Consider the following 72,089-nt stretch of genomic DNA (forward strand, 5'->3'; position numbering starts at 1 on the left):
CTAACAACAGGGTCACGGGGGTCTGCTGGAGCCAATCCCAGCCAACACTGGGCACAAGACAGGAAACAAATCCCGGGCAGGGCGCACACACACACACACACACCCCAAGCACACACTAGGGACAATTTAGAATCGCCAATCCACCTAACCTGCATGTCTTTGGACTGTGGCAGGAACCCGGAGTACCTGGAGGAAACCCACATAGACACAGGGAGAACATGAAAACTCCACGCAGGGAGGAGCGGGAAGTGAACCCGGGTCTCCTAACTGCGAGGCCGCAGCGCTACCCTACTGAACTAATTACTAATGGTAAATGAAATGTCTTACCGAAAGGAGATCTTGCATTTTGTGTGCTTCCAATAACCTGGTGCTGAATACAATCAAGAGAGTGGAAATGGTCATTGACTTTCCCTAAGAGCAGCTACAACCGCCCCCACTAGAAATGAATGATTCTGTAGTCAATATGGTGAAATCCTTCAAATTTTTGGACACAACAACCATAAACACTCCTCAGCTGGGACATTAACATCACTTCCATCATTAAGAAGGTTCAGCAGCTGTTATACTTTTTAAGCCAACTAAAGAAAGTAAATATTTCCAAGCCAATCCTAGTACAATTTTACAAAGCCATAACTGAAAGTGTGATTACATTCTCTATTATTGACTCGGTTGGTTCAGCAATGGCATACTCCAAAAATAAACTGCAGAGTGTTGCGAGGTCTGCTGGGAAAATACTTGCCTGTGCTCTTCCACCTGCTGCAGACCTGTATACATCTCGTGTCACTAACCAAGGATCACCATGGACTCGTTTCACCCAGCTCATCACTTGCTCCAAAAACTCTGCTCTGGTAGATGCTTCAGGTCAATTAAAACTAAAAGTAACATACACCTGAACAGTTTCTTTCCCAGAGCCATAGCCCTCTCAAACCAGTAAATCAGCCTGTCTTCTTTGCAGTCCATGTGTTCTGTCATACACTGCATGAAGGTGTTTGTTTACAGCGTATGTACATACACAGTATACACTCACACTTTCACTTGCACATCTTCTTTATAACTGCACTCTTCTGCAATCTTGTATAATGTTTTTTCTTTTTTTTTTAATTATGCTATTTATGTTATTCATATATTGACATTGTGTTATGTTATAAGCAGCTCCAAATCCAACAAATCAAATTCCTGTACATTACGTACTGGTGAATAAAAGTGATTCTGATATTTTAATTCTTAGTTAAAAATATAGTATTTCTCGACAGGGGTTAAACGGCTCTCTACCAAATTATACACTTGCATTTACTTATTTGGCTGACGCCTTCCCCTCCTTGAACCGTCACCTTATCGTGGTGGAGGGGTTTGCATGTCCCAATGATCCTAGGAGCTATGTTGTCCGGGGCTTTATGCCCTGGTAGAACCACCAAGGCAAACTGGTCCTAGGTGAGGGATGAGACAAAGAGTGGTTCAACAAACCTCCGATGAAGAACAAAAACCTTGGACGACGTTTTCCCTTGCCCCGCCCTCTGGAGCCAGGCCTGGAGGTGAGGCTCGATGGCGAGCGCCTGGTGGCCGGGCCTGCACCCATGGGGCTCGGCCAAGCACAGCCTGAAGAGGTAACGTGGGTCCTCCTTCCCATGGGCTCACCACCTATGGGAGGGGCCAAGGAGGTTGGGTACAGTGTGAGTTGGGTGGTGGCCGAAGGCAGGGACCTTGGCGGTCTGATCCTCGGCTACAGAAACTGGCTCTTGGGACGTGGAATGTCACCTCTCTGAAGGGGAAGGAGCCTGAGTTAGTGCACGAGGTCGAGAGGTTCCAGCTAGATATAGTCGGACTCACCTCGACGCACAGCTTGGACTCTGGAACCAATCTCCTTGAGAGGGGCTGGACTCTCTACCACTCTGGAGTTGCCCCCGGTGAGAGGCGCCCCCCAACTTGCCCCCCAACTTGGAGCCTGTGCATTGGGGTTTACCCCGGTGGACGAGAGGGTGGCCTCCCTCCGCCTTAGGGTGGGGGGAAGGGTCCTGACTGTTGTTTGTGCGTATGCTCTGAACAGCAGTTTGGAGTATCCACCCTTTTTGGAGTCTCTGGAGGGGGTGCTAGAGGGCATATCTTTTGGGGATTCCCTCATTTTGCTGGGAGACTTCAATGCTCACGTGGGCAATGACAGTGAGACCTGGAAGGGCGTGATTGGGAGCAATGGCCCCCCTGATCTGAACCCGAGCGGTGTTTTGTTATTGGACTTCTGTGCTCGTCACGGATTGTCCATAACGAACACCATGTTCAAGCATAAGGGTGTTCATATGTGCACTTGGCACCAGGACACCCTAGGCCTCAGTTCGATGATCAACTTTGTGGTCGTGTCGTCGGACTTGCGGCCATATGTCTTGGACACTCGGGTGAAGAGAGGGCGGAGCTGTCAACTGATCACCACCTGGTGATGAGTTGGCTTCGATGGTGGGGGAAGATGCCGGTCAGACTTGGTAGGCCCAAACATGTTGTGAGGGTCTGCTGGGAACGGCTGGCAGAGTCCCCTGTCAGAAGTAGCTTCAACTCCCACCTCCGGCAGAACTTCAACCATGTCCCGAGGGAGGTGGGGGACATTGAGTTCGAATGGGCCATGTTCCGTGCCTCTATTGTTGATGGACACCGGCGGTGAGGGATGCCGTCAAGCTGAAGAAGGAGTCCTATAGGACCTTTTTGTCCTGTGGGTCTCTGGAGGCAGCTGATAGGTACCGGCAGGCCAAGCGGAATGCGGCTTCGGTTGTTGCTGAGGCAAAACTCGGGCATGGGAGGAGTTTGGAAAGGCCATGGAGAGCGACTTTGGACGGCTTCGAGGAGATTCTGGTCCACCGTTCGACATCTTAGGAGGGGGAACCAGTGCAGTGTCAACACCGTATATGGTGGGGATGGTGCGCTGCTGACCTCGACTTCGGGGCGTTGTGGTCGGTGGGGGAGTACTTGAAGACCTCCTCAATCCCACTAACATGCCTTCCAATGAGGAAGCAGAGCCTGGGGACTCTGAGGTGGGCTCTCCCATCTCTGGGACTGAAGTCACCGATGTGGTCAAAAAACTCCTTGGTGGCAGGGCCCCGGGGGTGGATGAGATACACCGGAGTTCCTTAAGGCTCTGGATGTTGTAGGACTGTCTTGGTTGACACGTCTCTGCAACATCGCATGGACATCAGGGACAGTGCCTCTGGATTGGCAGACCGGGGTGGTGGTCCCCCTCTTTAAAAGGGGACGGAGGGTGTGTTCCAACTATAGAGGGATCACACTCCTCAGCCTCCCTGGAAAAGTCTATTCGGGGTTCTGGAGAGGAGGGTCCGTCGGATAGTCGAACCTCGGATTCAGGAGGAACAGTGTGGTTTTCGTCCTGGTCGCGGAACAGTGGACCAGCTCTACACCCTTAGCAGAATCCTGGAGGGTGCATGGGAGTTTGCCCAACCGGTCTACATGTGTTTTGTGGACTTGGAAAAGGCATTCGACCGTGTCCCTCGGGAATCCTGTGGGGGTGCTCGGGAGTATGGGGTACGGACCCCTGATAAGAGCTGTTCGGTCCTGTACAACCGGTGTCAGAGCTTGGTCCGCATTGCCGACAGTAAGTCAAGTCCGTTTCCAGTGAGAGTTGGACTCCGCCAGGGCTGCCCTTTGTCACTAATTCTGTTCATAACTTTTATGTACAGAATTTCTAGGCGCAGCCAGGGTGTTGAAGGGGTCGGTTTGGTGGACTCAGGATTGGGTCACTGCTTTTTGCAGATGATGTTGTCCTGTTTGCTTCATCAGGCCGTGATCTTCAGCTCTCTCTGGATCGGTTCGCAGCTGAGTGTGAAGCGGCTGGGATGAGAATCAGCACCTCCAAATCTGAGACCATGGTCCTCAGCCGGAAAAGGGTGGAGTGCCCTCTCAGGGTTGGGGAGAGATCCTGCCCCAAGTGGAGGAGTTCAAGTATCTCAGGGTCTTGTTCACAAGTGAGGGAAGAATGGGCCGTGAGATCGACAGGCGGATCGGTGCGCCATCTGCAGTGATGCGGGCTCTGCATCGGTCTGTCGTGGTGAAAAAGGAGCTGAGCTGTAAGGCAAAGCTCTCAATTTACCAGTCGATCTATGTTCCTACCCTCACCTATGGTCATGAGCTATGGGTAGTGACCGAAAGAACGAGATCGCGAATACAAGCGGCTGAAATGAGTTTCCTCCGCAGGGTGTCTGGGCTTTCCCTTAAAGATAGGGTGAGAAGCTCAGTCATCCGGGAGGGGCTCAGAGTAGAGCCGCTGCTCCTCCGCATTGAGAGGAGTCAGATGAGGTGGCTCGGGCATCAGATCAGGATGCATCCTGGACGCCTCCCAGGTGAGGTGTTCCAGGTACGTGCAACCGGGAGGAGGCCCCGGGGAAGACCCAGGACACGCTGGAGGGACTATGTCTCCCGGCTGGCCTGGGAGCATTGGGATTCTCCGGAAGAGCTGGAAGAAGTGGCAGGGGAGAGGGATGTCTGGGCCTCTCTGCTTAAGCTGCTACCCCCGCGACCCGACCCCGGATAAGCGGAAGAGGATGGATGGATGGCCGACGCCTTTATTCAAGAGAACTTACATTTGAAATACAATCCATTGCATTTTATTCCAATTAGAACACAAGCAGGTAAACAATGTTGCTCATCATCACAACGAGTCAGCTGTGGGATTTGAACCCACAGATTCATGGTTTCCAGTGCAAATCATTAATCACTATGCCACACAAGCAAATCAAGCCCTGTCACATCCATATTGTCGGCTGAAGACATTTCCAAAGTCATGAGCATGCACTTGACCGGAAACACACAATTTCAGAACTGGCTTAACAACTGACTTTAGAGTAATGGCTGATTAAGTATTTTTACTTCTAATTTAATGCAGCATACAGCACTTTCTCTTATTATTATTTATTGTGCCATTCCTGTCTAGTTTTTAGTTGTGTGCAATACTGGGACTTTGGTGTGTAGTGTTGTGTAAATATATTATAGAAAGGGTCATAACTTGCAAGTATCTATCAACAATAGGATGGGATTTCTTCCAAGATATTAGAAAAACAAGGATGCATTTCTATATTTTAGTATTTTTTCTGCCAACAAATCCCCTCAAACTAAGCCAGGTCTGCAGTGTTAAGCACACCTGGGAAAATTCACCAAAGATCTTGCTAGGCCACTCCTAAGGGCATGGCTCCAGTGTCTGTGCCTAGGGGAAACTGTAAGCTATAAGAAAACTAGTTATTTGTCTCCAAAGTAAATACGAAAAAAAACAAAAATGGTTTGGTATATGCGAACAAACCCACTAAATGAAACTTAAAGCTTCTGAGCATGTCCATAATTTATAAAAAAAAACAAACCTAAATACAGTTATGTGACAACACCTGTATTTTCTATGCTAAAAATGCATTGTCTTCAGGCTAGTTTAACTGAACTGAGCTCAAATATAGTGAAAGTGAGACATTATGATAAGCCCAGTAATACTGTGTAAGCACTGTGAATATTAATCGCGAGACAAAAAACAAGCCTGTAAAGACGACAGAATTTTTGGTACCTTTTTCCAGTTAGTGGTCTTCCATGACATAATCTCTAAATTGCTCCAAATTCACTACCAGGTGGTAATACAAATAGCCCTTCTTTTTCATTACATCATAAAATCTGCAGGTTTGTGCACCTGAAGAAGGTTTATTAAACATGTAACATGAATAGTTAACTTTTTATATTTTCATATTACAAATTAATTATATAATTTGTAATATTAATTATATAATTAATACTATTAATGTATAATATTAATTATAAACATGACAAGAAAATATTGTACAAATTCTTAGTACATTTGTTCTAGCGATTTAAGGAATGACTTCACATCCTTTCAAACATAAGTAACATATTTATTTCTAACACAAGTTGCAGTGGTTGCACAGGGTTAGACTTTTGACACTAAAGCATAAACCATTCTGTTAACCTCACGTGTCATTTTCTTTCATTTTCAAAATAATAATATCACTCTAATGACAAATGAGCACCTCATAAAATACAGAAAGAAAGGAAATACAAGCTTTAGGTAATTCTTTATTCATAGTAAACAAATGAGAAATCATAAAAATCTCTCACATTTTCCGTTGTTTTCTGATGATCTACACTGTGATTATTGATGTGTTTAACAAACTTCAGCGTCTCCTTATCTCTGTAGATTAATGCAAGTGAATTGCTTTCCGGGTAGACAGTAAGGAGCTGCAAAAGAAGAATAAGACAACATGACAGAATTTGAGCAATCAGAAGAGTAATCCTGAGCTACACTGGAAAGTCAGTGGGTTACAAGGAAATTCTCCACCATTCTCCACTACAGAACTACAAATGTGCACAGGCAGGTACCTCAAGGCAAATATTGTCATGTTTAAGTATTCTAGAAAAAGAAGAAGCCTAGCTCTGTTTTCATTTAAACCGATGAAACCACACTTGGCACTAACTTTCACTTACTTCTTCTGGTTCACTTAAGATATACTGTATACTGGGAAGTCATGGCTGCTTGGTCCCTAGAAACTTTGTACAACTACCATGAAGAACTTCCATGTTGGATGCAGCATACCATGGGTATTCTCCTTTCAGCATACCTCTCATTACAAGTATCCGTCCTCGGAATTTACCCAGACCATCTAAATTGGCTTCTTTGATTTGGAGGAGGAGCAGCTGTGCTCTACATTCCTTCCAAACTTGTGCAGGGACTTCATTTTAGCTGCTAATTCTTGCAGTCATTCAAGAAGCTTTAGATCATAAGTCATATGTGTTGAAGACTGATGGGCGAGTTGAGAGCTTTATTTACAGAACTATTGCTCATCCCTCTATTGTTGCTTGGAAATTAAATACTGAAGAAGCCGAACTCCTAAAACTCGGGCAGGTAAACTGACACCACTAACATCAGGGCTAATGCCACATGCTCTGGTAGGTTACAAGATAAAATTAAGAGTAAATAGCACTTACTTCCTCATCCTCATCACGTGCAATGTAAGATGTAAATCCTCCAAATGTTGTCTTCCATTCTAAAATTCAATAAAACAATTACCGTATGAAAACCAGAATTGAGCCGGGCTTCTTGTTCACGCCTTGCCGTTATAGACTCAAAAACTGTCTTTTATTTTAAATATTGATAACTTTATTGCCAGATTCCATTGATTTGTGGTATTATACACATTAAACTCAATTGAGGACGGCAGGGGCCAGAGACACTTCTGTTAATGCCGGGTACAAGACAAGAATCAATCCATGATGCCAGACTAGCACACAAACACACACTCCACTCTAATGGAGTCGGTTTAGAATTGCCACTTACCCTAATGATCGAGACCCTACACAGACACCTAGCTGAGGCTCGGATTCAAACCCAGGACTCTTGAGCAGTGAGACTGCAGTGCTAAGTATTACATCACTGCATCTCCCATACTGTTATTCCTTAAAGACTACTTAATGCCATGTTGAGATGCACCTGTGCCTCCAAATTTAGACTTAAGTATAAAGTCCAGTCCCCTTTCAGAAGTAAGATCAGTAATGTATGAATGGATGATTTTTTTTGCAAACAATCAGCAGGACACTCGCTCACTGAAGGCCTATACAGTACTTGAGACATGTACATTCCATTAGGACACTAGGTGGCAGTACACACCTTCTGAAACAAGTAGGAGTTTGAATTCTAACAGAATCATGAAGCACAAAGACTTCACATACTACTTTAAATCACCATATACAGTAATACATTTCTATAGGTGGTGGTGTTAAGCACAAAAGAATAAAATGTAAATGGTATCATCTAATGTGTGTAAGAATCTTAATCCAGTTGGGGTCACTACAGTTATCCATCCATTTCTTACACAGATTTCTTTATTCACAATATCATGGGTAGAGCAGACTACATGAGACAAAAGCCGGAAACCAGTCCGAGACAAGACACCACTATATTGCAGAACACACTGATACATATGGCCAAACACATTTCATTACTAATAAGTTAACCATAACAAACTGGAATAAACCAGAATATCCAAAAAAATCCACACCGTAAACTAGGTGCCAGCGCAGTGAGGAAATGGCAGTTATGCGCTTTACAACGTGGTTATCTGTATTATTTCAGATAAAGCTGAAGAAGAGTAATGTGTAACCTTGACTGGTACAAATTAGTGGTCTCAAACTCAGAGTTTGGAAGGCTGCAGTGGCTCGAGGTTTATATTCCAACCACTATCTTAATTTGTATCCAATTATTGCTGTTAAAAGGATCATATGTATGCAGTAAAAATAACAAACTAGACAGTTCTACATGTGAAATAACATGGATACACATTTAAAAATAGGAAAAAAAACAGCCTGGTGGGAGTCACAATAGGATCACATTTTAGAACCACAGATGTATGAATATTAGGTCTAATTTGTGACTTAAATTTTGGCCTTAAGTACTAAGTGCAAACTCTAATGGAGTTTTTCCTTAGTGTTTTTCCACAAGATATCAGGTAATGTGAGCATAGAAACCAAAGAAAGTAGTACATCAGGTAAGCCAATTTTTGTGTCTATTAAATAATATTAAAATTATGTATTTTAATGCACTCTTGTTTACTGCAATGCTGGATAGTGAAGATGTGTTTTATGTTGCTTTAATGCTACTTACAAATATGAATTTCACTGTATTCTGTACACACATGGTTATCCTGCTACTTTGGACTTCCAAGCCATACATTAAACAAAGTAAAATACTGTATATCATTAACAGCAAGAACTGGCTTCGGATCATTAAAATGGCTTGAGAGAAAATCTTAAGTCATTACAGCACTCTGAAAATTGTGTTTGAGGCCCCTAAATTAGTGCTCAGTCTCACACATCAGGTTATTTCTAACATTTTTTATTTAATCAATTGCTTATTGACCTTGAATAACTCAAGTATTTATTGTTAACAGGTATCTGGCAAAATGAAAAATTACCCAATTAGGTTTTGGAATATTACAAAATGACTTAATAAAAATTAATCCAACAAATCGTGTTCAATGAGCAGCAGCAACTAACTACTGATTAAGGAAACAGATGGAATGAAAACCTGAAAACACTGCAGCTTTCCAGAAAACAAGTTGGAGACCTTGGTATAACTAATTTTCAAAAGAACACATGTTATATTCAGAAAAAATTACCAAATATATTTTTGCTAATTATCTTACTATTATGGGACATATGTTTATTAATAACTGTTCAATTAATTTAAGTTCAAGATTAAATTGATGAAAACAACCTGATGTCATTTATATTATAGACAAAATTAGTTTAAGCTTAGAGCTTGTTATTCTGAAAAGGATTAAGAAGATAATTGTTAAAAGTATAGAATAGGAATTGTCACTGAACCATTACTACGAAAACAGGGATACAAAATATTTTTTCTATTAAATAAGTCAAGTATTGTATTTTAATACATTCTTGTTTGTCATGTCTCTGGAAAAGCAGTGATGTGCTTCAAATTGGTCAGATATACAAGTAAGATATTAATTTTATTCAATAATTTGTTTGAAAAGGGTACAATATTCATAATATGAAACATGCAATACTTCTCTAAATTTTGTAATATTAATGCATAAGCCAGCAAATCAATACACATCTGATACCTTCACAGTTGAAGTAAAGGAGCAAGTCCAAGGCAAACTCAGTATTTCCAGGGTCAGTGTCATGGATGAGTGTGTAGTTGCCGTGCTGCCAGCGTTGTAGCTCTCCCCTGCACCCAGGAGTGCTTGGTTCTAGAAGGGAAAATTGAAGTAGTGTTTATCACTACAAAGCCACAGCTCTGAAATCACCTGAAGCATTTAAGACTGTGAAATAAGGAGCTATATAGGCGCCCGACCCGGCACAGATTCACACTGAGGCACGTGTATACAGAACACAAAAGATTATTTTCTTCACCTGTGGGGCACGTCTACCCCGTGAACCCCACAGGCCTAACACAGTCCCAAGCACAGTAACACAAACCACAAATATACTCCCATTTGGCACCACCACTCCTCCTTGGATACCTCGTCCTCTTCTTCCCGATTCTGGCTACTGAGTGGTGGTGGCTGGCCCCTTTTATAGCCCACCTAGAAGTGTTCCAGGCGCTTGACCACCTGGTTCCAATTGCACTTCCGGGTGGAGCTAAAGAGTTGTCCAGCTGGGCTGTGGAATCCATGCAGCGGCCACCCCAACTCCCAAACGGTCTGTTGAGGACTCCATCTCCTATGGAGCCCTGTGGGAGGTTGAGGCATCACCGCTGGCCACGGAGGCTGCCACCAAGCGTCCCGGGGAAGATACTGAGTTGCCCATGGTTGCTCCCCCGGAACACAGACACGCCTGTCACAAAGACACATTTCCAAATTATGGTTCTAATTTCTAATACTGACTTAAATCATTTAGAACCTTATTATCTTAGACACACACACACACACATATATATATATATATATATACACACACTCACCTAAAGGATTATTAGGAACACCTGTTCAATTTCTCATTGATGCAATTATCTAATCAACCAATCACATGGCAGTTGCTTCAATGCATTTAGGGGTGTGGTCCTGGTCAAGACAATCTCCTGAACCCCAAACTGAATGTCAGAATAAGAAAGAAAGGTGATTTAAGCAATTTTGAGCGTGGCATGGTTGTTGGTGCCAGACGGGCCGGTCTGAGTATTTCACAATCTGCTCAGTTACTGGGATTTTCACGCACAACCATTTCTAGGGTTTACAAAGAATGGTGTGAAAAGGGAAAAACATCCAGTATGCGGCAGTCCTGTGGGCGAAAATGCCTTGTTGATGCTAGAGGTCAGAGGAGAATGGGCCGACTGATTCAAGCTGATAGAAGAGCAACTTTGACTGAAATAACCACTGCGTTACAACCGAGGTATGCAGCAAAGCATTTGTGAAGCCACAACACGCACAACCTTGAGGCGGATGGGCTACAACAGCAGAAGACCCCACCGGGTACCACTCATCTCCACTACAAATAGGAAAAAGAGGCTACAATTAGCACAGGCTCACCAAAATTGGACAGTTGAAGACTGGAAAAATGTTGCCTGGTCTGATGAGTCTCGATTTCTGTTGAGACATTCAAATGGTAGAGTCAGAATTTGGCGTAAACAGAATGAGAATATGGATCCATCATGCCTTGTTACCGCTGTGCAGGCTGGTGGTGGTGTAATGGTGTGGGGGATATTTTCTTGGCACACTTTAGGCCCCTTAGTGCCAATTGGGCATCGTTTAAATGCCACGGGCTACCTGAGCATTGTTTCTGACCATGTCCATCCCTTCATGACCACCATTAACCCATCCTCTGATGGCTACTTCCAGCAGGATAATGCACCATGTCACAAAGCTTGAATCATTTCAAATTGGTTTCTTGAACATGACAATGAGTTCACTGTACTAAAATGGCCCCCACAGTCACCAGATCTCAACGGAATAGAGCATCTTTGGGATGTGGTGGAACGGGAGCTTCGTGCCCTGGATGTGCATCCCACAAATCTCCATCAACTGCAAGATGCTATCCTATCAATATGGGCCAACATTTCTAAAGAATGCTTTCAGCACCTTGTTGAATCAATGCCATGTAGAATTAAGGCAGTTCTGAAGGCGAAAGGGGGTCAAACACCGTATTAGTATATATATATATATCTATACTAATAAAAGGCAAAGCCCTCACTCACTCACTCACTGACTCATCACTAATTCTCCAACTTCCCGTGTAGGTAGAAGGCTGAAATTTGGCAGGCTCATTCCTTACAGCTTACTTACAAAAGTTGGGCAGGTTTCATTTCGAAATTCTACGCCTAATGGTCATAACTGGAAGGTATTTTTCTCCATTAACAGTAATGGAGTTGAGCTGGAAAGACGTGGGGGCGGAGTTTCGTGTGACATCATCACGCCTCCCACGTAATCACGTGAACTGACTGTCAACGCAGTGCGTAGAAAACCAGGAAGACCTCCAAAAAGCACTTAAGAAAACATGCATTATATAATTGAGAAGGCAGCGAAACAATAAGAGGCGAGCGAGTGACATATACTACCATATTCATGAGTGCTGCTACCTCGGAAAGAAAGCAAGGTGTAAACCTAAACTTTAAATTAAGTTCATAGACAGGCTACCGTTGGCGTTTCACATGCCCACAGGTAATGCGGGATACAAGTATAATGAGAGGACGCAGGATATAAACGAGAGTTTTGATCACTTTGTAACTAAGTTAAAATTGTAGGTGAAGGGGTGTGCTTATGCAAATTCTGAGAAACTGTGTTTGTGGGGATTGACAATTAAAGGCGGGTGGGGGAGTCACGTCATCATCTCCCTCCCATTCATCTCATTTCGCTCTGAGCTGAGCTCCACGCTAACGCCGTCTTCGAAGCAACTTCGTCAGACTGCCACCAAATACTCACAGAAAAATCCACAAGTTAATACACACGCTGTCTCTAGAGATTCTCCACACTGAATCCTCCAGGCACTACTTACAAAAGGTCACATTGACAATCGTGTTACGTTATTTTTAAAATCTTTTCTTTTCTTAGCACAAGCACAGCTGAGAAGCTTCGATGCATTAGCTCCATAACGCGTTAAAAAATAATGCATTTAATCACACTTTGCATTACAAGCAAAGGGGAGCTTTTGTCAATGCATGATTTCCTGGTACACCGATTACATTGATCAAGCGCATCCCGATTCATTTTACCCTCGCACCACCTTAGTTTGAGAAGAAGTATGAAAAATATGAGGTTAACACAGAAAACAGATCACCAATTCAAGCTTTATGAATAATCGATTCGCCATCAATAATTGTTTTGGTAAAGCCATCCTCCTTCCATTTTATAATTTTTCCGCCACTAGCCATGATTAAATGAACGGTAAAAAGTAAGAGCAAAGCGAGGTGACTTATTTAGGCAGGCATATATATGACAGCAACACTCATGACAATGTCAATCATGTTACGTTATTATTAAAATGTTTCTTTTCTTTTCATTACTTCTTTAACACATTACTTCTCCGGCAGGCGGGTATTTTGCTATATATATATATGACAGCAACACTCATAACAGTGACAAAACAATTACAGTACATTGACAATCATGTTACGTTATTTTCAAAATGTTTCCTTTTCTTTCTCATTCCTTCTTTAACACACTACTCTCCTGCTTAGGTATATATATATATATATATATATATATATATATATATATATATATATATATATATATATATATATATATATATATATATATATATATAGATAGATAGATATATATATATATAGATGGATATGAGAACAACACTCATATCAATGACAAAACAATTACATTAACAACCATGTTACGTTTTTTTAAAATTTTTCCTTTTCTTTTTCACACTTTAACACACTACTTCTCCTGTAAGCCTGGTATTCTGCTAGTATATATATATATATATATATATGTATGCATAGTAAATATACATAGCATGATATTTTAAGCTTAGAATATTATTAATGGGAAACAGTGCAGTCACGCAACACCAGACAAGTGGGTGGGTCTGAATCCTAGTCTTGTGTTTGTAGAGCTTTCTCCAAATAAAATTCTCTTTGCACAGTCTAAGGATGTGTAGATTAGTTGAACGGGTGACTCTATTTTAGCTCAGCATACGTGATTCTGGTTAGGTGTGTGAGTATGCAAATCTCCGTTATGGGCTGACATTCCATCAAGGGTTTCCTCCTGTCTTGCACGTAATGCTCCCAAGCTACGCTCAGGAACAGTTTTTTTTTAAGCTAGTTCAATAAATGAATGCATATATGTTGAAAAATAAAGCTTTTGAGTCATACTAGTTGGTCCTAAGCAAAAGTGCAGCGAGCGTTTTTTTTTTTCTTTTCAGTGTAATGTTCTGTAGCCCGACTACTCTGGAATGCCCGTTTGGATTATGTGTTTTACCATGTACAATACAATCCATTCCCATAGATTTGGTAGTATTAGCTTTTGCAGAATTTTTCTTATCAGAAACCTGTGTTTTAGGACCAAGCTACCACAGTCACAATGACTTGGTATATTACAAGACAGTGAAAAGAGTCACCAACTGAAGAATGCCTTCACTTTCATGTGTCTGAGGAAATGTGAAATAGATGAAATGAAAATGTTTGATATTTATTCCAGTATTGCTGTATTTCAGTTTTCCTGCCTGGTGTCTTTACCAATGTAACAGAGTAACACAACCACAAAGGATAAAAAAAGTCATTGGAAGGGTTTTGACACTGCTAAAACAAATCATAACTTTGGACTACTAGCTGAGAAGAGCTATTCAAATCACTGCCATAATTAAGCCTCTGCCATATTACAGAATGCCCACCACTCTAGAAGAAAAAGGCCCTACAGTCTGGCAAACAGCATTGAACATTGAACCAGGGGGTTCAAAAACCTGAATGAGCTGAAGTCCTGAATGGAAGAAGCATCATGTTCATCTAACTGCTATCTCATAACATCAGGATTTGTCAATAACTCTCCATTCGTTGTAACTTTTAGCACACTTTTGTACAGTTCTTTTAAGTCCAGACGATGTTGGTTAATATGTTACTGTTATCATTTATCTATTTCACTTTATATTTGTCACTGAAACAAGGGTCAATAAGAATGCCACTGTTCTGGTTGTAATGGGAAAATAAACATTGAGCATAATGTTGTTGCAAATGCTGCACTTAATGACAATTTGCAAATGCAGACAGAAAGTATACTTAAGGAGACTAAGGTGTGAGAAATATGGTGTTCACATTTGCCATGATACATTATTCCATCACTTTTCCTACCTTTCAGGGAGGGGCCAGCATTTATGGTCTCACAAACGTCTACCTCTCCAGTTTTTTCACCTTTCCCTCCTTTTTCTTCTTCCTCTTCTTCATCATCATTATCATCATCATCATCACCACCACCAGAGGGAGCAAGAAAGTGCAGCTTGAGGCCAGTGAAGTTGGACAGCAGCAGGAAGAAGGCCTCTGAGGCAAGTAGCTCCCAACACTGTCTCACACATTCTGGCAGGGAGGCTTCATCAGCCTGAGAGTAGCACCTGAAAGAAAAAAAAAACACATCTAAACATTCTTATCATAAATAAAAGGGTTAAAATTCAAAATAAAACCACTAAATGAAACTCTTCTGGATTCTAGTCAAATTTGAGTTTAGTGTATGTACGATTTAGTATGAAACAAGTAAAACAGCAAAGTGTCAGACTACATGTCATGCTGAGAAACAAAAGGCTGTGCAACATACTTTGTTCTACATGAGAGGAAAACTTATGTGGTTCTCAGTAATTGTAGAAGTAAGTGTTAAATATCCTGTTTGGGAAATGAATAAACATTAAACTAAGGCTTTTGTTGGAAAGAAGAAACTAATTACCATGAGAAACAAAATGTGATACGGAATTTTACAGACAGGACAAAGCAATTCCAATTGTAATCAGAAGATGATAATAAAAGTTTTAAGTAAGATAAGTGACATTATGAAAAGCAAAGTAAAAATAGTGTAATTGTTAAATCCAAAAAGCTCAAGGGTAACAGAAGCTGAGCAAAATTTCAAACTTTCTTCAAAATGAATGTGCCAGGAAGTCAAACTAATGGATTTTTTTACATTTCTTCATCAGTAGTGTAATACTTCTGGTGGGACTCATATTTAAGCTTCTGGTTTAATGTAATACAGCTTAGTTGTTGGACATTTTTGCACTGTAGCAAACCCTCAAAAATGTTTATTTAGATCAAAAAACGAGGAGTGATTTGACTCCACTTTCCTATAAGGCGTTAAACTAATTGCTTATACTAAAGCAATTACCTTTTATTTGGAGGTCCTATCTGATTCCATCTGATTTTGGATTCCTTCAGAGCTTCTGACACCATCTTATACTGTTCTGGCTAAAAAACAAAAAACACAACTGCTCACCACTGTACTTTGAGTTATAAAATGAAAAATCACATGATATGGCACTAAAGAGACATATAACATTATAATAAAAGTTCAAAATCATTGGTCAGCTTTAAGCGTATTGAATTAAAATACTGAAGTGGCCCATCCAGCCCAACTCCATCTCCACTCTTAAATTTGATACACCTTTCCGTGATGGGAGTTTAAAATCATACCAACAAAATGACACATATTGTATTCCTTAAAGACAAATGTATGAAAAAGTTGCCAGAATTAGATTTAGTAATGATCCTTGAATGACTTCCACAGAATTTAATAAAACTGATCCATTAGGATATTTATTAAAAAAAAAAACCAAGAAAATAAACATCCCACAAAAACACGTGAAGAATGTGTGCTCTACACAGATGAGACAACAGTATTGCCATAGTGCCTTCAATGCTGCAGAATAAAAATACAATCTTTCAAATTGATTTTAAAACTTTCCTAGTTATCTTTCTGTGCTTGAAGGTAATAGTAAATTAGATAAACAGCTTTCATCATGTATACTAATGCTCAGTCTCTTGTGGATTTCCCTGGAGCACTTGCAAATATAAGCACATTATTTAGTAATATGGCACAAATGTGTTCATCATGTTACTTACTGTGAGTTCAGTTGTTTACTCTGAGGATTAAGGCTTAACATCAACAGCAAAGCTGACAGGATCATGAAGAATTTAATTACCTGGAGGAAGTCTTTTAGCAAGATTTCAGATGTTTCTTCAAACTCCTCCTGCACTTGTGCCTGGAAGGACATGTCCAGATACTGGGCATTTATCCATGTATTCAATAAGGATTCCTACAGAGAAAAATACAAGGTGACAAGTTAACACATAATGAAAGCAAAGTGATACGAACTAAAGAGGTGAAAGTTAAGTCAAAAAGTCAGCAGAATTAATTAATAAAATGGCAAGATGTTGGAAAACTAATGGCCATAGTGCTTTACCAAGCTTGCTAGATTTCACAAGTAGGTTTGTCAGACTAAATAATAACAACTGCCTTGCTGTGGCTTGAAGTCAACACCGAAACTCACATTTTGGTATATAACCACCAGCACTTCAGAAACGGTCATGTACCTATAGTTAAATCATCTAAGAACAGCTTTGGTTGCTGCTGGAAGAGGTGTTGGTGAGGCCAGGAGGGGACGTCTTAACCTGTGGTCTGTATGAGGATCCCAGTTCCTCAGTGCAGTCACTGGGGCACTGTGCTATGTGGTCATAAAAGTTCCATGGGCATCCTTCAAAAAGAGTGGAATGTCTCCTGAAGTACTGACTAAATTGCCCACCACAGCCTTGCCCATGCTAGCTCCTAATGCTCCCTGTCTCTAACTGGGTAACTATCTCTCTCACCACTTCACCAGCAATAGCTAATGTGTGATGAACATACTGGCACGGAATGGCTGCCGTCACATCATCCATGTAGATGCCATACATTTGTGTTGGTTTAAGTGGCTCCCCATGGTCCATGTAAAGTGCTGTGAGGTCACCTGCATGGTCCCCACAATTTAATGTATTCCTTATTTATATTTTTAAAGAAATGAATTGCTTCTTTAAAAAAAAGTTGATTCACACATTGTGATTTGTCCATGCTTAAGAACTAGAAAGAAACTTTAAAATTGGGTGTGGTAAGTGCAAAGTGTGTAAATGCACTAACAATTTCTTTAATATACATAGTAATACTTGCAGTCTACACTGAGGTCCCCCTTATTGGATTTAAGAGATAAGATACTGTACAAATATGATGTTATGTTAAAAATCATCTGTGACCAAGTCATGAGTTGTCTATTACATGGAAAGAAGGGACCCACTGAATTTGAATAGGGCAATGCTACTTATAATTCATCCACCCATCCATCCATTTTCTGAAAGTGCTTAATACAGAGCAGTACTGAACAGAAGGCATTAACCAAACCCAAGTAGTAGTTGTAATTAATACCTAGTTAATATCTAGTACAGGGGTGGCAAACTCCAGTTCTGGAGTGCCGCAGTGGCTGCAGATTTTCATTCTAGCCATTTCCTAATCAGGGATCAGTTTTCACTGCTAATTAACTTCTTTACCCTTCATTTTAATAGCCCTGTTTTAAAGGATTCAGTGCTCTGAATTAATTATTTTCTTCATTAAATGACAGCCAAACAGAAATCAAATGTGAAACAAGTCAACAGTTGACCAGCTAAATTGGGGCTTCAAACTCCAATTAATTTCACTCCAACCAGTATCTTAAATGAGAAGCCAATTCTTGCTGTTAATTAAATTCGTTATTTAATTCTATGGCTTGTTGCTGCTCTCATTCTGACACAACAGACATTTCCAACTCTTTCCAACTCTCCAACTTGATTTTCTGTTTTTCCTAAGAACATTGTCAAAATGTTTTGGGGACCTGAGAGATCAACCTCACTGCGACCTTTACCTTTCTTTATTTTCAGATATTGCGTGATGGGCACGGGTGACATGGTCATGTGGCACCTTGTTTTATGTCTCATTATTGTTTGGCAGTTAATTAAAGAAAAAGAAACAACTAAGGGGCTTGAATCAAGTTAATTAAAATTAAGACAAAAGAAGCTAATAAGTAGCAAAAACTAATAAAGAAGATGGTTAGAATGAAAACCTGCAGGCACTGTGGCACTCCAGGGCTGGAGTTTGCCACCCCTGATCTAGTAGTTGTTAATATCTTTTAGTCTGTAAAAATGTGTTACATTTATTTGTCCACTTGTTGAATATATACTGTATATATATTTTTACCACTGTATCACTAAGGGAGGGGTATCACCTTTTTATATTATATATACATGTATATAGTTTCGGGTTATGTAACATGCCACAATTACAAAAGAACTTATTCCAACAAGGGAGCTAGCACCCCCTGCTGGATACAACACCCCTCATACATTTTTCCTTTTCCGATTTACTTACATCTCGTTGAAGATGTGGATTCCGAGGCAGCACTGGTTCTATGTAGCGGGGAGGTCTTTCAACTGAGCTACCATGAAACCATCCCCCCACAGACAGACGGCATTTGCCTTCTGAGGTTACTTCAGACACCTAATGATATATAAAAAGAGAGAGATAGTTTACAAAATGGTAAAAGCAGCACTCTGTTATAACAGTGCCTGTGCAACTGTCGAACAAGGACACTTGTAGCTATCTACCTATATATATATATATATATATATATATATATAATATATATATATATATATATATATATATATATATACACACACTGCTCACAAAAATTAAAGGAACACTTTTTTTATTGGGCCTGGCATGAAATCAATTAAACCTGTCTGATAATTTTCTGGTTGGTTAAGCAGCTGAGGTCATTGTTAATCACTTTCAGCTGTATTGGTGTTCATGGACTTAACGACAGGTGCACTAAAGTGGCAACAATTAGAAAACCCTCAAAACAGGACTGGTTTTACATGTGGAGGTCATTTCAAGTTTCTCCCTCTTGATCTTTTTGGCTGGTTTTCCACTCGTGCTAGTTTTGGCTTGAGTAATCATCTCTACTGGCAGTATGAGGCGATTCCTTAACCCTACAGAAGTTGCACAGGTTGTCCAACTTCTCCAGGATGGCACATCCACATGTGCTGCAGCAAGAAGGTTTAATGTGTCTCCCAGCACAATCTCCAGAACATGGAGGAGATTTCAGGAGACTGGCTGTTATTCTCGGAGAGCTGGACAGGGCCGTAGAAGGTCCTCAACCCATCAGCAGGACCGATACCTGCTCCTTTGTGCAAGGCGGAACAGGCTGAGCACTGCTCGTGCCCTACAGAATGACCTCCAGAGGGCCACTGGTGTGAATGTCTCTACCCAAACAATCAGGAACAGACTTCATGAAGATGGCCTGAGGGCCCGGCGTCCTGTAGTGGGCCCTGTGCTCACTGCCCAGCACCGTGGAGCTCGACTGGCATTTGCTCAAGAACACCAGAATTGGCAAGTTCACCACTTGCGCCGTGTACTTTTACAGGCGAGAGCAGGTTCACCCTGAGCAGCTGTGATAGGCGTGAAAGAGTCTGGAGAAGACAAGGAGAACGATATGCTGCCTGCAACGTCGTTCAACATGACAGGTTTGGTGGTGGGTCAGTGATGGTCTGGGGAGGCATATCCATGGAGGGACGCACAGACATCTACTGCGTAGGAAATGGTGCTCTGACTGCCATAAGGTATCGAGATGAAATCCTTGAACCCATTGTCAGACCCTACGCTGGTGCAGTAGGTCCTGGTTTCCTCCTAATGCACGACAATGCCCGGCCTCATGTGGCAAGAGTATGCAGGCAGTACCTGGAGGATGAAGGAATTGAAACAATTGAATGGCCTTCACGATCCCCTGACTTAAACCCAATAGAACATCTGTGGGACATTATGTTTCGGTCCATTAGGCACCGCCAGGTTGCTCCTCAGACTGTACAACAGCTCAGGGATGCCCTCATACAGATCTGGGAGGAAATGCCACAAGACACCATCCGTCGTCTCATTAGGAGCATGCCCGGCGTTGTCAATCATGCATACAAGCTCGTGGGGGCCACACAAGATACTGAAAAGCATTTTGAGTAGCAGAAATTGAGTTTTTGAAAAAATGGACTAGCCTGCCACATCTTCATTTCACTCTGATTTTAGGGTGTCTACACAATTGAGCCCTCTGTAGGCAGAAAACTTTTATTTCCATTAAAAGACTTGGCATCCTTTTGTTCCTAAGACATTGCCCTGTCGTTATTTGTATAGATATCCAACTTCATATTGAGATCTGATGTATCTAATGTGTTTCTTTAAAGTGTTCCTTTAATTTTTGTGAGCAGTATATATATATATATATATATATGCTCTTATACGCCATTATCTGAGTTACAGAGCATACCTCCAAAACAATAAAAGAAAGCTTTCCCTACCAATCATTATCTCCTTCCACTTATATTATTTTTTCTCTATATTCCTGATTGTATCCTGACTTCCTACAAAAAACTTCCTAACGCTGCACCTTCCTTTTTCTCCTAACTTCTCTAATCACTCATCTCCTAAGAGGCATGTCCGCCCCTCACAGAACAGAAGCCCTTCACCCAATCCCACCACTTACAGCATTCATTCCATCCTCTCTGCTCTCATACAGTGTATCACAAGCTGCCTGCACATCACTATATATTATGAAAACATAATATAACAAAAATTAAAAAGAAAATTACAATACAGAAGAATATTAACATTAATACAGAATAACATTACACATCAGTGGCTTCAACTTTTAACACATTTTTCAGTTTTGTCGGAATTATGCTTTATATCGTTCACTTTTCCTCCTACTCCATAAATTGAAGCGATAATTGAAACACTTTTGCCATTTTGTAAATGTTTAATTTCAATTTCTGTGACAATTCCAAAACCACATATATATGTTTATCAGCCATAACAATGTATAATGGATTCATTATAACAAAAGGGAACAGTTACGAACAACTATTAAAACTGAAGGTACGTAACTGACACTGTGGTGCTAGAACACTACGTGCTAGCACAAGAGAAAGTTGTTCGAATGTGTAAAGCTCTCAGCATACTGCATGGTGTTAGTAGTAGTAGTAGTAGTAAGAATAGGCAGGCGCTGGTGTGTACAATGGTTTGTTGTTTTTTTTTTTTTAGCCCTGATGGTTAATCAAGTGATGGATAATCCAGGTTTTACTGTACATGGAGCGGACGATAAACACAAAAAGAAATACTGTATTTGAGTGAATGGTGTAAACAAAAGAAAATCATTTTCTACTGATTACCCATTTCAATTCAAAAAATACACTTTCTTGTAAAATTGTGTTTTACAATGACCATCAATAAACACCAAGTTACCAGGAAAATTAAAAAAGCCAGGAATTGATGTAATGAAGGAATGTTTTATTCATAGACAATTTTGTATAGAATGTTCAAGAGTAAGCAGCTCCAGTGAACTAATATTATTATCCTTAATTCTTTATAGTTGACTGATACCTTTATCTTAGCTGACTTACAACATCTGAGATGCAGTTGGTTACATTTTTTTTTCTTTTCTCAATTGGAGCACAGGCAGATGAAGTGACTTTCTCATTTTCACACTGTGTCAGTAGCAGGATTTCAAGCCATTAACCTCAGGGTTTGAAGTCCTAGGTCCAAAGCCTTAACCACTACACCACACTGTCTGACAGTAATATTATCCTTGGTAAAAAAAAATAAATAATGTATACAGAAAAGCACCTACTTACATAGTAATTTGGCTACACCCAATTAACGGACACCCAATGTTTTACTAGGTAACAGAGGCTAGCATCAATTAATGCAGTTTTGGAGATAGGCTTTAAATAGTTTCATCAAAATGTCTTATTTGCTTTCGATTTCACCTAAAGGCTCATGAGAGGCTACTACATGTTTAATTTATTTATAATTATTTTAATGTGCAGATCATTGTGTTCTCTCTCAGTTTATCTTGTCACTGAAAGCTGCCACTATAAATCGTATAAAATTTCCACTTGCTATCAATCTGTCTAGTTATTTTTCAAAACACTGTCTCGATACAGTCTTCACTTCACTTCTGAATAGTCCTAGTGTTGCTCTGTATTCTTGTGATGACTACCATCAGGAACCATGCCTGTTATATAATTTAGAGAAGTCAAATTAATGCACAAAATTATTTTAACAATTGTTAAGGGTATTGTAGTGGCATTTTAAAGCACACAACAAATAAGATAAATATTACAAAGCCAAAAGTACCAAAATGAGTTCTACCACTAATGTGAATTAGAAATGTTACGGGTTATGATGTGTTGGGAGATTACAATGGTTAGCAGATCTAAAAAAATTTCACTTATTTTACTACCACTCAGCTTACCTGGTGAAAAGATACAGGAGAAACCTCGAAGAATACCAGAGTATTCCAGGAGGGGACCAGAGACTTTAAAATTTTCCGAGGTTGAAGATGATCTGGGAGACAAGAACAATAATTTCAGTATCTTCAAATTTCATGTCCTTCAGCCTGTATCATGGTGTTCTATAATTGATCTTTCCCAGCAGTCATACCATTTGTCCAGGTCCTTAAGAAATTTTGGTCAGTTACTTAAGATAATTTAACTTTTATAACTCATACGACACTAACTAGACAGATAACTAGCTTATGAAAATCATGTAACTGCTACACTAACTAACTTCTGTATAAAATTAATGCCTACTAATCATTATTGTATGAAATAAATTGAATGTTACTCATGGAAATAATTTATTTAAAGATTTTCAGTCAAACAGGCTTAAAAAAATCAGGAGCTGATGGGATTTTAACAATGATGCTGAAAAAAATAAAAATACTATTTATTAACTTCCACTTAAGTTTGGGGAAACATCTAAAGACTGAAAAGTTATCAGAGTGACTCCAGATCACCAGAAGGACATTAAATGGATTTCAATAAATACTGAATGCTACAATGTATTTTTATCCAATTAAATTATGGAAATTGTAGTTACAAATAAGAGAGGAAGCAACTTCTATGACAATTTAAATTTTTCAGTGTTTTGTTTTACTATTTGTGAACTTTCCATTCCTGATCAAGAATTTTAAGAACAATTCTGGACATTTCATACAGTCATAAGAAAATTACCCTGGTCTGAGACTTTAACTGACAATGTGCAAACTGCACACATGTAGCAATCAAGCATGAGATTCGAGTCCAGAATGTGAGATCTGTAAAGAAGCAATGTTAACCACTAAACCACCTTTAATGTACTTCAGAAATCGCTTAAGAGTTATGCATTAACTTTCACAATGCACAGTAGTGCCACATATAAAGCATCAAAAGAATAAAAAGGCAACTTTCATTTGAGCTAAAGTTGCCCTACAAGATGATTCAAATATTTGCTCAGCCTATCAACTTTGTTATTTATCATCAAAGAACATACCACTACAAATGAGCAGCCAGTACTTACTATCTGTGTCAAACAAGTCCAGTATGCCTCCATCACTCTGCTCCCAAGGTGGCACCAGATACAAAATAAAAGCTATCCTCCTTCCTTCTAATTCATCATCATGACAAAGAAGCACATCTGTAATAAAATAGGACACCTTACTATACAAATTGGCTTTCAGTCATAAAAAAATAAGGATGGAAATAAAGTGATTTTTAGAAGAAATGCATGTGATAAAAATTCAGTATGTAGTGAAATTGTACAAATTAGTTCCTTATTTTAGTGGTTGTGAGTGCTGTGCTGGACCCTAAACCATAATGGAAGGTTAGTATAGAAAGAGGCATAACCCGGCCAAGATAGAACTGAAACAACATCTCTTGTAATGGGATAACTTAATGGATAAGGAAGGGGGGTTGGTGTATCCAGGGCAGTTCCTCCTCTCATACAATAGATGGCAGTGCTCCACTGGTGTGGACCTAGTAAAGACACCCGTGAGGATTTATGGGAGTTTTAGTCCTGGAGGACAAGTCTGTCTGGGTCCTTGGGTACCAACAGAGGGCGCTACAGGGAGAACGACTCCCTGCTTCAGGAGACTTCCGTTTGATCTGGAAGTGTGTCCGTTAATATCATTTCGGTAATAAGTTTACTGTTATTTTGGTAAAAAAACATAATTAATTATACAAGTATGTCCACAGAAAACACACAGCAATCTTTTGAACAGACTTTCAGTTTACATTAATTTTGTGAATAGGTTTCTATTTGCAAGATTCTAAAAGAGAATTTTTAAATTGACCAAAAAGATTCAATTTCTAAAATTAAATTTATTATTTCATGAGTTTATTTTACAAACTGAAAAAAAAAAAAAAACTTAACTAGATCCTCTGATAGTCAAACAAATTAATGTGTGACATGCGTTCCTGTACAGATGTTCATACATGATAATTGCTTAAAAGTTCAAAGACTTTTTTGCTGTTCTTAATCAAATTAAGGATATAAAAAGACTTGAGAATGTATTAAATATATCGTGTAATGTTTGAATTATTGAATACTAGCAAAATACCCGCGATTCGCAGCGGAGAAGTAGTGTGTTAAAGAAGTAATGAAAAAGAAAAGGAAACATTTTGAAAATAACGTAACATGATTGTCAATGTAATTGTTTTGTCACTGTTATGAGTGTCGCTGTGATATATATATATATATATATAGCAAAATACCCGCGCTTCACAGCGATGTCATGTGTTAAAGAAGTTATGAAAAAGAAAAGGAAACATTTTAAAAATAATGTAACATGATTGTCAAAGTAATTGTTTTGTGTATTTGGCGGCAGTGTCACGAAGTTGTTTTCGGCAGCTGCATCAGAAAATGTACCACGACGTCCGACACGCCTCCTTTTTACTGTTTTCTCACAGCTTGGATTGCTGCTGTCATATATATACACACACACACACATATATATATACACATACATACATACATACATACATACATATATATATATATATAGACATATATATATATATATATATATATAGATATATATATATATACATATCTTCATATCTACATATCTATATACATATCTACATATACACATATATATATATATACATACATACCTATCTACATCATATATTCACACACATACATACATACACACACACAAATTATATATATGTGTGTATGTATGTGTGTGTGTGTGTGTGTGTATATACATACACATACATATACTTGTGTGTATGTTTGTATGTGTCTATATGTGTGTGTATAGGTTTGGTCACTGAGTGCAAGGGAAAAATAATAAATTATAGTCTATAAGTTATTAAACAGTAAAACATTAACGTTTTAAGAAGTACAGGTACATTGAAATTACATTTTCTATGTGAGCGTTCAAATTTGTGCCTCGCCTCGATTGTGAATCGCCTTAATATTATTTTGCCGTGGTGTAGAAAAGGGGTCCGTGTTTGCACTTGTCTGGGCTATAGCGCCGGGGAGGATGAAAAAATTAAAAGTGCTCACTTTGACTTAAGGCAGAAGCGCAGTCAGCGTCTCAAATGCCGGCACAGCTATGCAGCGCTGGCTGCTCGACTTTTGCTGGGCAGGAGACCCCAGTTTGCAGACACGTTCATGATATCAAAAGTCTCAGCGCTCTTTGGAGGTCATTCATATATATATATATATATATATATATATAGCAAAATACCCGCGCCTGGCAGCGGAGAAGTAGTGTGTTAAAGAAGTAATGAAAAGAAAAGGAAACATTTTAATAATAGCGTAACATGATTGACATTGTCATGAGTGTTGCTGTCATATATATGCCTGCCTAAATAAGTCACCCTCGCTTTGCTCTTACTTTTTACCGTTCATTTAATCATGGCTAGTGGCGGAAAAATTATAAAATGGAAGGAGGATGGCTTTACCAAAACAATTATTGATGGCGAATCGATTATTCATAAAGCTTGAATTGGTGATCTGTTTTTCTGTGTTAACCTCATATTTTTCATACTTCTTCTCAAACTAAGGTGGTGCGAGGGTAAAATGAATCGGGATGCGCTGATCAATGTAATCCGTGTACCAGGAAATCATGCATTGACAAAAGCTCCCTTTGCTTGTAATGCAAAGTGTGATTAAATGCATTATTTTTTAACGCGTTATGGAGCACATGCATCGAAGCTTCTCGGCTGTGCTTGTGCTAAGAAAAGGAAAGATTTTAAAAATAACGTAACACGATTGTCAATGTGACCTTTTGTAAGTAGTGCCTGGAGGATTCAGTGTGTAGAAACTCTAGAGACAGCGTGTGTATTAACTTGTGGATTTTTCTGTGAGTATTTGGTGGCAGTCTGAGGAATTTGCTTCGGAAGACAGCGTTAGCATGAGCTCAGCTCAGAGCAAAATGAGGTGGGAGGGAGATGATGACGTGACTCCCCACCCGCCTTAACTGTCAATCCCCACAAACACAGTCTCTCGGAATTTGCATAAGCACACCCCTTCACCTACAATTTTAACTTAGTTACAAAGTGATCAAAACTCTCGTTTATATCCTGCGTCCTTTCATTAAACTTGTATCCCGCATTAGCTGTGTGTATGTGAAACGCCAGCGGTAGCCTGTCTATGAACTTAATTTAAAGTTTAGGTTTACATCGTGCTTTCTTTCCGAGCTGGCAACACTCATGAATATATGGTAGTATATGTCACTCGCTCGCTTCTTATTGTTTCGCTGCCTTCTCAATTATATAATGCATGTTTTCTTGAGCGCTTTTTGAGGTCTTCCTGGTTTTCTATGTACTGCGTGATTACGTGGGAGGCGTGATGATGTCACACGAAACTCCGCCCCCACTGCGTTGAAGCTCATCTCCATTACAGTAAATGGAGAAAAACTGCTTCCAGTTATGACCATTACGCGTAGAATTTCGATATAAAACCTGCCCAACTTTTGTAAGGAAGCTGTAAGGAATGAGTCTGCCAAATTTCAGCCTTCCACCCACACAGGAAGTTGGAGAATTAGTGATGAGTCAGTGAGTGAGTGAGCCTTTTATTAGTATAGATACAAATGATAATCTATGAAGTTACAACCTGTTTAAACCAGAACAACCTTCACATTTACTCAAGAAAGCCAATTTGTGTTTTCTATTCAATAAAATTCAATGATTTGATTTAATACCATCATGTTCATTATGGGACCAGAGAATGGTGACATGTATATTGGCTGGGCAAGTAAGGACGAATTTTACTGCACTCTACACATGGGACAGTACTACTATTATAATCCAGGTTGATGGATTAATTAACCTAATCCACATATTTTGTGATGTGGTATTTAAACCAGAATACCCAGAGAAAAATCCACACTGTCGCCAGGAGAATCAGTAAACTACATACAGAGAGCAGAGGATTCAACTCCACAACTCTGAAGCTATGGGGCAGTGCTAACGAATGTGCCACCATGTCAGCTCTGCTTAATATATGCAAAATGTTATTTAAAACCCACACCTCTCCAAGGATATTTAAAATATTTTCACGTCTCTGTATATTAGATACTAATTGTTTAACAATAAGGATTTGTGAAGGGAAGCCTAAAAGGAACCCAAAGCAGGTTCTCCATGATAAGCACACAAGAAATATGTAAAACTTTGCTTCTAACTTATGTAATGGCTTTGAAGAAAAAAAAAGTAATAAACATAACATTTGGGCAAGGGCAGCAGTTGTAATTAAATTAACTATTAAACGTCTGACTTATAGTCAACTGTACGTCTCTTCGCATAACAGTAGTACCTAACAACGTGTAAACGAATAGAACAAAGTGAAACCTTGTTTTACAAGCAGCTCCTTTCTCATACCTGAGTTCTCATACTTTGCACACGATAAGTCCACTGTACTTCTAAGGTCCACTTCCAGCACCTCTGAAAGCCACAGACGAAATTCTTCAAAAAGCACTTTTCTGTAAAGACACAGATAATTGGTAGCTGCAACATAAGTGTTAAGCTTGATAGTCAGGTGTCTGTCATGCTTACCAAGGAGACCCGTCTTCTTTTCATCTGAAAGTTTAAAATGTGATTCATTCAATTTGAAAACATGACTTGTTTCCATATGCTTATTTAGGATAGAGGTCTCAAACCTATAAATATTTTTTGGCAAGCTCATAGGTAAATATTCTTGAGACTGAAGTGAATATAAACCAAAAAACATGAAGTCTTAGAAGTAGACTGGGCTGCTCTCTGTACTGGGCAAGAACTGTCAGAACAAATGTTTTATAGTTTCAGCTTCATATTACAAACAATGAGAAGTAGCAAAAAGCTTCACTCGTGCATCAGCTTCTGCAAATCTTCTAAACTCACTTTAAAAATATATATCATACTTCAATTTAAAGGCACAGAGTATAAGAATAAAGAAAATCTGAAATATGCAGTCACATACTGAAAATGTCTTAGGCACATATACTGGAACGCATCTACCCTCGGTTAGCTTCTACATTTTGCCCGATGCAGGTGGGATAGTTTTCAGGGAATGTGAACTTGGAGCAGGTGGGGAATTTTTAACTTAAATTTAATTTTTAACTTGTAATTCTCACTGTTAGGTGCAATCTAATCTTTATTATATTTATGAAAGTTTGATCACAAAAAATATGAAGCACACAGGGCACAAAAAACAGGGATCCAAATAATAGGTCAGAGCTCAACTTTAAAGGGCAGCCCGGTGCCACTTCTCTTAGCATGGAACTGTGTGTTGCCTCCTTACAAAGACGTTTTAAATCTTGCCATACCTCTTTGATCAAAAGGTTCAGGAATGCCTGTTACCTGCTTACCTGAACGAATGCTGCATGTTCCTTCTGAGAATGCAACTCTTACTAACTTGTGCTGGCACTCTTGCCCACTGCAATATTCTAGCATCTAGCATAATCCATGTCACCTAGCATCCCCCATACTTCCACACTAGTATGTTAAAAACGTCTTCCACTGCCCAAGTGACTCTCTTTCTATCTCTCTCTCCCTGCTGTACAAGACTTATTCCTGATCAGTGTCATTGTGGTAGCATGCCTGAAAATCAGTACCCCCACTTTTCCAACCCTTAATTTAGTTTTAGGGCTACACGCAGCACATTAATGTAGGCTTCTTCAATTAAGAGCCGTCTCTCTCCTTCATTTGCTGGTCAAGAGTCTTGTCTTTGATTCAAAAGCTTATTCTTATGTGAACAATTTCCTCTGCATGCACTGCACTTATTTAAGAATATTTTAGTCAAAGATGTATGTTCATGATGGGCAAAGCATATGTGACTGAATGATTTCACATGTGGATTATGTGACACAATAAACATGAGATTTTACTCATGAACATTTCTATATTGTTTGCTGTTGTCTCCATAAGCAGCTGTTCTATTAGAAAGTTTGATAACTCTGCTCTCCATTAAAACAAGACATTATATTTTTTCTTAGTCCTCTCTATGAAGTAAATGGAATAAGTAACATATAAAAAACAAATATGATTTTGCAGTGGAGTTCTCCTTTAACAAGGTCAAAAAGGAAATGGCACCAGCTAAGCGAATCTATACCTATATGGAATTCACATATGCATGTAAATGAGAAATCAGCACACAGACTTCCTTCCATTCATTTATTGACTTACCTGAACCAATATTGAGGTTAGAGAGGCCAGCACCATCAGGGTGGTACACAAAGTATAAAGAATTTAAATACTTATTACAAATGAAAAGAAACACCAGATCCTAACTGCATAATGTTACACATCTCACAGTTCTTCCACAATAATTTTCTTGTACACTTTCATTATTAACACCCTCTATTCTTTGCTCACCTCAATGCTGATATGTGGGGCTTCTGACTCTTCTTCAAATCGTCTGACTGTCAAAATAAAAGTTTGATCACTTAAAATATTTATGCTCCCTTCCTTATTTTTAACAGTCCTTAACCCAATTAATTTTTAAATGTAATCTTATACCTGTTTAAACTTGTACAGATCATTGGATTTCTCATGAAAACTAAGGTCCAGAAGTTCTTTCTTTAGGCTTTCCAGGAAAGATGAATTTTCAATAAAATTTTGTATTATACAATGTGGGAAGGGATGCGAGTCAACTTCTATTGCCTCAGCTATAGGGAAGAAAATGAAAATGTAAAATAAATATTGTTATTCACTCTCTAAGCACGCACATAAGGACATGCAGTAGGGATGCTCTGATTGATTGGGTGCCGATCTAAATTTTTATCAGTGATTAGAAAATTGGCCGATCACAGAAACTGATCTCTTCAACACCTGCTGATATAAGATTTACATTCATTTAGTTGTAGTGCTCCATTATGTGAGGTATTGCAGTAGTTAAGCAAACAGGCATCTTTTTCTTTTTTTATTGCAGTAAACATCCTAAGAAAGAGCAGCAAGTCAATGCTTGTCTTACAAGAGAGCTTAGCCTTTATGTTAAAGAAATCTGAGCAATAAACTGACAAAACAGAACCCGAGAAGTCATCGCCTGCAATTATACAACAGCAGGAAACGATACTTTAATGAATTCAGATCTTTTAATTCTGTCCTTAAAACTACAATGGACGCTGCTTGAGTTTGAACAGAGAGCATTTTAAGTGAGGCAGCTACAGTTTTAATTGGAAAAAGAAAAGATAAAGATGAATTTGAAATTGCTGCTTAGTAAACAACAGAGTTGTTGGCTTCATAGGAAAAAAAATCTTTTACTTATAAAACTGTTAAGCATGTTAGTCTTGTGCCTTTTTGATGAACATTTGATATGTTTGTGGCGTTTTAAAAGATTTTCACTGTGTTTATTAATTTGTTACTTTGCGTCATATGGCAAACGTTTTGGTAAGAAACAAGTACTGTTCTTAACATAATTCTTTTTTTTGTAAAAACTTGATTACTATGTATGGATTGTAATAAAATTAATAAAAATAAAAAAAAAAAGGAAAAAAGAAACAAGTACTATAGATTTAAAATGGTAATCCGTAATGTATATTTTAACAGCAAAACGTTGTAGTGCAGTTAAAATGATTAAAACTTATAAGTTCATATATATTTACATTAAAGCAATATTTAATTGCCAATATTAATTGATAGTGCGAGAAAATTATATATATACAGTTCAGGCCAAAAGTTTGGACACACCTCCTCATTCAATGTGTTTTCCTTATTTTCATGGCCATTTACAGCACTCCATCACTCTCCTTCTTGGTCAAATAGCCCTTACACAGCCTGGAGGTGTGTTTGGGGTCATTGTCCTGTTGAAAAATAAATGATCGTCCAACTAACCTGACTTCTGCACAACACAACTGCTGGTCCCAACCCCATTGATAAAGCAAGAAATTCCACTAAATAACCCTGATAAGGCACACCTGTGAAGTGAAAACCATTTCAGGTGACTACCTGTTGAAGCTCATCGAGAGAATGCTAAGAGTGTGCAAAGCAGTAATCAGAGCAAAGGGTGGCTATTTCTAAGAAACTAGAATATAAAACATGTTTTCAGTTATTTCACCGTTTTTTGTTAAGTACATAACTCCACATGTGTTCATTCATAGTTTTGATGCCTTCAGTGAGAATCTACCAATGTAAATGGTCATGAAAATAAAGAAAACACATTGAATGAGGAGGTGTGTCCAAACTTTTGGCCTGTACTGTATTTTTTTTTTTTTTGTTAGAGAAATGGTTAAAAGCACTTTTTTTAATTAAGCCTTGTTTCACCAATTCAATTAACCTGCAAATCTTTATGAATATGGGAAGAAAACCAATCCAGACATGGAGAGAATGTGAAAACCACACAGAATACAACCTGACACAAGATTCCAATGCACAAACCCAGAAGGGGTGCTGATGTGAGAAGACAAAAATCCAAAGCTGGTGGCAGGTAGCCACAGGCAGTTCCTCTCACCCCTGAGGAAGAGTCCTGGGTATACTAGGGCCAGCCGTGACTGAGAGAATATCAGTAGGGTGATGTGTGCTCAAAAGGGTTTCCTTCCAATTCACCTTAACCTGCCACTCCAGTGCTGTCCCATTGCCAGGGCCCTCTCACAACATGTCACGTCAGAGGGTTGCACCCGTAAACACTGAATTTAATGCACGCAGGAGCAGTCAGGACTTGATTGCTTCACAGAAAGAGCAGTTTCAGCTGGAGAGAGCACAGCTCCTACTGAAGAAACATGAGCTGTAAAAGCGGGAGAGGCACTGTAAGGAGACAGTCCTAGTCAAGAAGTCAAAGCTTACACTGGCAGAGGCATAATTCAACAGGCCCTCCATTTCAGTACCTATTAAATGAACCTCAGAAGAATATAAGGGGGTGCAACGAGGTTTCCAATAAGGCGCTAGACACTGTTGACATTTGACAGTATACAGAAGCTATCAAGGAGAGACTGGAAAGTTTGAAAGAGGAGAGAATGGCGGATTTTAAAGGAAGCCTAGGAGATAGGAAGGAAACAGGACAGAGCCAAGACCAAATAGAGTCGTGGGTGAAAGCCCAATGGTGCAATTCTAGGTTACACTCCAGCATTCACACTCTTTCTCAGACAAAAGTCTGAAGCTTAAAGGATAAGCTCAGTTTTTTACAGTCAAAGTTATTTCTTGACAATCGTGGTATATATATATATTAATCTGCTACTTGAAACTAAGGTGAAGCTTTTTTTTATACATTTTAAAAATGCTTTCAATGCTCTTGCAGATTACAGTGAAGTACTAGGGTTCAAAGGTGAAAAAAAAGGCTTAAAACTTAGAATTGTTTTCAGATTCTTAAAATTACACACATATTGCAAAATAAGGTATGCATAGCATTTCAAGACACGGATCACCAATCACCAACATTTCTGACTTGAAAAATGAGTGTATTCAGTACATTGTAAAGCTTTTCTTTATAATGGGATTCTGTTACCCTTCATCTCCACTATAAACTGAGTTATTTTAGAATTTGTTACATATACCTCGCTTTCAATGCAGTTCGATGTGGTAAACTGATTTATACTATGTCTGAGCAGAAATAACTTTTGACAAGAAAAATATCATACTGATCCTTTAACGTTAGGCATCTTGCCATTCCACAAAAACCTGGAAACCAAGTGACCTGACTTTATGCAAAAATTAGTGGGACAAGGAAGTGGAACCATGGCATTTGTAAAATTAATATGAGGTTCAATATTCACTTTGGTAATGGCAAGACCAGACTGAAAAGAGAGGGGACGTTTAGACAGCTTGTTAATGGAGGTTTTTACATCAAAAATGACGTGTTGATAGTTTGTTAGAAAATATACAGTTAGGTCCATAAATATTTGGACAGAGACAACTTTTTCTAATTTTGGTTCTGTACATTACCACAATGAATTTAAATTAAACAACTCAGATGCAGTTGAAGTGCAGACTTTCAGCTTTAATTCAGTGGGGCGAACAAAACGATTGCATAAAATGTGAGGCAACTAAAACATTTTTTTAACACAATCCCTTCATTTCAGGGGCTCAAAAGTAATTGGACAATTGACTCAAAGGCTATTTCATGGGCAGGTGTGTTCAAGTCCGTCGTTATGTCATTATCAATTAAGCAGATAAAAGGCCTGGAGTTGATTTGAGGTGTGCTGCTTGCATGTGGAAGATTTTACTGTGAACAGACAACATGCGGTCAAAGGAGCTCTCCATGCAGGTGAAAGAAGCCATCCTTAAGCTGCAAAAACAGAAAAAAACCCATCCGAGAAATTGCTACAATATTACAAGTGGCAAAATGTACAGTTTGGTACATCCTGAGAAAGAAAGCAAGCACTGATGAACTCAGCAACGCAAAAAGACCTGGACGTCCACAGAAGACGACAGTGGTGGATGATCGCAGAATCATTTCCATGGTGAAGAGAAACCCCTTCACAACAGCCAACCAAGTGAACAACACTCTCAAGGGGGTAGGCGTATCGATATCCAAGTCTACCATAAAGAGAAGACTGCATGAAAGTAAATACAGAGGGTGCACTCGAACGTGTAGGCCACTCATAAGCCTCAAGAATAGAAAGGCTAGATTGGACTTTGCTAAAGAACATCTAAAAAAGCCAGCACAGTTCTAGAAAAAACATTCTCTGGACAGATGAAACCAAGGTCAACCTCTACCAGAATGATGGCAAGAAAAGTATGGAGAAAAGTATGGAGAAGGCGTGGAACAGCTCATTATCCAAAGCATACTACATCATCTGTAAAACACGGTGGAGGCAGTGTGATGGCTTGGGTGTGCATGGCTGCCAGTGGCACTGGGACACTAGTGTTTATTGATGATGTGACACAGGACAGAAGCAGCCGAATGAATTCTGAGGTGTTCAGAGACATACTGTCTGCTCAAATCCAGCTAAATGCAGTCAAATTGATTGGGCGTTTCATGATACAGATGGACAATGACCCAAAACATACAGCCAAAGCAACCCAGGAGTTTATTAAAGCAAAGAAGTGGAAAATTCTTGAATGGCCAAGTCAGTCACCTGATCTTAACCCAATTGAGCAGGCATTTCACTTGTTGAAGACTAAACTTCAGACAGAAAGGCCCACAAACAAACAGCAACTGAAAGCCTCAGCAGTAAAGGCCTGGCAGAGCATTAAAAAGGAGGAAACACAGCATCTGGTGATGTCAAAGAGTTCAAGACTTCAGGCTGTCATTGCCAGCAAAGGGTTTTCAACCAAGTATTACAAATGAACATTTTATTTCCAGTTATTTAATTTGTCCAATTACTTTTGAGCCCCTGAAATGAAGGGATTGTGTTAAAAATGCTTCAGTTGCCTCACATTTTTATGCAATCATTTTGTTCAACCCACTGAATTAAAGCTGAAAGTCTGCACTTCAACTGCATCTGAGTTGTTTCATTTACAACTTATTGTGGTAATGTACAGAACCAAAATCAGAAAAACATTGTCTCTGTCCAAATATTTATGGACCTAACTGTATCTGAGACTGAGGCTGAAACATCAACTCCCAAATAGTCTGGTAGATACTGGGATAGAGGGAGGCTTGATAAAACTGGACACTTAAGAAACAGAAAGGAAGATTTAGTCCCACTGATTTCGTATCTAGACAAAACTTTCGAAGACTGTCACACAAGTCATTGTCTAGAGATGGACATTTCAAGATGTCTCGTACATTAATGAAAGCCCCACAGAAAACGCAGGAGATAAGTAGTTTTAAACAGCATCTGAAATATTTCAAAATGATCAGAAACACTTCAAAGTATCTTCAAAAATAACAAAGTACCTTAAATAGATTTTAGATATCTCAAAGTGAACAGGGTGTCTTTTTATGGGATTCTTGCAAACCCTGGAGGTACTTAAAGTGTATTTAAATTTCCACAATAATTGAAAACAAATTTTAAGCTCTCTTTAAATGTCAATTTGCCTTGCAATATCCCGGTGAGTTGACAGGATGTGAAGTGCAGCCCTAGCCCCTCACTTACTCTTATCTTTATCCATGGCAAGTTTAACTTGAACGCAATTTTTTATTGCAAGATAACACATCCATACACATAACAAGTTAAATACAATTAAATAAAATACACAATACATAACACTAGCATAATGTTATACAGTAGCAGTGAAAAACACTGAACAAAACACAAAAATATAAAACAATCTAGCAAAACAGAACTGCACTCCCACTCTGTATTAAATCATGTAGGTTTTTACAGTATAAATATAATTTAGACAGGTTGCAGCAGTTTAGAAATCTGAAAAAGACGCAGATGAAGCTGATACTGTGTTTAACCACAGCGAATGCAGTAGGAGAGAAACTACAAATATGTGCCCAGTAGTTCTTGCCTTTAGTGACCAGTAACATTGGTCACTAAAGCCAAGAACTACTTTCCTTGCTGGTAATAACTGTTTGTTTGAATGAGTGTAGTCTTTGATTATATTTTCAGTACGTTTCCTGACCTGTGATGCACACAGGATCTCAACAGAGTCCAGTTTCAAGCCTAAGTCTTTTCTGCTGTTAACATGTTGTAATGTTTCAAGTGAGCAGATGCACTGTTACAGAGAAAGTGGGGACAATTTCAGTAACAGCCTACAATTGTACCAGCACAGACTGGGACTGGTTACATTTTTAAGCTGATGGAGAAATACATACGCTGCTAAAGTTTCTTGATATGAGCAGTTATGTTTTCATTCCAGTTCAGACTGTGACAGTCATGACAAGAAATTTAAATGATTCATATGGACACCATTTATAACTAGGGTTGTAGGAGGTAAGGTGTATCTACTAAAATCCACAACCATTTCTACCTTTTTCAAGGTATTCGGGTTAAGGGGGCACCAACTGGCCAGCCAATCCACCTCCCTCTAAAATGGCATCTCCTCCCAGTCTGTGATCAGGCCAATCCGGGTGGTGTCATCAGTAAATTTCAGCAGTTTACAGATGAGTCACTAAGGTGTAGTCATTGGTGTAAACAGAAAAGGAGAGATGACAAACCACGGCATTGAGGGAACCCTCACCGATATTCGTCGTTTTCTGATGTCTGTTCCTTAGAAAGTCAGAGATCGACAGACATGCGGCATGGTCCACATTCATAATAAGAAGTTTACTATAAAGCTGTGGTGTGACGGTGTTGAATGCGGAACCGCAATCCACAAATAACATTCTAGTAGAAGTTGATGAGGTGCGTAACTGCTGCAGGCTGTAGTGGAGAGACATATTCACTACATCCTTAACTGACCTGTTGGCATAGTATGCAAAATTATATTAACTGCGCGTAAAAACAAGGTTAACCCGAAGACGGCCTCCCCGTCGGATTTTAACTCGGCTCTCGGAGCTGTCCAGAGGCTCAGCGGTTTTCCGAATAATATGTAAACTCAAACTTTCGCCGCTGAGCCTCTGGAAAAATGTAAGCCAATCTTCGTGACGGAAGAAGGCCGCTTGGTGTGCGGAGCCGGTGCTTTGCCGGTGCGGAGCAGCCACCAAGACGCGTGGTATAAGACTGCCCTCCACAATTTTGCCGACTGAAAATTAGGAATTGCTCGCCTCTCTACTTCGTCCCCACCATGTATGCACTTATTCTTTTGGATACCTAAATGCGGCCACTCTTCAGCCGGTCTCTCCTCTCGTATTATACCACAGACACAATTCTCTTACCACGTGAAAACTTTGTCTTGCTTCTCCACGCCTCCTTCACTCCGGCCTTCACTGCTTCTTCGCGGATTACATCGACAACCCCTACACTATCACAGCGTTTATCTTTTTTTCGCAAGCTATGATTCACTGACTCCACGTTTCTTCTTTTACTACTCATGATAATTACTTTTTTGCAGGAAATACTAATCTCAGTTCTGTAACATTCTACCCTTTACCCACAAGCGCCGCTAACATTTGTAAAAACTTCAAATCCCACAATACATCTCGGAACGCGGAATCGCATCAACAAACTTTATGAAAACAAAGGCGTATCTGGATGGCACTTTTTTGTTTATTAAGAATAACGGTTCATATTGGGATGCCAATTTCTTCGTTTTTTCACCCGAATAAAACCTAATTGCTATTTTTTATAAACCGGTGACAAGTGTGGGCACCAAATATATAGCAGAAATTTATTTATCCTCTATAAAATTTAAAATACTGTACTAAATATTCTTATCAACTTTATCACGATTCACTGCTTACATTATAACATGTCTATATATATATATATATATATATATATATATATATATATATATATATATATATATATATATATATATATATATATAATTCGACGTGTCTGTTCGCTTTTCACTTGAGAACTAGATTTAGATCGAGATTTTTTCTGTTTTGCTTGAACATTCCGGTTGATTTTGCGACATCTCATCACGCTAAATATCACAGTTTGCTTCCGGCACCGTTTTATTCGCGCAAATCTGGGAGACAGGTTTCGGCCTGAGGGCATCCGAGTGTGGCCATCCTCACTCACGCGCCAGCTTGCCTCCGCTTAGCTAGCGATACCTGTTAGTTCAGCAGACATTATGATCTAGAGATTGTTAAACAGTAACGTTTCATGTTTTTGACAGAGATCACAACTACGTGTGTTTTAAAGGGTACCTGCTCATTGGCAGAGATATCACGGCCATGTGTTCTTCTCCCCACGTAGGGATGCTCTCAAATGAGAGCTAAACACAATCACATACAGTGGCAACGTTTAACGTTGGACCATACCTGCTTTCCGCTTGGCCAGAGACACCTTGCCAACTATCTACATTTTTAATAAAGCGATCAAAGATACATTATCGCCCCTGATAGCAAAACCAAAAATATTGTATATCAAGAGGACCTCGATTACAAAAGGTATCAATATAAATTCTTCTAATAACAAATTATTACATTTTAATTTTTTTTTATTTATTTTTAAAGTTTGTCCTGTTACACTACGATACCAGTGGAGCCACAGGGGACAGCTAGTCACAAATAAAATGTGAAAAAATTTGGATTAAAAAAAAATCATACATAAACAAATGAGTACAGATGGTTACTAGCCTGTGTATCAAAACCAGGTCTATAAATAATAGAAGAACCAGAACAATTTAAGAAATATTTGTGGCCAATGAGAAACTTCACTTTTTTTATTGCGTATTTCACCATTTGTGCACTAGGACTGAAGCACTGGACAATTAATTTTAGATGCTCAGCCCGTCGCATCATCAGTCACATAGACCCAATGGTGTCTGCCTTTAAACTAAATTAACAATTCACTAATATACTTCAGATTTTAAAAGTGCTTAAAAGGTGCCATTTTATCTTTGTACTGTCACAGGTTTCTCTGGGTTCAAACCCTGGCCCAGTCACTTTCTGTTTGGAGTCTGAATGTGCTCCTCATGTCCAAAATGGCTTACCAGATTCCAAAGACACGCAGGTTAAGTTATTTGGTGACAGTTTATCAGGGGTCCCCAGCTCCAGTTCTGGAGGCCCACGGTGACTGCAAGTTTTCATTCTAACCCTTCTAATTCATGACCTGTTTTTACTGCTGCTTAACTTCTTTTGCATTAATTCTCATTGACTTGCTATTGAAGACTCAGACATCTTGGTTTTTTTTTTTTTCCTTAATTAGCTGCCAAACAATAATGCAATACAAATTGTGCCCATCATACAATATCTGAAAACAAAAAAAAGATGAAGGTCTCAGTTGATCTGCTCAGGTCCCCAAAACATTTTAACAGTGCCCTTAGAAAAGAGTAAAATCAACAACTTTGGAAATGTATGCTGTTGCAAGATAAGTGTAACAACAGGCCATGGAATTAAAGAATGGTTTAATTAACGACAAGACTTGGCACCTAATTAAGCAAGAGGTTGGAGTGAAACTGGTTGGAGTTCGAGGCCCCGACTTAGTTGATCTTCTCTTGGCTCACTCACTTCAGATTTCATTACTGACTGGTTGCCATTCAAGGAAAAAAAATGAAGCAATTCAGAGGAACCAGAAATATTCAGGAGAACAAATCATTATATATATGTCAATATATATATATAGTCAATTAAAAATTTATTGAAAGAAGTTAATTAGCAGCAAAAACAGGTAATTAAGAACAGGGTTAGAATGCAAACCTGCAGCCACTACGGCCCTCCAGGACCGGAGTTGGACTGGTTTAGATGAATATAAGCAAGTAAGCCCAAATGATGAACTTTCAAAAATCTTAATTTCAAGGATAATAAATGAGGAAAGACCAAAGCAGCTCCAATCTTCAGCCTTAAAAACCAGACTAAGAGGGTACTGAACAAAAGCATTTAATATAAAAAAAAGGCATCTTTATCCAAGGACAAAACTTCCTATTACTTGAAAGACTGAGAAACAACGGCCCGTTCTTGTGAAAAATAACTCGACTTCACCAACACTATATCTTAACTGTGGCTAAGCTTTAGTTCAGTTAGGCTGGCTGTCTGAATGGTTATTTAATCGTAAAGACTACAGTTTAATATTTGAAAAGCTCCAAAAAGCATCAGTCTGTTACAATATGCCTGGGCTTGTATCCCAGCACAATGATTAACAGAGATGTTAAGAGAGGCAAAAAGCTCTTCCAGAACATTGCTAACTGAAGGAGGAAAAAAAAGTAGGCTGGAAATCTTTATGCACAATTAATCTTTAAAGTCCAAGATCTCCGTGTATTGTGAATATATAATATCTAATTGATATTAATTAATAATTAGTTGCTATATCTCTGTCATTCCAAAAGAATGGCACATCACAAATACTTTTAGTAATAAAATGCATTGCATTTGTCATTTCAACAGATGAGAGCATCACAAATGTTAGCAGTGCTTTTACAAATCTCATACCAAGTGAGACATAACATTAACATGAAGGTCAACCTTGATTGCTTATATTTCAAACCATCTTAGATGGGTAGCACAGTTAGCTTTAATATAAAAGCTTTCATGAGGTACCATATTTACAATATCAAAAATCAGCAACTAGAAATGTACAATTACTACAGTTTTCAAAGTAAATTTGTCACTTTTGTTCAAGTGACTGATTTACACCCCTGAAAAGATATCAATCACACTATATCTTTAGTTAACCAACTACAATCTTAGAATAATAACTTGACATTCTGTTAAAATGCCCAACTACAAAAGCGTATTTGAAAGATAATACAGAAAAGAATAGAGCACCTGCTAATGCTTTAGAATTAGTGATACGAAATCCATTGATTTTTCCTTCCTAGAAGAAAAAGTAAACATCTTATGCACACATCTTAATACATTCACAATCAACTGCATTTCACCATGGACTAAACAATACAAAACTTTAATGTGGGATTCACTTTACCAAAGGAGATATTGCACAATATTTCTTTGCATCTATTTAATTGGATTATTATACCTTTAACTGCTAAAACACAGTTTACAAGACACAAAATAGCATTTAATCTTCATTTCAATAGAAAACAAATATGTAAAAATCAGTTTTATTTTTGACTTTCACAAAATTGATAATAGAATGAACAATGCTGTCAAATCAGTGTTCATGCTAAGGTCTGAAAATACAGGATGTAGTCCATGGCATTTCTCATCTTCCAAAATACTCAAACTGTGTTTGTATTGTGTTCTTTGTGAAATGGGTAGCGAAGATATTTCTGAGGATTCATTCTGTGCAAATCAGCCATGGAAAACCTTTATAAAGCCTTGTAGAAGACTTTATCATCTGTTTAAACCCTTTTTATTTGTATATAATCACAGTTGTAATGTCTTCTTTTTGTACATATCTACCACAAATTTTGTTCCAAGTAGAAAATGACAACAAAGGAACAGACACTGAACACCAGTTTTAATGAAGTACAAAAGTGGAAACTATATTGAAAAATAAAAATGTTTAACATACAGCCTCAACACTCCATTACTTAAAACAGTTCACTCGTAAAGACACTTCTTTACACTTTAACAAAACATAAGCAAAAAAAAAAGTTCTTTCTCCAAGGAAGTCTTTAAACAAATCTTCACATTCTTTTCCAGCACCGTGCTCACAGAGACGGTGTTGGCCAACCACCTTGCCAACATCAGAATCTGTAATAATCAGTTATAAATAAAATTGAACCTGAAATAGAAAAAAAGAAATTTACTACAAGACGACAGAATGAAAAATATACAAGCCTATTTAAGAATATATTCAGATTGAGTTCCAAATTATTTTTTACACTGTCATAAATCCAATATTATTACTTCATAAACTTGTTTACAGCCACCTTGGAGGGTTAGGGATTATGGGACAAAGGGAGAAGGTTCCCACAATTTAACTTTCTGCAGTGGAAAAAAGAATGATGGGTGGCAATCACATAACTTTTGAAAACTGACTTAACTGATAGTCAATGGAAAGGCAACATGTTTCTAAAGACAAACACCAGGTGGTATTGAGTCAGATCATCAGCAGGATTTTCTACCTGTGTCCCCAAATATTAATTCTTGCTCTCATTTGTGATAGAAAGGATAGGGAGCAGGTTTCAAAAGACATAGACTAGTGCAAGAGTGACATGTTTCAAAAAACAATACACAAAACAGATTCTTTAATTTAGTACAGGTCAAATCCTATTATAGCGAATACCAAAATGATGAAATTTTCAAAATAATACTTTTTGTCTGGACAAACGTTAACACAACATCATGTTAAACGAATTTCATTTTAATGAAATGTAAACTTTAGTATAACTAATGTTTTTTCAACCAAAAATGACCACCAAAGCTAAAATATTTAATGCCGTGCCTACACTTCCCGTGTAGAGTCTCAAGAACCCTGCAGCAGGCTGTCTCAAAGAAAGAGAGTCTGTTGCCAAATGCCCAGTCTCAGGCAGTCTCGGCGAGAGTGTTGGCACGGCATCATATAGGTATAGCTGAATTTGGAGTCAGTACTCAACCTAGCCTCTGAATGGGTAGTTGTGTCGTGTGGATACGGTGTTGTTCGAGTTTCATAGTGCTCCTCAAATTTTTCTTTGAGATGAACAAAACAAAAAAAAAGTGAGAAATAGTAGTCACTTTACACTGAAAGAAAAATTAACAATCCTAGAAAAACTTAATTCTGAAATGAAGAAAAATGATATGGTGAAAACATTCGGAAACGTGCCTTAATTTTCATCTAACATCTCATTTACATTCTGTATTATCATACCTGCATTTCTATTAAAAAAATGTTGCATCTAACATCTCATTTTCAAATAAAGTATATTTTTTGTAGTTTAAATAGCAATGTTTTTTATACAGGTATTGTCAAGCTTGGATCACAGAGATGCAAGAGAGACAGGAAGGCGAGTCAAGGTTTTCAAGGAAAATACAGGTACTTTATTGCTGTTTAGGGAAGGCAGGTACAGCCTCAAGACTTCATTCAAAATTGGAGCTCTTAGGAGACATGACGCGGATCAGAATCAACTACTATGGCAGGCAGTCTAGAGAAGAGAGATCAGGGAGTGTGAGGAACAGCATTTCAAAGCCTGATGTTAAATGTTCTAGAATTGTGCAACATGCACAGTAACCCTGATCCTGCAGAGATCAACTCATTACTTTGTCCTTGGTTTACTGTATACCAGACAAAGCAGAGCAGTTATGGAGTGTTCCTTGTGCCGCTGCCATTAAAGATGGGGACCCTAGTCACAACAGTAATATGCATTTTCCCCAAATTCATTCTAACAAAATATTTTTATGGTCCCATGAGTTTCACTAGAATGGGAGTCCACCTGTATTAACATTTCATTAAGACATAACATTTCAGTATATGGATAAATAAAAAAATATGTAGTACAGTGATTTCAAAGCTCAGTCCTGGGGAATCTGAGGCTGCAGGTTTTTGTTACAATCAGTTTCCCCAATTAGAACAGTAATATGGCCCTGAAGTAATTGTTCCTTTTTAGCATTCTGTATTCTCAGTATTTGGATAGAATTAAGTAGAAGTAAACTGTACGATAAATGAAACAAGCATTTAAAGTTTTAGCAATAATGCAAACATTTTGTAATTTCTTAGAAGAAGAGAATAAAAAAGAACATTTACCTAAACAATGAGATCAAATAAAATTAGGAATGATATACCGATTGTGAAACGCTCTACAACAAAAACCCATAACCTAGGACTAGACTTGGGAGCCACTGGTCTAGACCAGGGGTCCTCAATCCCAGTCCTGGAGAGCCGCAGTGGCTGCAGGTTTTTGTTCTGACCTGGTTGCTTAATTAGAAAGCAATTCTTGCCAATAAAGCACTAACAAGCTATGAAATTAAATTAACTCTGCTATGTCAGGTCATTCTCATATCCTAGATTTTCTTTCCCTTTCTATCATGCAAATGATTTGAAGGCTAAAATGGACGAGTAATTCTCAGTCCTTCACTTTTTTCTCTTCATTTTTCTTCCAAGTATTTAATTAAACCCAATAGTGCAGATAAATACACACAGGTGTAAATGTAAATAAGCTAAATGGAGAAATGCTGCTCTCTCTTGTCATTTGCATGTTATTGATAATAAGGAGCAATTAAAATAGCTGTTTAGGACAAAATTAAGCAATAAGGCCTCAAAATCACTAAAGTGAAGCAGAAGTGTTACTTTAGCAATAAGTGCTTTTTATTAAGCAACTGGGTTGGAGCAAAAACCTGCAGCCACTGCGGCTCTCCAGGACCGTGATTGAGGACCCCTGGTCTAGACTATGCTCTGCCACTCAATTTATAAATTAGAAAACTTAAAAAGATTAAGATCAACAACAATTAAAATGGAATCCTTCACAAATCTTTAACTAGACATTTTAATGTTAATTTATTATAGCTTCATTATCAGATTTCAGTATGCTTTTTACATACAAATTTCATCCTGTCATCTACTAAGCTACAAATTTTGGGGGAAAAAGAAGACTTGTACATATACTTACAAATCACAAGAAAAACTGTAGCCTTAGTAAAATATTTTAATACACAAGTAATTCAAGAAAATAATATGAATACAGAGATTAACTAAAATGTTAACAGATTCATTTGTGTTTGCCAAATAAATTTAATAACAGGAAAGCAAACGTTTTCACTGGCAAACAACAAAAATTGCTCATTTAATGTAGTAACAGTAATTTGGCTAAATCAAGGAATAAAAAGGCATAAGAAAAACTAATGGGGACCACATACTCTCTAGATAATATGTAATCATATTTCTAGCATTTTCTTCTGATCAAAATCAGCACTTATTTCTAAGGTATGACAAGGATTTACCAATTAGGATCACTGAGAAAGTTTGCAGCTTTATGTTTTGGAAGAACTGAAAACATCCCACAAATAAACAAAAAAAAAAAAAATCAAAACATGAATGTTTCCCCTACCTGCTAAGTAACTGCGGTAAACTGGAGATTATGGGTCCATAACCTGGAGCATTGTCATACAACTCAAATAATGGCGCCGCAACCAACTTATAATTTTTTGGAACAGCAAAGAGAGCTAAAATAAAAAAGATACATGTGGATATTCAATAGACACACAATTAGTAAAAGCAGACTGAATGAATGTTCCAAGATTTTAAATTACTATACAAACATTTAACAGTAAGCAACCTAGACAATGAAGGTACACAATCATTTATGTGTTAGGGTTAAACTGCAACTTGTGCCATAAATGTGGTATGTACAACCCTATTTTCAAATATTATTCAACATTACAAAAAGTGACTAACTAAATTATGCTGTAAGATAACATAGCGCCAATCTATTTAGCGACTGAATACCTTACAAAGTTTAAAATCGCTTACCTTTTTCTTGTAATTGCACAAGGAAAAGCTTCTTGTGTTCCTTAGGTTTAGTAATGTGAGCAGGAATATATGGATACTGGAAAAAATATCAAATTTAAAAACTCAATACTACTTTCTCCACCATGAAAATATTACTGGGAAGGAATAAAATGGAATAATTCCATTTAAGGTATAAGACAACCTAAATGAAATTAAATGGACTTGGATTTCAAATAAACAAATGTCTGTCTCACCTGTGGTGGTTCAAAATTTGGTCTCCACCAGTTTCCTATACAGTCATCAATAACCCAATCCTGTAGTACACCATCTTGACGTCCAAGAATCTGAAGATTAAAACAGCCAAATTGGAGTTTAAAGATTTATTGAAAACATTATATAAATTACATTGCAAACATTTATGCTGCTTCCAACACTCACAGAAATGTCACAAAACAAACAAATAAATAAATAAATAAAAACTCAACAATTACCTCTGTCATAAGACGTTTTAGCCCTTCAACTTCGTCTTCTCCTGGGTTTAATTCTCCACCAGGTCTACAAGAACATGAAAAACCTAATTACAGAAGGTACTCAAAACATGGCTACAATTCACATTCAAGTACCCAGTGTGCTTAGATATTATAATGAAATTGATTAGGTTGTCATGTCCTTTAAAAGGTCACAATATGCTAAATTATACTTGCATAAAGTCTTTCAAACAAGTGAGGAATTTGACAGGGTTCAAACTGGTAGTCTTTATGACACCTGCTAGTCAGTCCAATATGCCATGAAACTAACAAGATAACACTGGCAATGACATCTGCACTGAACGGCAAGTGTCTTGGAAACTCTAACAAAAAAGGAAGAATGATATGATTAGGATTTTCCTGCGGACTTGCAGCTGGCAACCAAATCTGATGAAAGGTTTCGAATTTAGAGCTAATTTTAAAGCCTCCATTATGACATACTCCACTGACCCACTGCTAATTGCAGTTTATATCTCATAAAGCAGTTTTTTGTATCACAGTAGGAATGCTTATGCAGAATCAGCATTCTAACAGGGTAGCAGTGCCTGATGATATAGGTTCCCAAGTGTATAGACACTCTACATATGCTAAATACCACACACAGACCCACCCTATAGGTGTAGTTTCACAGTGACCAGTTGGGTGTCGTACAGAAAACAATTCTGTAATTGCATGACTCCAAGAAACATAATGTTCTAATGACAATCTTTTTAATCGTATGCCATTTGCACTTTATGCTATTGATTTCTTTTCTTTCTACCCTTTGTGTTATTTCAGATTTTCGCACTGCATCTCTCCTCACAGTTGCTTCCCTGATGCTCTGCGCCATGCACCACAATGATCCAATACATCTGTGTGAATAAGTGATAATTTTGAAGCAGTAAGAGGGAGGGGTTCCTCCATGTAGTTGTGAGTGTGTCAAAGCAGTAAGTGTTGGCTCCCATGAACCCTCAATCGCACCATATCACTCTTCATAGCCGCCTCCCCGGTGTGCATTGCCATGCATCAAAGTGAACCACCAATGGTGGGGTGTGGGATGGTTGGTTTTGGAGACCTTTGTGAAGTCATTACTGCTTCTTACCAATAAGAGAGAGGGGTCCCTCATGAAGTCCAGAGCACATAAAAGCAATAGGGAGGTGTAGGGGGAGTCCATAAACTCGCAATCATGTTGTGCTTTGCACCACCACATTACTTTTCATAGCTGCTTCACAGGTCACACACCACACTAATCACCCCATCTAATCAATCGGGTTGGCTATTGTGTGAGGATGGGGTATAAGGTGGATTTCCTCCATGGAGTAATGATCAATTCGAAGCAAGGGGACTTGGGTATCCAGTCACGAACATGTTGTAGCAACAAGGGGTGAGTGTCAGAGGTGGCATGTGGATTGCGAGAAAGCCAGACATTTACTTACGGTACCAAAAATAGCAAAATGCTGGTACCATACTGTTTTTAAATTTTGGGTTTTTGGCACCTTTCCAGTACAGGTACAATAATTCAATTTTCACTTGACTTTTCATTTATTGTTACTGTTTCACTTATTATCCAACTTGTATTGATTTACATGATATTTTAAAAGGTATGATGAGATGTTTAGCTACCGTTCAGAGGCGATCCTTCTGTGATTAGGCATTTTCATTAATAACAACAACATTTATTTATATAGCACATATTCATACAAAAAAATGTAGCTCAAAGTGCTTTACAAAATGAATAGAAAAATAGAAGACACAATAAAAAATAAACATAAGTCAACATTAATTAACTTAATCTGGCATACCTCAGGTACCACAGGTGCCAGTTCAGTGAAGGTTTACCTGAAGTACTACATTTTAATTTACCATACTGCACTTATGATCCACTCAACCCTAGAAAACTGTTAAAAGTGACAACCAATATGCAGTAGCTTTCTGGAGATGGGTCAGATCTCCACTCACACTTTTAGTTGATATCAGGTCAGTCTAATTTATTTGACTCTTTGAGCAATTTTACAACTTGTGGAAATTGCCCTCAAAATAGTAAAAAGATGAAAAAAACTTTTGTGGTAGTGTAAAAAAACAAAATCAGTCTTGCTGAAGGTGATGTGGACTAGGTAATAGTGTAAATTAATATTTAACAGTACATGAAATTTGAAATGTGAAACCACAAATGCCAAAACACATTTCCAAGCAAGAGCATCTGACATATCAAAAAAGGCAGCATAGCTGCAATATTATAGTTAAGCATCTTTCCCGTTTACCTTGTATGATAAATTTTCCACGAGTATTAATGTGACATGCATCACGTGGGATTTTCTTTTTCCTCCCCCACAGATGTTTTTCACATCATTTGTTGATGTCCAGCATTGGTCACTATTAGGCCCTTTTTATCAGAATTTTTGTCATGAACTTTCTCCATGAATAAATGGTAGCACTGATAGCTATACAAATCTTTACAACCCAGTAAAAAGGTGAAAAGAAAAACTGCAAGGGATACTACCTAAAAAGTACTAAACAGCCTGCCTTCTGATTAGCATTTTTTGATTAAATGATAAAGTATTTTGTAGTACCAAAAGTAATTTACTACTCAAGTCTTATTTTTAAATGCTATATAAACAAACATGTACATGTTCTCCAGTGATATTTGTTTTCTGACGAGCTGTATGAGCTATTTGCAAGTGGATATGTACTTGTACTATGCACAGCACAAAACTGGCCGAATTTTAATTTTAGTTTCTTTGGACTTGAGACCACAGGTTGTTTTCCCTATAATAATCATTAGAAATAGTGGCATTTTAACCATATCTGTCAAGAAGTATGACACATTAAAGGAAATTAGGCATATTCAGAATAAAAATTTTTTTAGTTGGAGCAAAGCTCTGCATCTTTCAACATCTAACAACTTTCATTATAAGCCTAACATAGCCTGCACAAAGTTTTTCAGTGACAAATACATAGAAAACATTAATTAGTCTGTAAAATAAGCAGTAAATTACAGTTCAACTTACAGTTTAAAAAATGTGGTACCAAGTTGTAACAAAAGAACATGGGGAAGCCTGTGCTCATGAACAATCAGAACTCCTTCCACGGTTCTTCTCATCCCAATCTTGTCAAACTCTTCTCTCATTCGCTGAAACCGTGCAGCAACTGAACTGTCTTTTTCATAAAGGGGTTCTTTTGTTCCAAATGTGTAATTTGTTAGTGGATACCTTCAGAGAGATAAGAAATAACAAATGACATTTAACTAAAATTGTTGCTGCTCAAAGTAACAATTTTTAAAAAATAATCTTTAAAACAAATAACTATGAGAAGTGCTGAAACAAGGAATTGATAAGTACTAATAATTGTCTGGAAGCATACAACAAAAGAAAACACTGCAAGATAATGCAAAGTGAGTCTAAATTACATCTCAAGTCATATAAATAGCACCCAAATGATTACAGAAAGTCAAGCAAAAAATTGGTCATACAAATTGTTACATGGATGTAAACTATAAAAAGAGTGTAATAATGAATTCAATATTCATTTTGTGTTATCACTAAAAATGTAAAGAACAACACTAAAGTGAACCAAACTGAAGTTTATATAGCAGTACAAATTATTTCAAGAGCAAAGAAGAAACCCAGGAAGGCCAACAAGGGCAATACTTCAGAATTTAGAAATATGGTTTTACATTTCAAACAAAATGCAAACTTAAGACTGTTTGAAAACCAAAAAAAGAAAAAAAGAAGGTAGATATATGGCATGAATTTGAATGTCAGGAAGTTTGAGGGGCACAACCTAAAGTAAGTGATTATGTAACACTAAAACATGAAAATCGAGCTAGGAAATTTTGCAATACAGACTGTATACGCAGCCACCCATTTTGTTAAAGTGCCTCACAGACCTCAGATCTTGGTACTCCCTGTATATCTGCAATTTTTTTTCAGAGCAGTCCAGGGTGCCCCATCTACCCTGTGCAAGTGTATATATAAATTGGAGTGAGCCCCATGATAGACTAGAGGTCTGTCCAGGGTTGGTTCCTGCCTTACACTCAATGTTTCCAAAGGCTCCAGCTACATGAAAACCTGAAATGAATTAGGAGGATTCTAATATTGTGTACATTCCATTTTCTCAACATGATTATCCCTTTGCTGGCAGACACACTATCCTGTCAGAATACACAGCAAAGCATACTTAAAATATTTACTGAAAATAGTCCACATTACCAGAAGCCTCACTGGCAATTTTATATGTTGTTTTTAGACTATCCCAATGTATTACACTCAAAATGTCAGACTGGTTTTGTAAACTGGCACAGAGTTCCACATTTATCACTTGTGGCTCTATGGTCTGATTTGTAATTGGTTTCAAACCTTAAATAAAATATTATTAAATGATGAAAAGTTTACATACACTCATATAATGGACATGTATGTCCGGGCAGTATTGGGATTTCAATTATTTCTACAACTCTTCTTCATTTGTGACACAATGATTGTACAACAAACATCCTTATTACAAATAATAAATCAAAAATTTACTGTGGGTTTTCCGAAACCATCCCAGAGTAAAAAGAAAAATACAGCGTCAAAAATATACCTATTAACACACCGAATATTTAGTTAAATATCCCTTAGCACATTTCACCTCAACCAGATGCTTCTAGCAGCCATCAAGAAGCTTCTGGCAGAATTATAATTATTTTTGTTGATTTCCTGGCATAAACCTGACTCCTAAGCACAAACCACAATAGGGTCGTCAAATTATACAAATATTAGTGTTTGAATGTAGACATTAAATATAAGGAAATATTTCAATATATTTGAACATGAGTTAAACGTTCTTAATGCTACTATGCGATTTAACATAGTATTTGTATTTAGCATGCATTTGTACGATTCATAGTTATCAATACTTGTTGATGCTTTTTGCTCCCAGTACATCTGCCAAGCATGAAGTGCTTATGAGGCAGCCTTCATACACACACACACACACGCACAAAAAAAAAAAGATTTTCTGGGCAAGGAAAGTGACATGAGAAAAATCAAACAAGAAGTATAGTACAGTACTTAAGAATCAAGGAATCAAACTTTTAAAAATTATGGTTAACACTTTATTTTAGGTACTGACAAAATGCATCTGTTACTCATTTACTACTAGTCAGTGTTCATCTATATTTTACACAAGTTGAGGCACAGCAAGTCTATTCACATTTCACAAAAGGAGTTACTGAATGTAGTATACGGTATGGCACCTTCTAATGACCTTTAAAGTATTCCCAAGTGTGCAGAGCAGGCCGATTTGAAAAATTTGCAGATGGTCAGAGAATAACATAAATCAATAAACTGAATGGGATTCTTTACCCCTTTTACAGATCAAATGTACCCATATTATTTATTTTTCATGTTGCCTTTGCTTGAGGAAATGTGTGTTAAACCACCAGCCCCTGAAAGACATGTGCTGGTTGAGGTGGCTATGTATGCTTTCCTGACACTGAAAATGTTTTGTAATGTCAATTTTAAAGCCATAATAATAACAAAAAGGAAAATCAGAAATCTGACAGTTATTTTTAATGAGAAAGGAAACCAGTTTTTATTTTTAATGTAAAACAACAGTAAATCAGAGACCTCAGGTTCAAGAGTGAAACAGAAGAGGATCAGGAGCAAAAAATTTAAATTTTAAGGTGCTGGATAAGAGTTTATAATCTGTTGTTATTACAACCATTAACAAAAAAGCAGAGCAGGATATAAATCTGTATTTTATAAATAATGATCCAAACTAACAAAAATTATAAAAATGCTGATCGTGGAAGTGGTGCACAAAACACATGCAAAATACGTACTCCACATGCTTTCAATAGAGCCGAGGTTAAGACTTTGCAAAGGCCATTCCAAATGCTTAATGTAAGCCTAATTTAGTCATTCCAAAACCAGCTCTGATGTGTGTTTAGGATCATTGTCCTGATGGACCTATTGATTGTGTGCAAGTTTCAACCTTCTAGCTGATGTTTTCATGTTATGCTGAAGAACTCTGGAGTACTCCTCTTTCTTCATTACTCAACCCATTTTGTACACTGCTCCACTGGAGACAAATCAGCCCCATAGAACAACACTCTCACCACCAACTTGCTTCACAGTTGGACTATGTGACCAATCACAAACTTTATTTAAGCTTGAAGGAGTAGATTATGGAGTAGGAGCTTATTTCTTGTAAATGTAAAACATGTTTCTTGGTGGTTCTTGGATTTCTACTGATCATCCGGACCAACTTCCCCTCAACTGAGGGTGACAGTTTTGGTCTTCTTAAATAATTTGACAAAGGGACTACAGCTCCAAATAAATTGCATTTACAAACAGTTAACCAAAATGATGATCGTGGTATCTGAAGTTCTTTAGAAATGGATGTTGGGAACATCCCTGACTTGTGTAAATCTACAATCTTCTTTCTCATATCTGCACTGAGCTCATTAGACTTTCCCTTTGTAATTTGTGTTTGTCAATCCAATGAATGCTGTCAAACGGGCACTTCTACAGCAACACAGAGAAGATACCAGCTGTATTCAGTCATGATCGCTGACTTTCAGCACCACTTAATATCCTGTACACGTGTATTTTTGACTCTGTGATTGATTCAAAATACCCATAATAAATACTTGTGTACTATAGTCTTATTTTTTTGGAATGTGGTACGATCATTCTGCCAAGCAAAAAAACAAAACAGTTGAAGAAATCATTGCAAGCTTAATACTTCTTGGACATACTTGTCTGTTATTTAAGTCTATGTAAACTTTTCACCACAAATGTTCATGACAGAGAGCTGTGCTATAATGCCTCATGGAAACATTAATTTCATGTCACATGCCAACCCATTAACGTTTTCCAGATTCATGGCGATACACAGCTCCCTTTCAAAACAGTTCATCAACTTGTCCTTCATTAAATGCTATTGGAGTAATCAGAGCTCCGAGCTGTGATGTTTTATTTTCTCCCGCTAGTGCATTCAAGGTTAAACTGTTCGGAGAAGTGTCACTGTTGATTTGTTATCTGGTCTGCAAAAAAATCAATAAAAGATAAATGTACTTTTTGTGAAAATAGAGAACACTATATGAATTAAAAGTCTTTGCTCTCTGCTCCAAATGCAATTCTGCCACAAAAAAATGGCATTTCCGTTAGTGATAGGCAACTCACAAATGACTTGTTCTTTTTGAACATGTTTTACTGAATCATACGAATCAATTTATAAGTATTGTTTCAGTGGAGCTCAATGGGATTGCTAAACAACATGCAAGTCCTGTTTGTACGAAGTCTTCAGCAGGTTTCATTTTACAGACGCTGGTAGACGTTTAAAGCTCATGCACTGAATAATGACTCATAGCTTGCTTCAATTACGATTCTTTTGAGTTTAAACTATATTAATATGAATGAATGAAAACTCCTTTAGTGATGATTTTTTCATTCATCATACAAATACAATGCACCAACAACCCATTTATATTGGAATGTATTAATTATTTTGTATAATATGTTGTTTTATGAGGTGTGGCAGAAAAGTAATGAGACTGATTTATTTATTTACCAGAGTTTTTATTTTTTTCAAACATCAATGTTATCCCCTTCAAAGTAGTTCCCTTGGGCAGCTACACACCGATGGAGACGTTGTTCCCACTGTTGGTAGCAGCGCTGGAAGTCTTCAACCGGTATGATCTTCAGCATGTCCGTTACACTCTTTTGGATGTTTTCTAAAGTCCCGAAATGATGTCCTTTGAGGACATTTTTCAGTTTAGGAAAAAGGAAAAAGTCACACGGACTGAGGTCAGGTGAATAAGGGGGCTGGGGAACCACAGGAATGCCTTTTGAGGTCAAAAATTCTGTTAAGGAGAGGGCAGTTTTTCGGCACCATTTTGGCACAGACCTTTCGCATGTGCAAATGTTCAGTCAAAATTTGATGAACGGTAAATCTGTTCAAATTTAATTGTTCACTCAACATTCTTAATGTTAAACGACGGTCTGATCTCACAAGAGTGTTCACACGCTCGATGTTTTCATTGGTTTTCGAAGTTGAAGTCCTCCCTGAACGGTGTTCATCTTCAACGTGTTTTCTGCCTTCCAAAAATGATTTGTGCCAGCGAAAACCTTGAGCTCGGAATAAAGAATGTTCCCCATACGCCTGTTTTAACTTTTCAAACGTCACACTTGCCGATTCTCCAAGCTTAACACAAAATTTAATTGCACAACATTGCTCCAAATTCTGCTGTTTCATTTTGCGTGACGCACAACCAAAAACACAACTTCGCTAATAGCAGTCACAAAAATGACGTAGTTAATGGAAGGAGTTGAAACTCGCACTGAGCTATGTGAGGGTACTGATACACGTGCTCTATGAAGGACAACAGCGCAGCGTTGCCAGATCGCTTGCAGTGTTGCCAGTCTCATTACTTTTCTGCCACACCTCGTATATGTGCAGGCAGTGTTATGTAGTGGTTAAGGTATTGGACTTCAAACCTTGAGGTTGTGGGTTCAAATCCTACTGACAATGTGTGATCATAAGCAAGTCACTCGGCCTACTTGTGCTCCAATTGAAAAACCAAAAGAAATGTAACCCAATTGTATCATAAATGTTGTAAGTCACTTTGGATAAAGGCATCAGCCAAATTAGAAAATGTGTTTATACAATTAATTATTGAAATTGTTCCAAATTGATAATATATACCCAATTTTAAATTTAATATGCTTATATAACTTTGTAAGTCATAAGTGGCATTTGAATATTAGTCATAAAACATTGAAGCTTATAAAAATATTTTAACATTTGCTTTCAGCTTTAATTTTTATTTGTTTAAATGTTTTATTACGGCTCATTAATTTTACTGGGCATGTACCATTATCCGGTTCGTTTGAGCTTAAACTGAATTATTACTTGAATTATGAATGAATCATTAACAGAGAACCAGCTGCACAATTCTCGTTCACTTGCTCCATGAACAGAACATTACTAAACAAACCCATCACGCAGTTCTTATTCAGTAGTGATCCTGTAACGCAACATCTTATTTAGACATCTCTGTCAAGCTTGTGGATGACACAGCTGTGGTAGGCCTGATATTCAACAACAGCAACCAGGTTTACCTGGATGAAGTGGAGAGTCTATCACACTGGTGTCAACAAGGCAAATGAGCTGAAGGTCAAGTTTGGAAGAAAACAGCAGAGGCACTATCAGCTCCTCAATATTAACATCACACAGGTGCAAAGGTGGTCAGTTTCAGATACCTTGGTGCCCACATCACAGAGGACTTGACCTGGTCCAAGCACATCAACACCTTGGTGAAGAAGCCAGAGCAACATCCTTACCATCTCGGACACCTCGCTTCAGGCTGACCTCACAATTACTAAAGACATCCTACACATCCTCCACTGAAAGTATCCTAACACAAATTATTACTGCTTGGATTGGAAAAAAAACATGCAGCAGGACAACCAGGCTCTGCATAGAGTGGTGCAGCCAGATGAATTCATCATTGGGTGTGCACTCTCTAACTTTCATGACATCTACACCAAGCACTGTTGACCATTGCAAAGAAAATTATCAGCCACTCCAATAGCATCTGTTCACTGTGCTGTGGTCAAGAAAATGGTATCACTGGCTGAAGACCAGTTCAGGGAGACTGAGGAGGACTTTTTCCACAATTCATCCGTGTCTTGAGGAAAGTGTCTAGATACATGTTGCCCTACTGTTGATTTTCTAAAATTGCATTTAATTATTATGTTATTATTTATTGTTTGCCACATGCTTTTTATTTTTGGCATAATGCGTATTACTGAATTTATTTAACATAGTGATTTCTTTTGATATTTATACAGTAGTGTGTTATTGTTTATTGTTCCTTTTATATTCTTCTTTAAAGCAGTCTTGGACTTTAGCAACTAAGCATTTCACTACATAATGTACTGTGTGTATAACTATACATGTGACAAATAAAATTTGATCAGATTTTTAATTAGGCATCTTAAATGTGTTTCTATGCTTTGTATACTAAAATGGAACAATGTCATGTGAGTTTTCATCATGTAAAATATAATTATATATATACATACACACATATATACAAAATAATGTATTAATTATTAAATTATATATTTGTGAAGGGATCAGAGAGGGATATGCACCCTCACATTTTATGTATGCTCCAGTATCCAATTCTAGAAATTTATCAAAATGTATTTAATTAATAGGAAAGTTCAAAAGAATCGATTCAGCAAAGTGAATTGAAATACTCAGCACTAATTTCTAGTCGGACTAGGTTTTATGTTTTATTGTAACAGGGTCGGCAAGGTTGGTCCTAGAGGGCCATAGTGAGTGTGGTTTTTATTCCAACATAATTGCTTAATTTAAAACCAATCTTTGCCAATAACGAATCTTATTTCATTTTAAAGCTTAATATGCAGTTATTCAATCTGCCATGTCAGATCATTCTTATATTGTTGATTGTTATTCATTCAAATGATTGGCGGATTAGTAATTCTCAGTTCTTCGCTTTTTGTCTTCGGTATCTTTCCAAATATTTTATTAGATTAGATAATACACAATGAATACGAAGATGAACACATAGAAACAAGTTTGAAAGACAACTGCTGGATCCTTTGCCATTTACACTTTATTGCTAATATGCAGCAGTTATAAAAAAAATGAATGTAGCGGTTTTCGTCTAAAGTAAGCAATTACAGGAGGAGAATTTTATCAAACGAGACAACTCAATTGAAACGAAGACGCAGGCACAGTAGTAAATCCTTCAACGTCAATAATGCATTTCTCATTTAGAAATCGAGTTGGAACAAAAACTTTTAGCCTCTATGGCCCGGCAGGTCTAAATCTGCTGACTTCTGTTTAATACATCCGACTACGGTGACAATACGGTGAATTCGGGCAGCACTGTTTTCCCTGAACTGTCCGATTTGTAACTTTGAGGCCGTGGGACGTTCAAGTGAATTTGCTGACTTCCCGACAACACGTGAAGGCTACATTAATATATTCCAAATCCGTAAAACTCGTTCTCGTTCCCCTCCTCTTTGCCATGACATACCTCTTCATTTACAAATCAGGCAACATATTTTTAATGTAGCAATGATCACAGAATGAATTTCTTTCTTTCTCGAAATAAATCGACCATTAATCATCCCAACGCAATTTTAGTAGAAACTCTCGTGCCATCCTCTCAACTGAACTACTCAAAACATCACTTGGATTTACGACTTGCCTTGTGAGAATGTTATTTCTCTCTTAATGCTCAAGTAGTATGATCGTGCCACTGTACGATTCGATACTATTCACCTGTAATCTTTTCAGATACTATAGGACTGGGAAAATCGATAAAAATGACTGATGTAATGAATTGGAATTGAGTTATTTACGTATAATACCCACACTTTCCTGATATGAGAAATTAGTCAAATGTTAAAATGAAACTGTGTAACTATAATAAGGCTAATAACAGCTTAATATATCTAACAATAGCATTAACATTTTATATAAATTAATCAAAAAGTTAAACGCCGCTCAACCCACTGAGATACGAAACCATGAGGCAATCTATATACATCATCCTAAATAAATACATAAATAGACCCAACCTGGTAAATCAAAAAAACAAAATGCATGCAAACTACTCACAGGTTGATGGTCCTCTCCAGGGTTAGTGGCTTGATCTGCTGCAAGTATTTGTTCCCGAACTGATTTACTCCACGGGGCCAGCCAGTTTGGGAGCGATTAGGAGGCACAACCGACATACTGCAGACGTACTTCAACAACGACGGGCTAAAATAATGTTATTTTAGGATAAACAGCCAATACCGATATCTTACATGAACTGCATGCAACTCCCCCTATGCTATTTTTTTCTTTTCTTCTTCCCGAGTAATGCAATCGTATCCGGGAGACAGGCAGGCCTTTCCGCCGTGCAGAATCTAGGCCTCGACTCGCCTTTGTGAACCTATCACACGTCTGTTTTGGTTTCGTTTAAAATCGGAGCTCTTTTCCTTTTCGTTTTCAACTAAACTCTTTTTTTCATATAAAATATACGGTTCACAAAGAATAAAACGTTAAAAAACACACATTGAACTACCTCAATAAAAAGCAAAATCAAAGTTAAAGAAGGCAAAATGGCGCCTGCGCAGCACGGCACGTCATAGAAGGCAGGGCTCCGAAGAGTGACGTGTGCAGCAACCAATCACTGTTTGATTCTCCAGTTCTGTTACAGATACTGTGCAGGTAATTCTACGGAAAGAGAGATTGTAAGTGTTGATTAGGTAATGTTCAAAGTTGAAGTTATTTCCATAGATTCAATGAAAGGACTAGATGTTACAATCCCTGATATTTGCATCGCTTCTAATGGGGGGAAATCTCGAGGGATGGCTGCTATGAGGGATGGCAGCCAGGAGGCTTTACCAGCAGGACACATCGTCAGTTGTGTGCCTCAACTTCACAGGGTGTTTCGGCCATTTATCAGCCATAGCCAGTCACTGGTCCTCTCAGCAGTGTTAGCCAATTCTCTGATAGCCTGTCGGTGGGCCTGTCCCCTGACTCCAACCACTCTAAGGAGCTTCACTGTTGTACTGGCCACACAGCCCCTACACCACACCTCCACTGGTTGCACCTTGATCTTCCAGCCTCTGTCCTCCTCCTCAGCTGCTAAGCTGGCATACCGCAGCTTCTTACATTCAAAGGTTTCCTCACTGGCATCCTCCCACAGTACCGTCAGCTTGATGACGTAAGCAAGTTTTCGGCAGTTAGGACCAAAGGACGAGGTCTGGTCGCAGAGTAGTTGTTACAATCTCTGTAGGGAAGATGAGCCTTTGATCCAAGTCAGCTTGCATCTGCCAATCCCTGGCTACCTTCAGCGGTCCCAGATCCGGGGTTGAAGGGCTAGTCCTCTGCTTGTCCCCCTCCCGGACAAATGCTGGTGGGTACTGGCGCACCTCCTGGTTGGTGAAAGGTAGGGCATTGATGGATTCCCTCTTGTACTCAACTTTCTCAGCTAGGCACCTGAGGACCTGGTTGTGTCTCCATGTGTATCTGCCTTGAGTGAGGCTAGTCCTACAACCAACCAGGATGTGCTTGAGTGTTGCTGGGACTGTACACAGGGGGCAAAATGGGTCCTTTCCAAACCACAGCTGCAGATTTATGGGGGAAGGCAGCACATCATATGTGGCTCGAATGATGAAGCTCAGCCTGTTGGACTCCATTCCCCAGAGTTCACTCCATGTGAGTTTCCTCTTTTCAACACCCTCCCACTTCATCCAGTGGCCCTGCTTGGCCTGCGCTACAGCTCTGGCACGTCTGGCTGCTTCCTCCTGTCGACGCACCTCTTTCACCACCATGTTTCGACGTTCGGTTGCAGATGCCTGTTGCCAGAGAGGTGTTACTGCTCCAAGACCAAAGCCTCCTCTGCCCTGTTGGACGTGGCCCACCATGTCACGATGGAGAAGAGCAGATTTGGCCTGTAGCACAGCTGCGGCTGGGGTCCACTTCCTCCCTGTTGCTAGGGTGGGAGCAGCGCCTCTCACTATGGGATCCCGGGAGTCCGTGAGTGACATGTCCAGCCTCACCTTTGCGCATTTGAACTCCTCAACCAAGCCAGGAATGGGCAGTGACAGTATTCCGTTGCTGTAAAGTCCAACACTGCGGAGGCATTTTGGAGGTCCAAGCCACTTCCTCACGTAAGAGCTCACTAGCCTCTCCAGTCGCTTGGCATGAGTGAGCGAGACCTCGTACATGGTCAACGACGACAACAGTCTGGGTAATAACCCAAACTGGAGGCACCAAAGCTTCAATTTCCCTGGGAGTGCGGTGTTGTTAATCTGCCTGAGGCCATTAGCCATGTCATGACGTAGTTGTTCAAGTTGCCGGGTGTCATTGAGGTCTGCATTATACCACCGCCCGAGGCTCTTGATGGGCTTCTCTAAGACTGTTGGAATTGGTTCTCCACTGATATAGAACCGCTCCACTGTCACTTTTACTTTTATGATGGAGATGTTGTGAGATTTGCTTGGCTTGAACTCTATTCTTGCCCACTGGATGTTTTCCTGGAGCTTCTGTAGCAATCGCCTAGTACATGGCATTGTTGTTGTAATGATGGTCATGTTGTCCATGTAGGCTCTAATGGGAGGAAGATGAAGGCCACTATTAATTCTCTCACCTCCCACTACCCAACGGGATGCCCACATGACCATCTCCATTGCCATGATAAATGCCAGAGGGGAAATAGTACAGCCTGCCATAACTCCAATTTCCAGGTGCTGCCAGGCGGTGATGTTGTTCTCAGCTGTTACACAAAACTGTAGATCCTGAAAGTAGCTCTTAACCAACTCTGTGATGTGGTTTGGTACACTGAAATAATTGAAGGCCATCCACAAGATCTCATGAGGGACCGACCCAAAGGCATTGGCAAGGTCTAAAAAGACCACATGAAGGTCTCTCCATTCCTTCTTGGCAGTTTGAATCTGGTGCCACTGACACTGGCATGCTCCTGACATCCCGAGAATACTGGCCTTCTGCACTGATGTGTCAACGTTGTTTCTTTGCAAGAAAATAGATAGCCTTTGGGCCAAGACACTAAAGAAGATCTTTCCCTCTAAATTCATCAGGCTGATGAATTAGGGATCAGAATACCTCCTGATCTTCGCCAAGCCCTTGGAATCACTCCTTTCTGCCATGCTACCTTCATCAGCTTCCACAGGTATTTGAGGACTCCAGGGGTGTTTTTATAGAGCCTATATGGAATGCCATTGGGTCCAGGGGCCGATGCTGATCTTGCCTGCTTCACTATCTTCTCCACCTCATTCCATGTGGGGGGGCCCTACGTTCATTTGGTGTTCAGGTGCCTGAATAGGTGGCATGTCGCTCAGGATGGTGACTGGCTCATGCCTCCGACCATCAGAGTAAGTTTTCCTTAGGTGTTCTTCCAGGTCTTTTATGGGTACTTTTAGGCCCCCACTTTTCTCTTGGACAAAAAGGCCCTTAACAAAGCTGTATGGGTTGCTGTAGAAGAGGGTCCTTGTCCGTTCTTTCCTCTTGCATTGTCGTCTGATGTGCTCTGCTCTTTGCAACTTGGTAAGCTGCTGCTTTATTTCATCCTGCAGATCAGCAAGTCCCACCCTTTCTGTCTCACAGGCACTCCTCCACTGTTTCCTCAGTTGTCTTCTCTCCTTCGCCAACCTGTCAATTTTCAGCTGCCTCCTGGACTTTGGCTGGCTTAAAGGGCCTTTCTGCTGCCTCTGTGTCTTGCTCTTTACCCCAAACCTCTCAGCACCATAGCTGTAGATGATGGTTCCCAGGTTCTCCAGCTTCCTTTCAACAGGACCCTTTTGTTGTTCTAGTATAAGAACCAGTTCTGAGTCAATGGTTTCCCACTCTCTCTTCTCACTGGATCTGGGCCACAGAATCTGAGGTTTCCTACCTTCCATCTTCCTTTCTGTTGTTGGCAGCGGCTGGCTGAGCTCAGTATTGGAAGTTGTTGCCGGCTGTGGCTGGCTGAGCTCTGGGATGGAACAAATTGTTGGTTGTGGCTGGCTTAATTCTATACTGAACTGTGTTGCTAGCTGTTGGTGGCTGGACTCCACGCTCGAGGCTGATGTTGTTTGGCTGGGCCCTGAACTAGGGCCTGATATTTGATGTGGCTGGCTAGCTCTGGACTGGAAACTGCTGCTGGCTGTAATTGACTGGGCTCCAATTTGGAGACTGTAGAAGGGTCTGCATGACGCTGAGCTTCATTCAAGGTGCTGATACTCTGAGGACTGTGGGGGTTCTCCTGCCTCTGGGCTTCATTCGACTGATTTGACTTACTTCGTAAGAAGTATTGGTCAATGCGAGGTCTCTTTCTAAGCTCACCGAGGCACTTCTTCCTGCCTTGGTGGATTTTAAGGCCCATGTCAGTTGTTAGCTTTGACCAGCCACAGATGCAGCTCTGCAGCTTCTTTCCTGCCAGCACTGAAGGTCCATTAATTGCAATGTTGGTTGTCCTATTCATCATCGGTACCATTCCAAGGTCTGTTGCTGTAAAATCCATCTGGAATGGGTCTTCTTCCGGCCCCGCTCTCGCAGAACCTGGGGGTATCTTCTCCTTTGAAGTTTTTGTAGCAATAATGGGTGGACCAAGAAACGTTAACAAGCGCTGGGTCCTGCTGCTATGAGACGCTAACCCACACCAGCCCCGTTGGGGTCTATTCCCTCCTGTCAGCAGTCTTTCCAGGCTGTCATCTGGTCTTTCCCTGATTGTCAGCTGCCCTTTTCGTAATCATGGTGTATATTAAATTGCCATATACAACTGTGCGCTGAAGTGAAGCGTTTTTATAAATTTTAAAAATAACTTCTGTGCTCGTGCAACTTACAATGGGATCATGAAGAAGAAATCAGGTAAACACTTTTTATATATAAGCAAGAACACACAATAGCAGAGGTAATGAAAAGAAAAATGATAGAACTGGATAACAGCAAACCAATATATAAAATAACCATATTTTTGTGGCTGTTTTGCTCTTCTTCTTTATGCTGAAATACACAGGTATAAGCTTAATGCAGAATGGCCATGCTACATGCAGGTAAAAGGAACGCCAATAAATACAAGATGGGAGACACTGTCCTACTGGAAGCAACCTCTGAAAATGATTTAGGGGTTTATATTAACACACCATTTTCTTCATCTAAGAAATGAGCAGAAGCTATAACCATATAATGCACTAGTCAGACCACATTTGGAGTGCGGTGTACAGTTCTGTTCACCATGCTACAAGAAAGATGTAATAGCACTTAAAGCTGTGCAGTGGAGAGCAGCCAAGTACGTCCCAGGACTGAAGGACTTGTCTTACTCTGACAGACTCGGAGAATTAAACCTATTTATACTTGAGCTGAGGAGACTGCATAATGTTCTAATTCAGGTCTTTAAAATTCTCAAAGTTAAGTAGACCCGGTAGAATTATTTAAACATAAAGGGGAATCACATTCTCAAGGATATCTGAGAGAATTAAGGGAAAGTGAATTTAGGACTGATGCCCAGAAGCACTTTTTTACGTGAAGAGTTGTATGAATCAGGAACAAACTTCCAAGACATGTTCTTGAAGGAGAAACCTTGACAACCTTTAAGAAGTATATGGATGAAATTTTGGGACAGCTTAGCTGTTAGCTAAACAAATGAGCTTGATGGACTGAATGGTTTCCTCTCGTTTGTCAACTTTCTTACATTCCTGTGTTCTGTTTGATGTTTTTGATCTTGTGAGCATAATCTGGTCTCTAGTGAGTATGGTAATGCATTTCAAAACTCAAGGTTGCTGGTTCAATCCACATATCTTATTTATTGGGTGACCTTGGACAAGTTTTTAGTAATGTTCTGTTTCTATTTGTAAAGCACTTTGAGGGTGGTGCTTCACTACAGAAAAGATGCTATATAAATGTTGATTTTGTTTGGTTAATCAATAGCTTAAAAATAATTTTGGTAACATTTATTTTAGGTACTGCAACAATACTTCAAGAACCTATTTACTCTTATATTACAAGACCTTAACAAAGGTTTCATTTGGCCTTCACAACATGTATAAAACATTTGCAGATATATTATTCATCTTTGAGCAGTGTGGTACATTCATATGATGGCAGAAATACTTGTAAGTAAGTATGAAGGACTCACAAGTCTTACACTAAATATGTAATATCAAGAGAAATGTATCTCAGTTAAGACACCTCAGACCACTCCAAAGTGAAGTTCTGTTGGTATATCACATTGCAAAGATGAATAAACACTTAACTGATGCTTTGTAAGTGTTATGAAGACCCAAAGAAGTGTTTTTAAGGTCTTATTACATAGTAGTAAATGAGTAACAGATGCATTTTTGCAGTACCTAAAATAAAGTGTTAACCATAATTTTTAAAAGTTTGTGATTCCTTGATTCTTAAGAAGTACTATACTTCCTCTGTTTTCATTGGGCGGAGGTTGAATTTAGTTTTGTTAAACTTGACTTGATTTTATGGAATGTTACTTGCTTTTAATCAAATTAATTCAAAAAAGAAATACAATACTTAAGAGAAAACTTCAGAGACGTAAGAGTTGGCCTGCAGCTGAGTGAACAACACAAAGGCATTAAAGTTATGCTGGTGTCCCCGTTTGTTCATAATATTTTTGTGGATTTCATATTTTTCTGCAGGCCTATATTAAGGTGACCATCCGTCCCCGTTTTCCGGGGACAATCTCCGTTTTCGGACAACTGTCCCCACTCAGAAACATGTCCCCGTTTTCAGCTGGTTCACTTCTTTGAATGTATCTCATCACCAGGATAATTTGAACTCGGCACGCATGCGCGGTGTTTTGACAGAGGTTATACTTTCCGCATCCTGCAACTTTGGCAAGAAATCACGTGATAAGCTTTCGCTTTGTATGTAGTCTACGCTCCTAAAGCCCCAACCCTGATGTCCCCGGATTGGCCCAAAAAAATTCTGGTCACTTTACCTATATAGACTACATAGGGTTCTACATGGTTGTAAAATGTTTGACCGTTATTTATTATACTGTATTAATGCCAAATTACCTGGAACATAGAATGGGGTTATAGGCAGAAGTGAAAGTGTCATATTTGTCTGCTTCATTCATTCCCAAGAATCTTTCAAACCCCTCATGCTTATTTTGAGATGCCAAAAAATAATCAAGGAAAGTTATGAATGCAAGGTTTAATTTTTTCCTTTACTTCAGCTGATTTGTGCAATCATTTATTTTATGTGAGTGTCTTGGGAAACAGAGTGTTTGAAACTACAGAAAAAGGTATACAAAATCCAAGTTTATTTGTTTATTCATATTTACCTTTTATTTATTTATTTTTTTGTAAATCGTCCCATCCATCGTTTTTCTATCTCAATTATTCAGGTCAGGTTTGCATGAAGCCTATATCAATCCTTGATATGAACCCCACACTTCAAATGCCTACATTTTCTCAGAGAGAAAAAGAAACATTTTAACTGTGCTTGTTGTGCTTTACTACAACTAATTGGTTCCGGGCTGTATAAATTATATGAAACGGTGAATATGGTTTTTTTTTGGCAATTCCTCTTAAAACAGCAGTCTGCCTCCTGAAATTTAGGAAAAGGCCGAAGTGACCCCTGAATAGGGCTATCAAGAGGCAAATGCTGATCACCATATAAATAAAACCAGTGTAGTTGGTGCTGTGTAATTTGTAGTGTGTAATAGAGGGTTTAGTTAAATTAAACTGAACACAGCAGATCTCTGAACCCAACCATTGAAAAAGGCGATATATAAGAATGAACTACAATTTAACCACTTGTACAAGGTGGCCACTTAAGTTGGTCTCAACACTAATTCAGTAGACTTACTACAGCACTAGCTGTTACAGACCTATGAGATAAACATCTGGAGAAACTGAGGTGGACAACAAGATATGACCAATCCTGAAGCAGAACTTTGTTGTTTTCTGTCATCTCCAATGAAATGACATGAGGCAAAATGGCTAATGTAGGGAGGCTAATACCCACTTCTCAGTCAACAGGAGTACCTGATTTTCATTTTAACATAACATCACACCTGTTTAATTCTACTGAGGATCATTGGGGGTGGACTCTGTCTTAGGACCATTGGGTACAAAGTAAGAACCCACCATGGATGAGACTCACTCAAGCCCACTCCCAAGCAAGCCAATATAAAATGTTAACCTCTGTACTTTTGTGGTACCCATTTTCATTTTTTTCTAAACACCTGCCTCGTGCAGATGTTATCTGCTATGTTTCTAACACACTTTGCAATGGAAACTGGAATTTGAGTAGTGTTTTTTAAACAGCATTGGTAGGGTAGGTGTGACTCTTTAGCCTCAGGGCATTGGTTCTTTATTGCACACTACCCTGTGTGCCAACTACACATTTACTGCCTCTTATACATATATTTAAAAAAGCTACAGGTAGCCTTACATCATCTATAAACAGCCACAGATGTGTGACATTTGCTACCACACCTTTCAAACTGAAGGCAAGCTTTAAATAACCAGAGACTTGAAAAGCACGTATTATTTTGAAACTAAATTTCATACTGACTAAAGTGGAAGTCAATAATGGAAACATTACTCCTCACCTTGATACTTTTCTCTACAAGGCTTGGTAAGTGTCCTGGTACTTAATTAGTTTAATACATTTTCAATTTATTTCCGTACTTCACATGATCTAGAAATGTAATTAAATAGGGTTGATGGAATAGAAACTTAATTTTAATTGACTTTTTAAGTATTATGATGGAGCTGTTAAATATAGTGAAAGCATGAGTAAAATGATAGTGAAATAATTCAGAGCAAAATTTGATTGAATTACAAAACCCTAGCTTGCTATACTGTTAAAGCTATTTTTGATCATTTATTTTTTTTGCATCAATTGTTAACAAATTCTAGTCTTCTTAACAATCGTTTTGGTGTCAAATAGATTGAAGTGCGTTTTTCCACACCCCTCAGAAAGTAGATTACATTTAAAGAGCTTCTTGTTCATTAAACAGTTGAATGCTATACATTGAAATAACTGTTCCTGATGCTTGTTCCTGCCATTTAGGGCAGGCTGGCACCAAAGTTCAATGCCAAAAACATTTCTGTGATTTTAAGTTACAGCTTTCCAATGCAATAAAAATGCAGATAGTTTAACATAGTATAGTGGCACAGTAATTAGCTTCTCTGCCTCTTGGATCCTGAGTCAGTCCATCAATTCATTCGTTTTCAATCCCAGTTAGCTTGAGAAGAGTCTCGGGAAAGCTCAAGCCTATAACAGCAAGGCATGAACAAACCCTGGGCATCCTGCCAGTGCATCACATGGGATCCAGAGTCATAAGTTCAAATCCCATATATATATACAGTATATATATATATATATATATATATATATATATATATATATATATATATATATATATATATAGCATTATTTGACAGTAAACTATTCAACCATTCTATGATCTGCTTTTCGCAAATGAAACAGGGCACCGTGGTGGATGTTTGCTGACTTGCAGACCAACCACAAGTGTTACCTGGTAGGTAGCCACCCATACAATCAGATTGTGATTCAGACTACGAATGCCATGAATATATATATATAATATAACAAGCTAAATATTACCATGCTTGGTGAAATGGCAGATAATGTAGAATGTACCAAATCAGAACAGAGGGACCTGGGCAGAATACAGACTTGGGCAAATTTGTGACAGATGAGATTTAATGCAATAAATGTAAGGTGTTACAAATAGGAAGCAACAAAGTTAGATTTAAATGCACAATGGGAGGTCTGAAACTTCAAAGTACTGTACATCTTTTAGGAAGGACCTAGGAGTTACAGTGAACTCTTCAGTCTCCACATCTAGATAGAACATTTAAGATGGCTAGTAGGATGTTAGGTTATATTACCCAAAGTGCTGAGTAACAAGTCAAAGGAGATTATACTTACACTAAATAATACAGTACAATACAATACATTTTATTTTTGTATAGCCCAAAATCACACAGGAAGTGCCGCAATGGGCTTTAACAGGCCCTGCCTCTTGACAGACCCCCAGCCTTGACTCTCTAAGAAGACAAGGAAAAACTCCCAAAAAAACCTTGTAGGGAAAAATGGAAGAAACCTCAGGAAAGGCAGTTCAAAAGAGACCCCTTTCCAGGTAGGTTGGGCGTGCAGTGGGTGTCAAAAGAAGTGGGTCAATACAACACAATACACAGAACAGAACAAATCCTTAATACAGCATAATAATAAAGATTTTAGAAGTATGGAGCAGAATTTAACAGTAGATGATATCACATAATAAGATTTGGATATTTTTAGAGTCCTGGAGACCTCATCCATCAAGCTGCCTCCCCATTTGGCCATTCCACGGCTGAAACGTTGCTCGGCCAGCCAATCCGATGAAAGGACCCCCTTTTTTTTTTTAATGACCTTATCAGGCCTCATGTGGAGTGTTGTGTGCAAGTCTAGTCTCCATATTACAAAAAGTACATGTTGGAGCTAAAGAAAGGACAGAGAAGAATGACAAGGCTAATTCCAGGCCTGAGAAGTAAGAGATTAAGAAGTGACATGATTGAAGTGTTTAAAATTATGAAAGGAATTAGCATGGTGTATTCTAGCTATTATTTTAAAATATACTCTTAAACAAGAACACAGGGACACAGATAAAAACTGGTTAAGGCATAATTTCATACAAACTTTGAAAAGTTGTTCTTTATATCAACATCCATAGACACTTGGAATAATTTACCAAGTAGTGTGGTGGATAGTGGTATTTTGGGGACATTCTAAACTTGATTTCATGTAATTTTGTGAGAAATTACATTAATAGAATTTCTGAGCTTTTTGGGCTGAATGTCCTCCTTCCATCCATCCATCCTCTTCCGCTTATCCGGGGTCGGGTCGCGGGGGCAGCAGCTTAAGTAGAGCGGCCCAGACTTCCCTCTCCCCTGCCACTTCTTCCAGCTCTTCAGGGAGAATCCCAAGGCGTTCCCAAGCCAGCCAGGAGACATAGTCCCTCCAGCGTGTCCTGGGTCTTCCCCGGGGCCTCTTCCCGGTTGGACATGCCCGTAACACCTCACCAGCGAGGCGTCCAGGAGGCATCCTGATCAGATGCCCGAGCCACCTCATCTGACTCCTCTCGATGCGGAGGAGTAGCGGCTCTACTCTGAGCGCCTCGCAGATGCCTGAGCTTCTCACCCTATCTTTAAGGGAAAGCCCAGACACCCTGCGGAGGAAACTCATTTCAGCCGCTTGTATTCGTGATCTCGTTCTTTTGGTCACTACCCATAGCTCATGACCATAGGTGAAGGTAGGAACATAGATCGACTGGTAAATTGAGGGCTTTGGCTTACGGCTCAGCTCTTTTTTCACCACGACAGACCGATGCAGAGCCCGCATCACTGCGGATGCCGCACCGATCCGCCTGTCGATCTCACGGTCCATTCTTCCCTCACTCGTGAACAAGACCCCGAGATACTTGAACTCCTCCACTTGGGGCAGGATCTCTCCCCCAACCCTGAGAGGGCACTCCACCCTTTTCTGGCTGAGGACCATGCTCTCAGATTTGGAGGTGCTGATTCTCATCCCAGCCGCTTCACACTCAGCTGCGAACCGATCCAGAGAGAGCTGAAGATCACGGCCTGATGAAGCAAACAGGACAACATCATCTGCAAAAAGCAGTGACCCAATCCTGAGTCCACCAAACCAGACCCTCTCAACGCCCTGGCTGCACCTAGAAATTCTGTCTATAAAAGTTATGAACAGAATTGGTGACAAAGGGCAGCCCTGGCGGAGTCCAACTTTCACTGGAAACGGGCTCAGCTTTTTGGGCTGAATGTCCTGTTCTTGTAAAATTTGTTTTAATATTCTAACATCTGGTCATTGTTTGTGTGGACTTTGCATGTTCTCCCCATATCGTTTTGGGTGTTCTTCCAGTTTTTCTACCATATCCCTGAAGAAATGCAGTTTAGGTTAGTTGGTGCTTTCAAACTGATCCTGTGTGGATGTATACGTGAGTTAGTCATGTGAAGTATAGGCCTGGGGTCTGCCTTGTGCCTAAGACTTCAAGCATAGGCTCAGATGTTCTGTGAGTATGAAATTTATTAATTTATTATTTATACAGTATTTAACTGTTTGTGCTTAGAAAAAATAACATGATATACACTGAAACAGAATGAAAACTGGGCAATCAAACAATTAGGACAATCCTTTATATATTAAAGGAAAGCCATTTGCTTTAAATTATTAGCAATTGAGGAGAAGATATTATTTAAATGGTGGATGACACTGCTGCATTTTAGTTTAAAAATCATGGGTTTAAACTCTTCCCAGCAGTATGTGCGCTATGCAGGATGGGAAGGCTGTGTAAAAGTGCTACATAAGAAAATTAAAAATAAAATAAAAGCATCAGTTGATAATGCCAAGCCTAGACGCTCCAATACTGAACAAAAAAAAGCCAGTATATTGTCATTGTGTATTTAATGTTATACTGTATTTGTTAACTTACATTTGCCATATTTTTTACACAAACATCAAGTTAGCATTAGATGAAACAACCTTCTTGAATTTGCCACTGCCGATATCAAATCAATATCCATATATCACCATGCTCAAAAACTCAAATTAAGAAATTGTGCTATATTTATAACACATCAAGAGGAGTACCAAGAAGACGACAATAACTGAGAGTACCAGCAATTCTTTGTTTTCATTTTAAGCACTACTCTAGACAGTATTTCAGGATCACTATAAATTAAGTTTCATTTTATGTGTAAAATGAATACCTACAGTACATGTGCATGTACGTTTAGAAAATAGTCAAATAATATGCTCTGTTGTATATAGTAACGCTTTTGGCAACTTTAAAAAATTGCAACAAAACAGGTCAGACGACAATGCCTATACAAATTGTTCAACTCCTTAGGCTATTTTCACATTTTATTGGGTTATACAATTAAATCACTTGTCATTGAAATTGTTTTACTTCTTATCACAAGCACTCTACAATGTCAATGTAAAAACAGAAAGTTTCTAAAGTAACAAGAACACAAAAGGGAGTACCTGATTTCTTAAGCATTCGCCTCTTTTTCCTGTCACACACCTAAACGGACACTGAGGTGTTCATTGGAGCCACACAGTTAGTCAAATAAAGTCCATCGGCATGCAGTGAAGGAAGGCATCAGGTTATATACAGTATGTCCCTCCACAGAGTTCCAGTCTTGATTATTTCAGACATCAACTAACACCACATCATCAAGACCAAACAAGAATCAAAGCATATTTGGGTAAGTTTATACTTCAAAGTGACTAGGAGTAGCACAGGCCATCTCTGGTATTTCATTTATAGTCTCAGTTTCTCTTTAACAGCAGGGAAAACTGCCCATTGTTGGGATATCTTTCCTCAGTGACCCATGGATGTATTTATGTTTCCTCCAGCTGGGTCCTGTTCATACCTCGTACCTCATTCATGTGAATATCAGTCCCTGCTCTGGACAGGCTTTTCATTACAAAGAGTCCTCAGAAAACTGCATATCAGGTAAAAACCAGTATAAGTCGGGGGGATAATCAAGGTGTCTGTGGTAACTCTAGTGCAGGGGTGTCGAACTCCAGGCCTGGAGGGCCGCAGTGGCTGCAGGGTTTCATTCTAACTCTTTTCCTAGTCAGTGACCAGTTTTCACTGCTGATTAACTTCTTTTAATAGAACTGAATTTTAATAGCCTTATTTTTAAGGATTCAGTCCTCTGAAATGTATTCCTTTCTTCATTAAATGACAGCCAAACAGAAATGAGATGTGAAACGAGCCAACAGATGACCAGCTAAACTGAGATTTCAAACTTCAACCAACCTCTTAATGAGAAGCTGATTCTTGCTGTTAATTAAACCTGTTACTTAATTCCATGGCTTGTTGCTGCTCTCATTCTGCCACAGCAGACATTTCCAATTTCTAAGAACACCGTCAAAATGTTTTGGTGACCCGAGAGATCAACCTTACCGATACCATTGCTTTTCTTTATTTTGAGATATTGTGTGATGGGTACAGGTGAGCTGGTCATGCGGTGGCTTGTTTTCTGTCTCATTATTGTTTGGCTGCTAATTAAGGAAAAAGAGACAACTAAGGGGCCTGAGTCACGTTAATTTAAAACTAAGGCAAAAGAAGTTAATCAGCAGCAAAAACGGCTCACTAATGAAAAAGATGGTTAGAATGAAAACCTGCAGCCACTGCGGCCCTCCAGGACTGGAGCTCGACACCCGTGCTCTAGTGCAGGGGTCCTCAATCCCAGTCCTGGAGAGCCGCAGTGGCTGCAGGTTTTAGTTCTGACCTGGTTGCTTAATTAGAAAGCAATTCTTGTCAATAAAGCACTAACAAGCTATGTAATTAAATTAACTCTGCTATGTCAGGTCATTCTCATATCCTAGATTTTCTTTCCCTTTCTATCATGCAAATGATTTGAAGGCTAAAATGGACGAGTAATTCTCAGTCCTCCACTTTTTTCTCTTCATTTTTCTTCCAAGTATTTAATTAAACCCAATAGTGCAGATAAATACACACAGGTGTAAATGTAAATAAGCTAAATGGAGAAATGCTGCTCTCTCTTGTCATTTGCATGTTAT

At 38.7% G+C, this 72,089-nt stretch overlaps 3 protein-coding genes across 4 annotated transcripts in view; 1 reads left to right on the top strand and 2 right to left on the bottom strand.

Moving 5' to 3' along the window:
- Positions 1–6,040: 6,040 nt before the first annotated feature.
- ogfod1 (2-oxoglutarate and iron-dependent oxygenase domain containing 1) lies at positions 6,041–37,681 on the bottom strand. Its single transcript, XM_039763013.1, has 13 exons — positions 37,416–37,681; positions 30,290–30,438; positions 30,146–30,192; positions 28,175–28,275; positions 23,862–23,978; positions 22,777–22,868; positions 18,846–18,974; positions 16,621–16,734; positions 15,807–15,886; positions 14,795–15,051; positions 9,621–9,749; positions 6,970–7,028; positions 6,041–6,222 (listed from the first exon to the last, which is right to left on the bottom strand). The coding sequence occupies exons 1-13, from the start codon at positions 37,570–37,572 to the stop codon at positions 6,061–6,063; spliced, it is 1,593 nt and encodes a 530-aa protein (XP_039618947.1). The 5' UTR covers positions 37,573–37,681; the 3' UTR covers positions 6,041–6,060.
- A 3,873-nt stretch (positions 37,682–41,554) lies between these two features.
- nudt21 (nudix hydrolase 21) lies at positions 41,555–58,145 on the bottom strand. The gene is made up of 7 exons (XM_039763014.1): positions 57,630–58,145; positions 48,992–49,192; positions 45,969–46,032; positions 45,732–45,821; positions 45,499–45,574; positions 45,077–45,191; positions 41,555–41,838 (listed from the first exon to the last, which is right to left on the bottom strand). The coding sequence occupies exons 1-7, from the start codon at positions 57,743–57,745 to the stop codon at positions 41,817–41,819; spliced, it is 684 nt and encodes a 227-aa protein (XP_039618948.1). The 5' UTR covers positions 57,746–58,145; the 3' UTR covers positions 41,555–41,816.
- A 7,829-nt stretch (positions 58,146–65,974) lies between these two features.
- The window catches only part of LOC120534942 (5-hydroxytryptamine receptor 3A-like), a 20,445-nt gene continuing 14,330 nt past the window's right edge, over positions 65,975–72,089 (top strand). The window contains exons 1-2 of one of the 2 annotated variants that reach the window (XM_039762447.1): positions 66,023–66,101; positions 70,914–71,013. Coding sequence is in view for 1 of the 2 variants with exons in the window: in XM_039762446.1 (XP_039618380.1) it covers positions 66,056–66,101 (46 nt within the window). In the remaining variant the exon portion in view is untranslated. Of the gene's footprint in view, positions 66,102–70,913; positions 71,014–72,089 lie in introns of both variants that reach the window. The other variant, XM_039762446.1, reaches the window with a different exon arrangement.

Source organism: Polypterus senegalus, chromosome 9, assembly GCF_016835505.1.
Source record: "Polypterus senegalus isolate Bchr_013 chromosome 9, ASM1683550v1, whole genome shotgun sequence".
Classification (NCBI taxonomy): Eukaryota; Metazoa; Chordata; class Cladistia; order Polypteriformes; family Polypteridae; genus Polypterus; species Polypterus senegalus.

Excerpts from the sequence above, each read along its gene's own strand:
- ogfod1 (XM_039763013.1), bottom strand. The coding sequence starts at position 37,572 with ATGAGTAGTAAAAGAAGAAACGTGGAGTCAGTGAATCATAGCTTGCGA. Across the intron at positions 9,750-14,794 it reads TGCTGGCCCCTCCCTGAAAG|AACCAAGCACTCCTGGGTGC; the intron begins GTAGGAAAAGTG and ends TTTCCCTTCTAG. Across the intron at positions 7,029-9,620 it reads CCTTTACTTCAACTGTGAAG|AATGGAAGACAACATTTGGA; the intron begins GTATCAGATGTG and ends ATTGAATTTTAG.
- nudt21 (XM_039763014.1), bottom strand. The coding sequence starts at position 57,745 with ATGTCGGTTGTGCCTCCTAATCGCTCCCAAACTGGCTGGCCCCGTGGA. Across the intron at positions 46,033-48,991 it reads GGTACCACATTTTTTAAACT|ACCTGGTGGAGAATTAAACC; the intron begins GTAAGTTGAACT and ends ATGTTCTTGTAG. Across the intron at positions 45,575-45,731 it reads CAAATTTTGAACCACCACAG|TATCCATATATTCCTGCTCA; the intron begins GTGAGACAGACA and ends TATTTTTTCCAG.